Below are 72,089 nucleotides of genomic sequence, written 5' to 3'. Positions count from 1 at the left end.
CTGAACAATTAACGTGTCTAAGCCCAATAAATTCTTAACTGGATTAGGTGCAAGAGGATTTGTGTGGCCACCTGAGACTCAGCAGCTCTATTAAAAGCAAACACACACACACACACACACACACACACACACACACACACACACACACACACACACACACACACACACACACACACACACACACACACACACACACACACACACACACACACACATAATTATGATGTGTTTTAACCATACTGTAAAAGAAGGCCATAAAGCTTTTCAAATTGTTCTGAACTCAAACATTTGTGGCAAAAATTTACTAGCAGGATAAACACAGTTCATTACAATTCTATAGATGAGCATTTCGCAAAGCGCTCCAAACACAGTCACAATTAGAAATACTCACAATACAGTAATTAAGCAGTATGTTATTGTCATTTACAATGTCAGTTTCATTCATCAGCATTGGCAAAATGGTGGAAAGTTTTGGTAAATTCTGCTTTTCTCTTCATTTGTTTACAAAGCAAATTGCCATTCTGGATTTTCATTTAATATTTAGCATAGTGTAATGAGAAATGAAGTTTGTACACGGTGAATTGAAGTGAGTGTCTGCTACTGGCAATGCAATAAAAAGATAGAATAGTTTAAGCATTTTTTGTAAAAGATACTTTGCATATTTTCCTTTTTTTTATTGTTTCTCATCATGTGCAATTTAAGTATTGTGTCTGCTGCAGTTGGATTTAAGTATACATCTTCTATACTTTTACAACATTTCACCACTACCTATCAACCCAAAAGTGTTGAGTAGAACCCTCCACACACTGGCAATGACTAAGCTGATTACTACACCTATGTGATGATGAATTAGAATCCACAGTAAGAAACTGTGCAATCGTCAATTTACCAGTATAAATAGAAGGCTATTTAATCACCCACACCCTCAGTGGAGGTCACTCCAATCTTATGACTTTTATTTATACTAAAAGCTTCATGCAACCTGACCTGATTTAGGCTCTTTGACAAAAGACAACAATTGAATTTCCCCTCGAGAGACAAAGAAAATCCTGGGAACGTGCCGTAAAAACTACTGTTAAAGCATACGGCTGAGGTGGATGTTATTGAAACGGATACATTACAAGGTTGACCTGAGGTCACCGCTCATTCCTTCACCGGGGACAAGCTAACAGCGGCGCAGTGGGTGGAAGCAGCTGTCCGCATGTTTTCCTGCCTACACTTGAGCGCCACCTCCATTACCCTGCGTCTCCTTTTTAAAACACGCCCACTACCAAAACATTAGCGCTCTTTACTTACTCCAGGAATGTCGCAAAGCTATGCAGGCCTCTCTGCAGCTAAGTAGAGCACAATATCATATTATCTGTGCACTGGTGTCTTCACAGACAGGCTGACTCACCCGACAGTTACACCAAATATGGGATGATAGAGAAATATCCCATTCTGAAATATCTTAACCTTTTCTGGCCAGTGACAAAAATTTTAACAGTCAACATCTACTTGCGATTAAAAAAGCAAGATAATCAACACAAATATATGGTAAGAAAGGTGTATAAAATGACCAAAACAAAGCACTTAGAAGTATATCAATGAAAGAAAATTGTATCGTCCAAAATAAGTCATTTCTCAGAACAATTTGTTTTGTGTCTATTTGTTGTAAAGCCAATGATGGGGAGTTTCTATCGTGGCTTTCGGGTCAGACAATACCTATTGATTGCGAAATCTGAACAGATCACAAATTGTATTAATAAAGACATTTGGGGATTGGATTGCCCAATGGACTGTGACTTAGAGTCTCAAATGTGATTAAAAGTGATTCCCTAACCTTTATAGCTTTAATGAGCTTATAAAACAGTAAATCATAACAACAAAACTTGGTACATGACAAACAAACTGCATCGAATACATAATTCTACAGGTATGCTAAAAGAAACAGGAAAGCGCAGCAATAATTAAATTATTTCCATTTGTATGTAAACAAAATCACTTTATATGCAAATATGAACAACATTTTCATGTGAAAATGGAAAACTTTTTGTACACAACAATGGTGGTCAGAGTCACTGAAAATGGAACTTTCTGAAAATGAGTGTGGCAGTTGGGCATGCCACCACCGGGTTCCCCCACAGAGACGCAGAGTCAGAGCTTTCAAACACCATAACTTCTTTTATTAAAGCGAACTCCATAAAGTCTGCACACAGCTTTCCAGCCTGTGTCTCCCACCTGTCACTTCACGTTTCTGGCGAGTCCTCCTGTTATGGGCAGAGAGGTGACGTAGCCCACCTTGATTCACATCAGGGCTTAATCACCTCTCTGCCACAGAGTCCGATGGTGAAACTTTTTGAAAATGTCCTGATTCTGTCACTTTGTAAACAGGAGACAACACAGCTTTTCTGAAATGCTGCTACTACGCACCATTACGCATCTTCTGAACATGTGCGAGAAGATTTATTTATTTGATTGCTTAATTATTTATTTGTTCGTTCATTTATTCAAATTGGAGCGCTGCATATCAGTAACACAAAATGATAAGAGCCATTGTTTTGCAGTAAAATAGTTTTCTGGTGCATTTGAGTGTGTTTATGTGTTCTAGCTATCAAATTACAGGATCTATATCAATCATAGTAGCTGCGACTGGGAGGCTTCTCCCAAAGTGACCCATTATATCTTCTATAGATCGTCCAGTATTGTTGGAATAAAAGAGATCGCTCTGGTTTATCCGATGTGCTGTTTGCCATCATCTGCCAAGACATACTGCTCATTTCAGCATAAATATGAGGGTAAGCTAGGATAAAGAACAACAGGGCTCCCAACACTATTTAGTACACAAAACCCAGATGATAATGAATCTTTTGAGAAAAATTAAGGGAACCTGACAGATGGAAGGGAACTATGAAAAATTGTCATCAAAAATCTTTCCAAAGCCTAATTTATCCCAGTAGGGAGATACACACAGAGACGCCAGCTTAAGGGACGGGCTTATCTCATGTTATTATATCCAAGGCTTCACTGGTTTTCCATTCTCTTTACTGAAATTCACCGACCTAGCCCTGTTCAAACTGTTTAACACTTTATCTATATTCACAATTCTCCTTGCAGTGCACTGAATGACACGCAAAGCCAACACACACACACACACACACACACACACACACACACACACACACTCCAATGTGTACCAGTGCACACTCACTTCACCAGTCAACCCCAATGACACAAACATGTCTTGCCACATGGGAAGCCTTTTTCCAGGAAGCTGTCTGACAGGATGACAGGCCTCAGCGTGGCGTTGACTCAGTTGTGCTGGCAAAACAAAAACAAGCTGCACGGTCCATACCGATGTTTATATTATGAACTTGTTTTGAATCATCATGAGAGCTCACTGCATCTCCTCTCTTGCTGAACATTATGCAAAGCATTGTTCCCCTTTGTGTGTGTGAGCACCATGCACATTATATCAAATTCCTTTTCCACCATTAAATCAGATATTTTGGATGTAAATTACATTTGTTTCCTTTATTTATTTATAAATGTAATTAAAGCTGGGTTTCAATATGTCATTTGTTTTAATTACAGATTGTGATTTACTGATGAACAAGAGGAGCTTTACCACCTTAATTTATCCACTTCCAGCTTGCTTCTGAAAGTGGGCAGATGCCCAAGCCACTGGACTCTGGTGCCTGGTCTGCAACACAGCATAATCTCCACTGCAGACTTAATGAGCTTAATGTGCACTCCCAGGCCTCTGAGCTTAAAGGCCCATGCTCAGCATGAGGTGTACTGCAGTGCTCTGTTTATGTTCAATTCTCTGCATAAATAATTAGCAAAAACACATTCAAAGGAACACAGCAGTGTGTCAGACAAGAACATCTCACAGTTATTATTTTGGCACTTTGGTGGTTCAGTGCGACGAGGGACAAATCTCAAGAACATCGCCTGATGAAATATTGACACTGTGGTTGAGTCATTATCATTAGATGCACATTATGTGTGTGTGACCATCTGGTGCCCAAGTGACTGAGGCTGAGAGGATGCTATCATTTGTAAACAAGCCATATGTCGTCATGCAGCCTAAAGTCTTTAGGGGAAAGTAAAGGCAGACCAGAGCGGTGCGGTGGCACTGAGGCTTCCAAGAATAGGAACAGATTTCTCAGCTTGATTGGGGATAAACTGTGATTTAGTCGTCAGACTCACGACCCACTCTGCCCCCAACTCTGACACTCACTTTCTCCCCGACTGCAGTAAATGTCCACATCAGAGGCACTGCCACGCAAAATGGTATTATTCAGCATCTGTTCCCTGTTTAAACCTTCAGGGAAGATTTAAAAAGAGCTTGTGCGACACAGACGACGGACAAAAATGGAAGTGTAATGGACTACAAATCCAGTGATGGAAGATAAACTGACACGATGTGGGTGATGTGCAGCATAAATTAGGAGTAAGGAAGGAACACAAGCTTTAAAACAAACTGAGAAATTGTGAATATATTTAAACTTGGTGAGAGGAACACTAATCTGTGCATCATTACAATATATTAAACTCCATTATCTTATTTTTCGTATAAATAAATACGTAACACAGGCTATTGTGTTTACTTTCTTGCATCAGGGTGCACTCCTCTGATGTTTGGATAACTGAGTCAGTGAAAATGCCTTACAAGTAATGGTTCACACCTACATTTCTGGTGTTTTGAAGAAAGAGGAAGCAATGTGGTTTATTCAGAATGAGACACATCCTGGAAGTTTCAAACACAAGTGTTTTTTTTTTGTTTTTTTTTTCAAAATTCAATAATTAACTTTATGGTATAATAGTTGCGGATGTAATGGGTGGCACCATTGCATCCACAGTCAGTGTGGCACATATGAGCTCAGTCCACAGATGATAAAGTTTTTGTGCATTGTAGTTTAACAGAAATGTAACTAATTTTAGACGTTAAAAAGGTATTAAATTGTGAAAAACAAAAAAGTATTTCCTTATTCTGAACAATCTTCTTAATGCATCAAACATTTCTTTGTAATCAACATTATCTTGACTAATTTCAGATAGTGCTTGCCTTCAAATGTCTTATCTGATAAATTAACCGATTCCATTGGTGTAATCGCTGAAACAACATCTCAGCCTCAAGGGTGATGATTTCACAAGCAGTACAAACCTGTGTGCAAAGATAAAAAAAGGCAGAAAACACGGTTAGTTGGCTACAGAAACAGGAAAGTCAGTGATCTTTCAGACTATGTGGGAAACTGATGCGGTGCTTTCCAATCTCATTGTCAAACTCTACTGCTGAAATTGCGATTTTATTAACCTTGCTTTTTCTCCCATCTTGACAGTTTTTTTTCCCATTTTAAAGTTACAATATTAAGAGTTTCCTTGTTCTCAACTACAAAAGCAAATAAATCTCCATGATAATGTCACAGCACTGGTTCTTCAAGTGGGCTCACAAGACCTTAATTAATACAAACAACATACGATTGCAGTGGGTTCTAAAATGAAATATAGGTAAATACACTTACCGGTAACTGTGTCATGAAAATAAGCTTGTTATCATGATACAACAAAGTGCAAAGTATGATAATGCGTGGAACATCATGTTAATGTTTCTTACAATTGGTATCAACTACTGAGATTGCAGGATAATTCTCAATCTGGAGTATCTCTCAGGAATTCCTAATTCTAATGTTACTGTCAAGGCATAGGTTAGCTTAAGTTAAAATATGCCTGAGCCAATATGATAATAGACAACTATACTGACTCTTCCTTTATGGAGAGGTTAGACAGAGGTTTTGACAGAAAAACAAAGAGTTTCAAGAAAAGGTGTCATCTGAGTTAGTGATTAAATCCAAAGACATTTTCAATGGAGAATTGTGGATTGGATCCATTCGAGATAGAAAATTATTAATCTTGCAACCCCAAGAAGTAAGTTACTGGAAATGTTGATGTTTGGCTAGAATGATTTGTGCAGGGTTTTTTTTTCTCCTTCATCACTGATGGTATGTTACAACAGGAAAGAACTCTGACGTACAGTTTCCTGTAAATGTAGCTTTCAGATTGGACGCTATCTTCATGCTATCACAGTTTGCTGCAGCACACACATCTGATAGAAGAAGAAATTGCCGAAAAAGCAGGGCTGTTTTAGTTTCAACATATTCGTGATCATAATCTGCATCTCCAATTATTTCAGCCCCAAAAGTGTCTGCTCCGTTTCTTGAAAACTGGCTCGAGAGACTAATGTTCTGCACTGTCATAAAGCTCGCACTGAACCCATAAGAGGCAGCTTTATTTTGATACTTTGCATTCCAAGAATCCTCCGGTACTGTTTTTCATTTTTATTGCCGGCCTATAACCAATCCATTACTTGCACGGGGAGCTGATGGGCCACGCAGATGCTCTTCAGAGTCTAATGAAAGATCCACTTCCTCTCTTTTAGCACAACAGGCATTCAAGCGCTTTGCTTCGGGGCTTTTGTTGCCGTCGCTTTCCCTCAGGTGCTGAGCAGGAAATTAAGGGATGGATCTATTCACAGCGAAGCGCTGATTAGGACCCGATGGTGCCATGCTGCACACGCCTCTCTTATCGCTGACCTATGGGTGCGGCTCAGGAAGCTATCGATCATTTAAGCTTTTATAGGTTTTCTGTGACATTTGCAATAAACACCAACATGACATTTACTTGCTCTAAGTGACTCATCCATACTCACTACAAGATGTGACAATGATGTACTGCAATTGTTATGAATTGAAGTACTGAAATACATGTGACCTACAGAAACATAGTTGTAATGTCGTCTGTGTTCCGAAAGCAGAAGTTGTGAAAGGATCATCATAAATTGTCTTTGTATGTCAGGATTATGATATGTGCTATAAGCTGCAAAGTATCTACATCACAATCTCTAATCTCCTTTGCAAACTCCAGCTGCTTTATTAAAGGCTCCTTTCAACAGAACAGCACAAAGGCCATCCATCATCATAGCGCATTGTCTTACTATATTAGTTGCCAAGATGATTAGCAGCCTTGTTTTATTACAGCTTTTTACCCTCATGTTTCTGCCAGAGTAGAAAGTTGCTATTACTCATCTTGTGTGTTTTTTAAAATATGCTATCAGTTTTCATTCATTGTGAGAAACGGGAGGTTTGCAGATGTACCTGCTTTAAAAAGTACATATCCAAGTGAATATCCAGTCAACTGGAGCCATTTGTTCTAATTCAGCAGCCGCATGACAGTGGTTCCTTTGGATATGTTGTCTACCCTTTAGCCTATCTTCGCTCTTTATCATCTTGAGTTGTCTGAACTCGGCGTGAGGTTAGTTTATGGTCAGTGGGAGTACGGCCAATAAAAAGGTTCTGTGTTGAAAGAATGGGCTGTTTTGCTGGAACTATATTGTTGTAGATTGTGGTGAGACAATGAAATGCAATCCAGGAAGGTTAGTTTGAGCAACAAACCCACAAAGTTCAAAAACATTACGCTATGAAATATTGTATCTCTGGAGAATTCGCACAATGGCAGCGATTTTGTCAGTCATCGTGACTGTTGAGTTAAAATGATCATTGTTTAAACTGACCATCTCATGTAAAACCAATAGTTGTTTTTTTTATTTACTTCTGTGGCCATCTTGTAATGCAGCATATTTTGTTTCTCGATTCTTGGTTTCGGTGGTAATTTTATACATATAGTTTTTTAAGAATCCCCCCCCCCTCGTTTGTGTCCACTTTGTCTCTTTCTTGCCATTTTGCTTTGTATCATGGAAAATGTTATGCGTCTTGTGGAGTTTTCAGGTTTTTTTGGTCATTTTATTATTGATTTTGGTTGTTTTGGATCTTCTTGTTTAAAGCAATGACCTTTTCCAATTCCAGCTGCAAAAGATGAATACATCTTTTGAGATGAGTGTCAGATTGAGCAGGACAATTAAAGCATAGATTTTCATGGAGAATTTTGTTTTCATTAAAACATATCTGCAACTTTGCTTTTCTGGCTGAGTTGTACTGTATTTACTTTTCCTTGGTTATCTTTCATTGATTCAGGTCATTATTCTAGCCCAGATATAATAGCAGCTGGGGCCACAGTGTTGGTTCATTGCCGCACTCATCTCATGCTGAGAACAATATTGAACTTTGTTTGAGCTCATGTCTTTATAATCTCATAATGATGCCAAATGTATCTGTTTGTCATGGTAAAATAGCATTACTTGCTAAATCAGTGCATTTTCACTTGAAATGTTGTGTAAACGAGGCTCAAGTTACCTTAAAGCTTTCTAAGGAATCCAAGAGTACTTTGAAAAGTCTCATCTACGGTATGTTTTTTTGAGAGAATCCAGCTCTTGTTTCAGGTATCTGGCTCTAGTGTATTTGTCCAGTTCTGTTTTAAAAATAAATAACTTTTTATTTTGTTGTTTTTTGTTCAGGATGTCCTTTCTCATACCACATGCCAGATATGGTTTTATCTGTATTAGGATTGTAAAATAAATCAGTATTATAAGACATCACTATACTATGGTCTAAAAAAGTGATAACATTAAAAAAAACAAAAACAAAAAAACCCCACAACTATTCGTGCTCGCGTGCGTGCGCGTGTGTGCGTGCGTACGTGTGTTTATGTGTGTTCGTGAAAGACATTCACCCCGCCTCCGCGGGTCCTGTCCAATCAGAGCGCAGAACGGGAGCTCGGGGCCTCGCGACCAGCGGCGGCGGAGAGGAGACGGTGGGGGAGGGTCACGTGTGTACACAGTGGGCTCCCTCCGCAGCTCTCCAGCAGTAGTAAAGTCTGTAACGGTCGGCCCCTTTTCACTCCGAGCCTCGTCCGAAAAGTTCCTATAAGAGGACGTGTTTGACTCAAATCCACTTCTTTTAAGTCTTCATGACCGCGCGCGGAGCTGAAGAAGCTTTTTAATCCTTATTTGTTTCTTTTTTTTTTTTTTTTTTTTTTTTTTTTTTTGCTCGTATGAAACGACTGAGAAATGCCAGTGGAAATGCTCCATCCAAACCCGATGCCTCCGTAGGTTTGTCACCGAGCCAAACCGAAACGTCCGCGGTGAGTTGTCTTCTGCTTCTCTGTCATTTCCCTCCTGGCGAATGCGAAAAGTAGGTCTCTGGTTTTCACCTGTAAAAGAAAAAAGAAAAGAAAGAAGTGAGCAGGAGTGAGTCTGCCCCGCTGGAGGATGGCCAGAGGAGCGACTGTAATTCTGCCAACAATAGAAAAGGGCAGAATAATGCTAAAGTCCTGACAGCTCTGCTTCTGCACGAAGTGTCACGAAACGAAATGAACCGAGATTACATGATGGCTCTTTTCGTTTCGTCCATCGTGTGGAGGCGCCACAGTCTTTAACGAGACGTTTATATTTGACAAACAACACCTGAAGATGTTTTTTTTCACGGGATCAGCTTTTCCAAGTTAAAGTTGTTCAGCTCACATTTTTTTTTCTTTTTTTCTGTTTGTTGAATTGTTGTTTACATAGTAAACATCCTATTCTCTTCCTTTAGGACCTGTCACAGTCGGTTTGTTTAGCTAACCATAAGGCATTCATGTCTCTTTCAACTCTACACCATAATTACTTTAATTATAATTTATATATTCATGATGGCACTTTGATGTTTTATACATTTCAGAATCTAATCAGCCATAATTCACTTTCTTTGTTTTATGTCATCCCCTGGCCTCCGCACATCTTCATTTTAATGTAGCCTGTAAGAGCTTTTGATCCCTAACTGAAAACAGATGCAAAGATATCTTTCATTTAGTCATAATCATGCACAAAGCGTTGTTTGTGAAGCAGCTGCACTTTGTAAAACCATGCATTAAACAGTGGCATCAGTGGTGATGGATTTGATCTTTAAATCACACTGACTGGATGTTTCATTGTCAAGTGTCGCCACCACCCACCAAACTGAATGCTTCTTGAGATTTAGGCGTTACACTTGTTGTCAGCTTCATCCATGTGACCGGAGGGGACATGGGCGTGTGTGCCTGGGGGGGCTTAATGGCTGTAAGCCTGCTTTGTGTTGACCATTGAACTCTGACTCTGTTGATGCCTCCGACAGTTAACGTGTTGCCGGGAAGAAGGCGAGGAGGAGACCGACTGTGACCTGTGTTTGACCAGCGTCTGTAACAATAGAGCACAGCCGGAGGAAACGCTGTCTCTCCTGACATTGTTTAAAACTGCCTATTCAACAGAGAGCCCTTCAAAGCAGCAGGGTTGTTCTCCTTTTTAGTTTGTTTGTATGCCTTTAGTCAAAATAGTTGTGACAAGACAAGTGCAGAGCTGGTGATCTGTACTTCAAGGAATGCAAGTTTCCCCCCAAAGTGAAATCATAATAATTGAAGGGGAAACGTACTGAATTATTTAAAACCTTATTAAATTGCCTTAGAGATTAGTTGATGTAATTTGCAAATGTTGTGCAGCATTAGCATACACCTGAAGTGAAATCCGTTATTAAAATGCTTTGTTGATGGGCTGCTTAGCAGGAGGCGGAGAATTCCACTAAAAAATGACTGCATGAAGGGACTTCCTAAGATCAACCAGGTATTATGTGGACAGTTAGTTTGAATTATCTTACAGTTACTTTGAATTAAACCGGAAAGTTTTGTGCGTCATCTGTCATCGTGCCACACTTCCTCTCTGACACTCCATACAGCCACAACATGTGTAAAAGTGAGTCATCTAATCTTATTTTCTTTCTGTAGTATTCCCCTTGCTGCTCCGCTGCACACTGCTGCAGACAAGAGCTCCGAATCATGTGACATCACGCAGCGCTTTCTGAGAAGAGCCTGTAAATTCCAGTAAGGATATATGAGGGGTGTGGGCCCAGTATGTCACACTACTCCCATCAGCCCGTGAGATCTGGTCTCAGTACGCTGAGACGTCAAACACGTGGGCGTCCCTATTACAAGATCACGCTTGGCGGGGCTGAAGCAAGGGCCTGCCCCTCTGGGAGTATTTAACTTAACCACTTTTGACATGGAGTGGTGCAAAAAGTTCAGGCAAGGCTTAAGCAAGTCTCCGGCTGCACTCGTCCGGGAGTCGTGTCCGAGAGGAAGCTGGGGACGTTTTTTCAGCTGAGGTTTTCTAATACGGTTTCCCGTACGCAATCCTGAGAAGATGTGTGTATAAATGCTGAATTAATTTACAGAAATCTAAAACTGTTGATCTAGTCATGATCTGTCACATTGCAGGATGTTGATCAGGTTTTTTTTCCCCCATGAAATTTAGCCTTGAAACAAAAGAAAAATCCATTAAGGACAAGCTATGTTACCTTTGCATTGTTAATGTCTGCTTATAAGATCACGAACTCACCTCTACCAACTGCAGTCACGCTGTAATAACCACAGAGAGCAGTACCTGTTGTTTTACTAATGCTAGCAGCGAGTTCCTGACCTTCACTCGACCCCGACACAGTCTCATTCCAGTTGTAGTTTTGACAGACTCTAAAATGGACTTGGAAATGAAATGGTGCCTCATTAGCCTGAATTAAAGCAGACAGGGCTCATGCGGTGTGAGGCTCGCGCTTGCCTGGGAGTCAGGACAGGAGGGGAGGCATTTACTTTCACCTCGCCTGTTTTTCCCTCAGCTGAGTGGAAAACTAAGAGATTTCATTATCACGGGCTGCTGGCAAAATGTGCAGAGCTAAAGTGCAATGACTTTCACCACGGCCGAATAAACGTTGCCCAGACTGAACTGCTGCAGTGACTGAAGAGCGAGCTGTTCACAAGCATTATATGAGAGGCCTGATCTGACTGGTCTTGTCTGGGTCATCACTAATAGATGCAATTGCTTTTATTTCTGGCACTTTCATGTCCAAATAGGTAAATGTCTGGGCAATATTTATGGAAGACTGGATTTGTCTCATTTTAGTATATATATATATATATATATATATATATATATATATAAAATTTTTAACACTTCTTAAGTAGTAGATAACATAAGGTTCTTAATGTTCCATGGGGAATGTTATCACTGCATATCTTATGTCTAGCACTAAACCGAACGCATCGGCATTAGTCCAAGGTTTAGTTTTGTCTTCGGTAGCTAAAGCTGTGAAGTTCCTGCTCCACTTGAAACAATGACACCTTTTCTATTCCGAGTTCTGAGTTGCCCCCGCAGCGATCGGAAGCTGCAGAGTGAGGCGGAGCGGTAATGAAAGGGTGGCAGAGACGTCCGCATACAGCAGGCGCTAATGAATGGGGACAGACAGCCACCATGCAGCGAATGCCTCTTTAATAATCGCCACATTCTCTCCAAGTCATTTTCTCGTTAAGTGATGAGAGGTTGTTGGTGGAGTGCAGGCTGATGTGGACGGTAAAGGATGAACAGGACACGGCGAGTGGAGGCATACATAATCGATAGAAGAGTACATTGGCTAATTATGTGCTTTAGTCAAGGTCTGTTTTAGTCAATGAGTCACTGGGCTGCTGCTGTAAGAGAGCTATGTTTACAAGAGCGCTTGACCGGTCCTCCTGCCATAGTGAAGACAGGTTTTCTTTTTTTTTGTAAAGAGTAACTCTACACTTCCTCCTGATCCACTTCCAGTCCAGCTCTGAGCTCCAGCCCCCACTACAGTGTCATTAGAGCCGCTTGGCGTAGTATAGAGGAGGGACTGAGCCCTTGTGTGCGTATGTGTGTCTGAGGCTTAAGGCCAAAACAGCCCCTCTGTAGTGTTGTTACGTAAGTGAACGGAAGAATGTTTCCCCTTTACTGGCAAAGTTACTCATCCTCCTGAAAACAAAACTCCTTCACTTTGTTCCCGGGTGTTCTCGGAGGAGAGCTTTCCCGAATTTTTTTTTTTTTTTTAATCCTTTATTGCAAAACTTACTCTCTCTGTCTGGGATCACCACCCGGCCAAACACGTGGACCGGCAACAGCCATAGTATCACCTAGATAATAATTTTCTCCTCAACCAATCAAATTTGAATTATTTAAAACATTTAAAACATGAATTATGCAAGGCAGCATTATGTAAGCATTTTGATGATTTGCAGCTCATGTTCTTTTTTCCCCACTTCACCTTGCTCTGAACCACCAACCCTCAGCTCGTTCTTCACTGACCCCTCACCAAAGCCTGCTTCACATTTCACTCTTTATAAATCTACCCATCATCACATGCCCAGCCCCCAGTCAACTTGGCAGTGGCTTGGAAAAGAAGACGAATGTGCTTTACTTAGAGCTGAAGCACTGAAGGCGCCTGTAAAGTGTTCGTCTTTATCTCGCTACTTGACCGAATGAAAAGTACGAGGGCGGCTCTGCACAGCCGGCAGTGTCCTCGCATGTGACTGCGATGGAGAGGAGAATAGAGGCAGGCAAAAAAAAAAAGAAGCCTGCCAAGGTGTCAAACAAATGCAGTTTTGTATTCTTCCACCAGAACAAGGGCTTCATTTGCTCTGGCCAGCAAGGAGAAGTCGTGGGTTGTCGAGGCTGAGCTAGCACATGAAACATATTGTGAGGGGTTTGTATTCAGCCAGTCAGATGCAGTGAAGTGAAATTAACAGCGTTACCCAGGGCATAATAGCTCGAGTCGTGGCTGACGTGTTTTTATGTCAAGGCCTCGCTCACTGCTGCTGCCAGCACAGAAATTCAAAACAGAGGGCTGAATACTGCTCATCAAGGAAAAGAAAACAAGACCGTTTCTATGTCAAAATACAGAACACACACAGACTCATACAGAAGTAAAGCATAAGTACAGTGACAGGACTCAAACCATTCAAATGTAAATTTCTATGGAATTCTTATTTTATTCTTTATCGAGCTAATGACCATGTGTGGTAACATCCACACTTCTTCCCAAACAACAATATGTATTTATTTGTTTACAGATCATAGTCATAGAATTATATTTTGTATATTGGAGTACACGATGCTAATATAGCATAAGGCCCCATTTACACCACGTTTCAAGTGGAAATGGAAAACTTTTCTCGTGTTTTGGGTGTTCGTTTCACAACAACTGTGCTTGGAGCCACTGAAAATGCAACTTTTTGAAAATGCTCCGACTTCGTCTCTGTAGGTGGAGGGGGAAGCGCACACAACAGCTTTAATAAATAGTTCTTCTGCACATGCACAAGTCGATGGACGATAACAACAATGGCGGCCTCTCTTGAGAAGTTACCCGTAATAGCAATCCAACTTGTGTCTATACGAATGGCCATGTACTCACTATCATTAACGTTTGTAGCATATCTTTCTCTGCGTATGATTGTGGGTTCATTACAAAAACAAACAGCGCCAACTTGGGGCATGGCATGCTAACTTCATCGTTTTCAGCATTTCCGCCTTGTACATGTAAACAGACAATGTTTTCAATACGTTGCCATGTAAACATGAAACCTTCCTGAATTTCACGTTGTGTAAACAGGGCCCGAGTCACAGGACTGTTGCATTTACAGTGATATGAATGTATCTTCTCAGTGCAGAGAGTAATTGTGTGACTTGTGCTTTCAGTCCACCTGTTGAGAGAGCGTGACCAGCGTCCGAGCCAGCAATGTGGATCTGCATGGTTTACAATGAGACGGACACCAACGTGGACTTCCGGCTCTGCCAGGACTTCGGCCTCATCCTGTCGATCTTCTCCCTCATCTACCTCCTGGTGTGCTTCCCACTGGGCCTCTGCTACAACGTGCTGCTGGTCGTGGTGAACCTCTCCAACAAGGTGTCCATGACCATGCCCGACGTCTACTTCGTCAACATGGCCATCGCGGGCCTGGTGCTGAACCTGGTGGCGCCCGTGGAGCTCCTCAGCTCCACCTTCACCCGCTGGCACGCGTGGGAATACAACAATGAGATCTACATCACGCTGCTCATCCTCTTTAACATCTCGTCCCTGGTCATCATGTATTCCACCACGCTGCTCAGTCTGGACTACTACATAGAGCGCGCGCTGCCCCGCACGTACATGTCCAGTGTGTACAACACCAAACATGTGTGCGGCTTCATCTGGGGCGGTGCGGTCCTGACCAGCTTCTCCTCGCTGCTCTTCTACGTGTGCAACCACATCTCTACTAAGATGGTGGAGTGCTCCAAAATGCAGAACAAGGAGGCGGCGGACGCCATCATGATGTTTATCGGCTACGTGGTTCCTGCTGTGGCGGTTCTTTATGCTTTCGTGCTAATTCTGCGCATTCGAAAGGAGTCCACGCCCCTGGACCAGGACTCTGCTCGCTTGGACCCGTCAATACACAGGCTGCTGCTGGCCTCGGTGTGTGTGCAGTTTGTGCTTTGGACACCATACTACATGACCCTGTTGGTACACACGGTCGCCGGCGCGCCGGGATACATTAACAACGCACATTACTTACCCACCTATTACTTCTTGAGGTGCGTGTCGAAGCTGCTGGCTTTCTCCAGCAGCTTTGCGATGCCTCTGATGTACAGGCAGATGAACAAAAACTTCTCCAACAAGCTCCAGCGGCTGCTCAGGAGGCTGCATTGTAGAGACCAGTCCTGCCCTCATGAACGCTCAACAGTGCAGCAAGTGGTGACGTGAGAGCTTCTCCTGAGAGGTCACAAACACCCCCACCCCTCTACTCTTTCCACCTCTCGGCCAAGCCAGCACTTATCCCCACCACCCCACCCCGCAGAGCCAGTATCTGATCAGGATCCCCTCGCTGCTCTGGACTGTGTTAAGAGCGACATAGCTAACTGTGGAATTTCCTGTCACCTTCCAGAACTTGATCTGATCCCTCCTGCTCTGCAGTGGGAGGACAAACTGAGCAAAAACCACTAAGTGCTGCTTTTTTGTCGCTAAGTAAAGCTCTCCACATGACACTTAGGCTTCTAGTTCAAGGGCAGTACATTTGGCACAATCTTTCAATTACTACCCTGGGCAGTGTTTTCTTGGAGCTGCGCACAGACAATAACAACACAGCCTGTTAAGCGAGGGACTTTAAGCACCATGCCGCTGCTGTAGTGGGTGTGGCTCCGTGTTGTGAACGCTCTGCAGACGGAGCGCGCACGCTCTGCTAATGCATGGCTGCCTCGGTCTCTCTCTCCAGTCTGGGTGTGCTGCAAGGGGATGTATTTTTAAATCTTCCCTCCGAACACACACGCAGAACCCAATAAGCTATAAACTTTTAATTGTTATGTGAAGCCAACAGAAAGTGTTTGGTATATCGAAAACACACCACCATTAAACTCCATAAACATGGTTTTGTTTTTCCAGTAAATATTGTTCACTTTTCTCAAACTAGAAGCCTCAGTCACTTTAATGAGATGACATGTAGATGTATTGTGAATGATTCCTCATGAACTCTTTAAAACAGTGGTTTTTCACAGTGTGGGGTGGCAAGGGAAGGCTTTTTTTTTTAGCTTGAAATTTCACATTAATTTGTTTTAAAGATTCATGATAAAGACATTTGGTGGTTAAAACCTCAGATCCAAATTCATTGCAAGTTTAATCAAGACAAAACTCTCCTTCTCCTTCCACACTTGAAAGAAAACCCCTGTATTAAACCATTCTCACATTTTAAAGCCGTAGCACAGTAAGACTAGCCTCTTACACAAAACTAGCATTTTTGCTTTACTGTTGCCAGAACTACCTGTAGCTAGGAGTAGGTGCTGGTATGAAGACGTGTTCTCAGATTATCCCATGAGGTGGATCCACTCGCATGCATGAAGAGATAATTTTCATGGTTCATGCTCCACATCAGATAGCTTTCGAAGAAATGTCTACGCATCCAGCTTCTCTTTGAGGTCACACTCACCTACATGAAACGCTCTCGATAAAGCTCGTATTCAGGGTTCAGACATAACCGGTTTACCTCTTGTGATCTCTGCTGAAATAACAAAACCTTTTAACAAGAAACCGTTCCAGTCAACTGGAGCCACCACGGCAACTTCAGGGCCACATTACGTGAAAAATAGAAGATGAATCTGTCATTAAATTGTTAAATGTCACAAATAAAGGTCGTGTTATTGACATCTTGACATTCAGCCAAAGTAACACCATCCTCATTGTGTGGCCTGTTTTGGCGCCACCATTGCTGGCAGCCTTTAGAACCGATTTTGTGAAGCTCCCGTTTTATTTGCTTGATGCAAATCCTCCCGCGGGGTCAGAGGAGTCCACGCGGGGTCGTACAGAGGGCTCAGACGCAGCGGCATGTACATTCCCAAAATTGTAGGAGTGATTGAGAGGTTTACTGCAGCGGAAACATGCGGGGTCACTCCAAAGGCACTATTAAAAAAAACTTGCTTATCAAACAAACACCTGCAATCAGCGTGTTTGACGCAGGCCACTGTTGAAATGACGCGTTGAATTGACGTGCATGATCTTTGGCAGAGCTGCTTTCCTGTCCGCCACCCAGAAGAATAAAGATCAGGCCTGTCGTGACGTCGTCGGGAAACTCGAAATAAAGGCCTGATGTATCCCTGCAATTGTTTAGAGGCCAGTTTATGAATCAACCTGTGAACAGATGTGAAATTGGGGGGGGGGGGGGGGGGGGGGGGGGGGGCGGCATTCACTTGAAGGAGGGCAACCTGTTTATATTCCGGTCACACGTGATAAATGACGGTTGTTTATATTTGTAGGCAGTTTACCCTTTCTAATAAACAGCTCTGTCAGCATGTGTGGGGATGTTTTGGTCCGCAGGAAATGTCTTCAACCTGGTTCGTGCGTTTTACATTCTGTGCCACCCTGCAAATCTGCCGTTGGTAACCTGACATGGTTGATCATTGTCGGAGCTGTGTTCAAAGTCCCAATATTTGCCGATCGTTCCGGAGCAAAATGCCCACAGAAGTTCTGAAGCTGATGTTGACAAAGGAAAGTTGTCAATTTAATGTCAATTTCCAACAACTTGCACAACATGATAATGAGTATTTCTCAGCAGTTGCATCTGTCCATGTTGAACCTAACATTGGTTCGACTGAACACATTAAACCACTATTACACAAAAAATTACCAATCTGAGTTCCAGTGTTTTTGGGGGGGAGGGACTTATGCAAAATGTTCATGTGGATGTTTAAAATCTGTGAACTCTCATTTTAGTCTCCCTGAATCAGAAATTGTGAGAAATGAGCTTCCATATTTATGCATGCAAATATAGAAGACAGAAACACGCAGAATGTACCCATTCAATCGGATTCCAAGTGCTAAATTGTGCTTCATTTGCTTGTGTAGTTGCAGCCGAGTCAGATGGCTGGGCTTAAGTGCTCAGATCACATCTCCGACCTCTGCTTGAACGTCACCTCCTGGGCTGCTGTTAAGCTACCTTGCTTAGAGACAAGACCCAAACAAACTCTGTGGCAGAGGTAATAATTATCACCCACCACACAGACTGACGGCACGATCTGCACGAGTGGAAAATGAAGCCTGATCAAAGCTCAGAATCACGCCTCGCTCATGACGACCGCTGGAGTCTTGAGTGCGGTTTTTTATTTCAAAGGGGCTTAAATCTCACATCGGCACGGAGCAGATTAAAATCCCCAATCCACTTGATTGCCGAAACAGACAGTGTAAGAACACCCTCCCAAGTTCTCGCGTGTCGAATGTATGCAGAGGCATTTTAGCTATTTGAACTTCACAACCTCAAAAGGTCCAGATGAGTCCGCTTTCAGTCGTGATGCTTCTTGAGTGTACAATACAGAATGTGTATATATTGTATGTAAGAGATTTACGGGAGGATCCAATGCTCTTTCAAAGTCCAGTGTTATTTTCTGAGAGATATATTTAGATTCTGTAAGTAATCTGCTCCTCTGTCGGCTCGGACAAAGACTGATTAAACAATAAACTAACATGGATTGGACCCATCCTTCTTATCTCTGTGAAATCTGCTAATGCATATGTGGACATATGCTGAAACATCTGCGGTGCCGTCTGCTGCTGATTAACCGACGCCGGACAGTTTTGTTGCTGCAACAAGTGAAACATGCTACATTTCAGGGAGGACGGTCAACATGGAGTATCCTCACTATATTCATTTAATCTAGGTTTGACTGGCAGCTCGCCAAAAGAGCAAGAACATACAGATAGATGTATTTTATGCACCCTGTCAGGTCGGCAGGAGCAGCGCAGGCTGTTCACTCCCTATGAGCTGCAGTGACAGATGCTCACCCGCTCTGCTAACAGCAGATAGCTTGTGAAGGACCTTTCAACTGCAGCACGCACAAATATCAGCATTCCACGCATTCTGGGGATTGTTTTGCCTTCTGTGGGTCTGACAGCCAGACTGCTGCCATTCTCAATGAAAGAAGAAAAAAAAAAGAACAAAATTGTGTTGTGTAGGCTGCATTCGGTAACAATGCAGCACAGGGAAAGTTGCACAGCTTGACTGACCTGCTGAAAAAAAAACAGCAGAGAGTAGCAACATTTCCTTGCTGGGGTGTGCTGATCTGATGCTGATGGAAATGGTGAACCAGCATGTTCTCAGTGCCACCGGCATACCGGCCCCAAAACAACAGTCTGTGTTGTAACTTTGGTTTAGAGATGAGCACGGTGGATCAGATACACCGGAAAATCAATTTGGCTAATTGTGCATTTATGACTAACTTATGGGAACTGGGAGAGTTACCAGATGGGAAAATCCTATAGCATTCGACATCAGATCCTGATGTAGGATGCTACTACTATTACTATTACTATTACTTACTATTATATATACTTACTATACACCAGTGTGACGAGTGACATTTCCCACCCTCTTCTCATGAATGAACCATGAGAAGTGGGAAATACATCTCAATGACATCAAACTGGGAAAAGTAAGATTCTTTGGAGGGCTACCAGAAGTTAATGTGACCTCACTCAACAGGAACTCGTGTTCATAAGATGACGCATGTTTAATATACCAACTGTATAAAAACTAATCAGCTCATTAAAAAAAAAAACGGCATTTATCTACATATAATTAAAGGTCCATATTGAATTTACATAACTTCATCTGTTTGTTGGATATATAATTGATGACAACATTATTTATAATTTCTCAATAAATTATCATTGTTTGCTGGTTCTTGTCACGTAAACGCTAATCAAAATCAGTCTTTCGAAACACTCGCCCTTGAGTACAAGTTATGCAAGGGATTTGCAACAAGAACTGAACGATAAAGATGTGAAAATGTAAATTCCTGATTAGCTTTGCTTCATAAATCCGACCACAGTGAGGTAAGCTCAGCTGCTGTGTTCTACAGAGGGCAAGGGGTGGGGCGGCATGTTAATAACATGTTAGGAGCTGAAACAGAGGGGCAAACATAACAACTCCATCAGCAGGAGGGACAAATCTTAAATCATCATACTTGCTATACATCTGGAAATGATATGATAATTTGAGTGAATTAATGGTTGCAGTTTCCCCCTTGAGGAAGAACAGAAAAACAAAACAAAAAACAAAACAGATGAAGACATTAAACTATATACTGTATATTCAGGCCTTTTTTCGAAATGCCAATGCAATGGCACCTTGCGTGAAGGACAAGCTCTCAGTGTGCAGCAAGCCACCTTGAAACAAACGGCAGAAGCCTCTATTCGCCTGCAGCAGAATATCTCCATACTGTCGTGCAATAAAAGTGAAGTTTGGACGCATTGTTAATGAACCGTGCGTCAAGTTACAAATTTGCCCGTTGTTTTTGCCATGCCGCACAGTGTCGGAGTGTAACAGGAAAGCTCTTAACTCGACATGCATCTGCTTGAAAACGGCCGAATGCTGACACCACACGGTTTTTAATGTGCTACATTAGTCTTAATGTTGTTTTTTCTCCTTCAGAGGTTCCAGCCAGACCAAAAGTATGAGGGTCAACTCGAGTCGTGCATGCAGCATCAAACGGCGTCAGACCACCTATGAAGACAGAACATTTGGCTTGCGGCTCTAAATGTTTCACTTGGCTGTCAAACCAGGTTTCACACACAGCCTTGGACCACCATTGTTTCCCTCTTAATGTGGGTGAAAAAAAAATCAGAGTCTGATGTGAAGACAAGAAGGAGAGCAGACAGGTTACACTATCTGAGAAAGACCCAGGCCAGTCCGATGCCAGTGGATTTGGAGCAACACACACATTTAGTACAAAAAAGTCAGAATATGTGATTGCCCTGTGCCCATGCTCTTGTCATTACAACATTGCTGTGGGCCGTGTCTGAGGTGCGAAATACAGTCTTTGACTTTTTTGTAATGAATCCTCCAGAACAGAGAAAAGAAAAACAACTCAACCTTCGCCTCGCTCAACAAAACCTGTTCTGTGATGTTTCTCCTGAGGAGAGAGAGCAGAAAAGTAAGAGAAAACGGTAACGATGATCTCTCAGCATCAGCTCCATATCAAAGATGGCCCTGGAAGCAGAGTGGAGGAGCTGGACCGGGCAGGATGTTCCACTCGGGGGTTTGTGGTTGAGGCTGTGGGAGACGTTGGATGGAGCCAGCAGCACATCAGACTGGTAAGTGGAGGCAGATGATGGCGCTGGACCCTCCCTCCCGGAGACCTACTTTCACTCCTCTAACCGCAGTAGTAGTTCAACCCCACAAGTTCCAATTAATAGCAGCGAGTAGAATTATCATGTTCATTAGCTGTCAGATGAGTTGGTGTTGCTATTTTAACACACATTTATGACAGAATTCAATAGTTTCGATAATAAATAAAGACAGGTTTGATCAATGTCATTGATTTGATTTGGTTATTTTTCTAATGTGCTTTATGACACACCTGTTTAAATATTTGCACTTGGATGACTCTCACTATCACAGTAGTCAGTACTACAATTCCTGTTAAACCAGTTGTGACCACAACTAGATTTCATAAGCACTAGTCTCTTCATCTCCCCAATGTTGTTCACTGTTTATGCCAGTGGGCCACCCAGTGGATATGGACAGGAAGTACATCCACTCGCACCACCTCCAGTTTAATAATCTGACTGGAAAAGTCTGAAAAAGAGAGAAACTAAAGCTCCATATGTGAATCTAATGTCATGGAGATCATGAAGAGGCCAAGAAAGTGAGGCCAGCCTGGAGGGCTGCAGACGCTTCTCTATAACTGACTGTGGAAAGATGTGAAACAGAGATGGCTCATATGAATGTTTTTCTTGTAACACCTTTTGCTTTTTCTTCAAGTGGTTTGTATCATTCTTCCCCAATCTCATGTTATTGCAGCCATCATTTTCAGACACACAATACTTTTTCGGGGGGCTGTAGTGGATTTTTAGTTTTCAAACAAGGCTCACTCATCCATCTTTTCACCCATCTTCAGTCGTGCTTAGTCTCCACAAAAGATATAATTTATTCTCTGTTTATTCAATCCAACCTGTACTTTGGAATTCACTCTGTAATCTGAAGGAATCCCCGAATCAATTTTTCTTTAGTTAGAGTTAAGACAAAGACCAAGTGTGATATTTAACTAAATCACAGAAGCAGTTTCTGCCTGTAACATGACTTTTGCCATGACCCCCCCCCCCCCCCCCCACATACACACACACACACACACACACACACACACAGAAAAGAACAAAAGTCACTTCATTAACTAGAGCTCATCTTACTTACTTACTTGCTTGCCTCTTCTCTCCTCTCTTTACTCTCCAGCACCTTTCCACTAGACTGGTCACGACATCCCTTCTTCCCCTTATCTGTGTGAAGTCATGCAGACTGAATAAGTGAGATTTCAGGTAAGTGGGGAGGAAATCTCACAAATCTGCCTCGCTGTATGACTTCTCAGGCACTCTGGCCTCCACTTCCCTCTTTCAAATGGCTGCTTTGACCGTCTTCCACAAGTAAAATCCTCAGAAACTGTACTGTCAAAACCCCAAACTAGTGCCAGCATGTTTACCAGCTGCTGTGCTGACCCAGTCCCGCTCCTTCAGCTTCCTACATCTGCTGTGCTGCTTCATATTCCTAAAAATCAATTTCTCCGAGGCATGAATCACCCTGCAATCTGCAAATCACATGACAAGAGTCGTCTATTTTCAAATCAAACCACATACACAATGGTTTTGTCACTCCTCTGTCTATAGTGCTATCATTTTGAAGATTTTCATGCATGGATAGAAACATACGAACATGAGAGAAAATACATAAACAAACACATCACTTATGAGGACACTTTGACTTTTCAATATGCATTTTGCAGAAGAGTAAAACTTTTTCTCGGATGAGGAAGACAGCTTGCAGATTGTTGGACCCTAAGTTGAGCTGCAGCAGAGCTAATGATTGTAAAGTTGTATTTGACAAGCAGGTGGAGTACAGGTGGAGCTTTAGCGGGTGTACTGATGACTCGTTAGGGGGCCTCAAGGTCAGGTCCGGTCTTCGAACTTCCCCTACGTCTGCTTATTTCCTGTTCTGCTAGTAAATGTTTGCACATGTAAAACATTACAGAGCAAGCTTCATCTATTTATCAACAAACACTGCATTTCAAAATTGCTGTTGCTCTTTGCAGTATGAGTATTTACACCGTACTTCTGAGTCCAAGTCCGAGAAGTCACCGTTCCCAAGTGGAAGTTATAGACGGAGACACCAGTGTGACCGGCCCTGTGCTCACTCGTAGGTTCTCTGGAGCAGCTCATGTAACATCTGAAGTGCTGGAATTGGTTGCACAGACCTGCCAAAGAAGCTGCAACCTCACGCCTCCAGGCAGTGATCCCGCTTTACACATTACTGTAACTTCTCTTTCCCCTCTCGATTTCTCCAAATGAATGACCTTCCCACCTGTGGGACCTGGGAGTCACAGTATAAACTGCTTAGTTTATGCACCTTTAGATCTAACCCTCCATACGCTTTTCTTTCAATGTGTGTTTGATGCCTCTATCTTCACGGATCTCATTAGATATCACACAAAAAAAAATGTTTTAATTGTTCTGTGAGGTTTATTCAGCTGATAATTTGTGAATGAATATTCCCTGCCTTAATTATTGTGGGCTTGGCTTTACATATTCCTTAGACAAGATTAGATTATGTTTTTTGTGAGTTGTATCAACTGCAAAATGAGTGTGTTGGATTTGTTTGTGGGGGGCGGGATAGGTAAATTGACAGTAATATTGCACATGATGTAATTTTACAGCTATGCTTTATTATAATGTCTGCTCAGTATCAACACTGTACATGGAGGTGTACTGCAGCAGATGGTGTTTGTATGTTTGTGATTATTGCAGGCATCTGTAGTTAATCCACTGAAGCTGTCAGAAAAACAGCACACGAGCCAAGACCACATCAAACAGGTCTCCATAGTTGCTGTTTGGACACATGCATTAGTCCAAATTATGTTAATGTTACTCCTTACCCAGAAGCAAAGGGCCTGCTCTGTTTCTGCCATATTGAGAGTGAGAGCTCAGAGATTTGTACACTTTAGCTCAATGTATTGGCAACAACATTAAATGAGGAAATGCTGTTATGCTTAGAAATCAGACTAATGGAAAATCATGGTCATGAACAGTGTGTTTACATGGCCCTTGAGCTTAATAGCTGGAGAACCCAGGTGAACAAATACAGCCAAAAAATGCAAGTGCTTTCTATAACAACTCAGGCAGGTTACAGCAACACCACTCTGCAGCATTTAAAAAAATTTTTTTTTTTTAAGTCACTTAACTTCCTGTATTTGCAAACAAATGTTCTCCATACCTCCAGAATCATAAAAGAAAGGAGGCACAGTATCTGGTGAAGTACGGTGACAAACCATGAGTGACAGATCATCTCTTGCTTTCCTGTCTCTGTCTCGCCCGCCCTCCTCTCATCTCCAGACAGGGTTGGGCCAAACAGCAGGTGGTGCAGAAGAGAAGCCCGGACATGGGATTTACAAATCTCTGGCTCTCTGACTTCTGCATCGGACAAGCGTGGAGAAGCAATAAAGGCCAAATTTGAAGTAAGTGTTGCTTTTCCCACATCTTTATCTCTATTTATATATTTCTACATAGAGCTTTTTTATGTTTACTGTCAACCAATGTCATAAATAGTCATTAGGTGAAGGGAAAATAGTGAGTGATACACTAACTATACTTCATCATACTTTGTCATGAAGTCATAATCAATGTGTTGTCTGTTTGATGTTCAGAGTGAATCAGGCCTTTCCTTCCTGTCGAGTGAATTCAGGGGAAGTTGTTTGGTGTTATGTCATAAAGCAGTGGTGAATCGCACTCCATTGTATCTGGTTGATGCTTGACCATTGTTTCTAATTGAGAGTTCTTTGAAATTTACTGGTTTAGTCAAGAAAAGTTCTCACCCAAATCAGCATAGTATAAATGAAAATGTTCCAAAATAGTAGTTTTGCAAATCTTAGGATTTGTACAGTTTATATTATTGTACATGTTTCCATGGCAGAATATGTTGCCAAAATATAACAATAGAGAGTGACTCAGATGGGTCACACAATTTTACCCATTACTATATTTGAAAAGCTAACGAGAAAATTCTCTTTTTTGTATTTATTGTTTTTGTTATTTGCATTGAAGAGCATAAATGTTTAAATCCAGACTGTGAAAACTCTGGTGTTTTGTTCTGAATGATTTCAGCTGATTAATACATTTGTTATGTTCTGCTTCTCTGTGCATGTCCTGGATTACTGCTGTGAAGACTACTTTTAATAAGAGTGCATTAATATTGTAGAAGGTTTCCTCTGGTGGAAATAAAGCCCAGAGGTCTGTAGATGTTTGCTAAAGGTCATATTTGCCAAACAGAATATAGTGTTTCTGTCAGGGAAAGTCTGACATGTAGGATCAGAAGGATGAGGACTGTCAAAACTGTAAAAAAAAAAAAAAAAAAGAAGCTGCTGTGGATGAATTTTGTGGTAAATACACTCAAGACCAACTTGGATGTGCAATCAAAACACGGATTCATCAAATGTTAATGGAAAATATTTTTTTCATCTCCTGTATTAATAATCAACAAGTCTGGACCGACTGGTTTGAGTGTGCCTGGATCGGCGAAGGATTTTAAAGGAGGATTTCAATGCATCTGTTTAAGAGGGAAGCCTGAATGTTAATGTGTTTACAAAGTTGTCTGCCATCCGCTTTACACCCCCTGAAAACATCTCATCAGTGGGCAGTTATAATTTTATACCTCATCTTGATTCACACTTTTTGTGATGATTGAGCCATAAGTGTTGTTTACAAGTGTTTGCACCTAATTTTACTTCATGTTGTCACTTTTTTTTTCTTCTTCCTTCTTCCCCACAGCTCGGGTGTCACAGCAATAGCGTCACAGACCGAGGCTCGCTGAATAAAGATAACCGTGGATTTGGAGAGACAAAGCAGCACTCGAACCAGACGACTCAAAAGAGGAGGGAGAAGTCAACCCTCTAATCTCAGGACCTCCGTTTGGTTCGTCTGAATGATCTGAGTCATCCCCGCCAAAGGCCATTTTAAGACATGGAAGCGCCGCTGTTCTGCATCAAGAATTTATTAGTAGATGAAACTCAATGTCATCATGGGTTCAAACAAGCTTTAAAGGTTTGACTCCATTCACGAGGCAGCATAGATGATTCAGCTTTTAAAGAGAGAAAGCTGGGAACTGACAGAGTTTCATAATGTAGGAGCTACAGGGGATTTACATGTGGCTTCAGATTTGAGACGGGCCGAGCACAGCCACCATGGAAGCGCAGACAGCCTCTTTAGTCTGGATTTACGTGAACAGTACAGAACAAATGAACACCTCACATGAGTTCAACGAGACTGAATTCAGCGAAAACTCTGAAAAGTACCAGTCTTACATCATTGGCCTCTTCCTGTCCTGCCTCTACACCATCCTCCTTTTTCCTATTGGATTTATTGGTAATATCTTAATCCTGGTGGTGAACCTGAATCACAGGGAGAAGATGACCATCCCTGATCTCTACTTTGTTAACCTGGCCATTGCCGACCTCATTCTGGTGGCAGATTCGCTCATCGAGGTCTTCAATCTCAATGAAAAGTATTATGACTACGCTGTCCTCTGCACCTTCATGTCTCTGTTCCTGCAGGTCAACATGTACAGCAGCATCTTCTTCCTCACGTGGATGAGCATTGACCGATACATCGCCTTGGCGAACTCTATAAGCAGCAGCCCGCTGAGGACTATGCAGCACGCTAAGCTCAGCTGTGGCCTCATTTGGATGGCCTCCATCCTGGCCACCCTTCTCCCCTTCACCATCGTGCAGACGCAGCACAGAGGAGAGGTGCACTTTTGCTTTGCCAACGTTTTTGAGATCCAGTGGCTGGAGGTCACCATTGGCTTTTTGGTGCCCTTTTCCATCATTGGACTGTGTTACTCCCTGATCGGGCGAATCCTCGTGAGGTCCCAGAAGCACAGAGGACTGTGGCCACGCCGGCAGAAGGCGCTGCGCATGATTGTGGTGGTGGTTCTGGTGTTCTTCATCTGTTGGCTGCCAGAGAACGTTTTCATCAGCATCCAGCTGCTGCAGGGCACTGCTGACCCGTCGCAGAGGACTGCTACCACCCTGTGGCACGACTACCCCCTAACGGGCCACATTGTCAACCTGGCAGCGTTCTCCAACAGCTGCCTCAACCCCATTATCTACAGCTTTCTGGGGGAAACGTTCAGGGACAAGCTGCGTCTGTTCATTAAACAGAAGGCCAGCTGGTCAGTAGTAAACCGCTTCTGCCACCACGGCCTTGATTTGCACCTCCCAGTCAGGAGCGAAGTGTCAGAGGTGTGACTGCTATAAAAGGGACAATTCTCACAAAGCGGACTCCACAGACTTCTTCAAGTCAGAGTTATATATCAGTTTCCTTCAACTGCTATTTCGCTTTGCCGTATACAGTAGTTGTGCCAGCGTCTCAGTTAACTCACTCACTTCCTGAACAAAAAAAAACACCAAAGCACCCCGAATGTACACCCAAAGATGGATGAAAGTGACTCGTGTATCTTTTTTTTTTGTAGATAACAAATACACATACAGTACATAAAAGTTATTTTCATGTTTATCTGCACGTTTGTTTTTATTCAGCGATTATTTTTCCCTGTTTCGGAAAATGAATAGCTATTGTGTGTGCGTGTGTGTGTGTGTGTGTGTGTGTGTGTGTGTGTGTGGGTGTGCGTGTGCGTGTGCGTGTGTGTGTGTGTGTGTGTGTGTGTGTGTGTGTGTGTGTGTGTGTGTGTGTGTGTCTACTACTGCAGGAAACAAAACCAACAGTGTAGAGTTTGATACTGTAAAACATCACTTTAGAAAATGTGGAAAATCTTTGCCAATATTGTCCTGCTGGAAAAACACAATTGTATAAACCTTAGTACTGTTAAAAAAATTCTAATAATAATAATTGCACACCACATTGCTGTGCAAAATCTCATAACTAGTTTTACTAAAGAAAATCACAATAAAGATTTAACCAGAGTGGCAGATCACATTAATACAACTATAAAAGACAATCAATATTTTTATGCTACTTTGTAAGCATCAGAGTAAAGATTGTGATGCAGTAACAAAATAACAAAAGCAACATGCATATAGACGTGTTACATCTTCTAATCCTGCTTTCTGAGAAGAATCCTTCCCAAAAGTGCAATGTCACATACAAAACTTGCATTGATCCAGAAATACACACATAGCTGTGTGTCCAGTTCTTAATGTGTCACTCTCAAGAAAATGAGTGATAACAACTGCCAACACAATAATGCAACCATGAAAAAAAGTGATATGGCTTCAGGGCATCAACAGTTTTGCAGCAAAATCGAAGAAGCTGTGTCCTTGAGATAATACACTGCAGCTCCTTTGTGTTGAACGGCTCTGATTTTGAAATAAATAGCAGCATGCTAACCTGGACATTGGCGAGATGGTGAAATTTTTTTTATCTTTATTCAAGGCCAAATCCCCCTTTCCAGGAAGTGGACTCAACCACCTCCCCACAAAAGAATGTTTGAAGAAGATAAATCATATCCAGATCAGTCCAGTAGGGCCAAAGAATATTTGAAAAAAATATCCAGTTAATGGGTTTAATCTCCAAAAATCTGTAACAAAGAATGAAGGCTCATTACAATGATGACGGTGATCCAATCAGTTATTGCCACACTTGTCACTTCCTGTTTGCATGATGGTACGGCAAAGAGGCAGGTGTTGTTTTGCCAGAAGGTTCGAGACTGAGTAAACGCATCCTTCAGCGGTGACATCGTAAAGCGGTTGCTATTTAACAAACATGTTGATGACCATCACTGAATGTAAGAAATTTACCTTTAAAATCAGATTTTTCATTCATTTCATACTTTAAAAGCATCGCTTGCATCAGTCAGCATTAATGCATTTCTCCCGCATGTCATCAGTGTGGGACGTCTACAAAACTGGTGCCGCTTTTGATTTGATAAAAATCCTTTTTTTAATCGAATTGTACCAAGGATGACACTGGCTACAGGTTAATGTAATGGAGGTTACTGCAAAAAAAAAAAAAAGAAAGATCTTGTTTATCCCAATAGCAGTTTCATGAAAGCTCTCACAAAGGTTTACAGCCTTTCTTTTGTTGATTGGTTGAAGCCAACATCATAAATTCTTTTTATGTATTGCCCCATTTTTATTTCATCCCAATTGTGGTTGCAGTCAACCGCTGTGCACTAAGATGTAACAGAGAAGTCATTTTTCTTTCTTTTCTTTGCAGACTCTATCACGTGGAAGGAGTTTCTTTGCAGTGACACTGCTGAAAACATGGACAGTCTCTTGTTGGATAGATGAGAACGCTCCCAGAATTACTGTCAGACCAAGGTTGAGGGCCGTGCATCAGTAGCCTCTGTGTATTGCCAGCCTGCGGTGGTTGTTTGTGCATGAGGCAGCCCGATATAATGGCGTGACTGGGAAAAACCACAAACTGTTATTCCAGCTGTAACAGTCCAAGCAGCCTGGGAAAGCAGTGCTGGGGATTATTTCAGTGATTGTTTATTAGAGCTCTGCAAAACAATACAGAACTGGTTGTGGTTCCTGGATGCTAAAGATTGTTTTGACTGATGTTTCCATTAAACTGGGACGACGGAAGCTTCAAGTAGGTACAGCTCGTCCAATTCATATGAGGCGCACATTTTGACATATGCGAAGGCTGTTGAATGTTCTGCGCACAGAGCACAGTCGTGTCAGTGCCTCACGCTGCTCAAAAACAGGAAGACGCGCGAGTAATAATGCAATGAGAGCTGTCAAGTTCATTGATATAAACAAGCAACACCTTGACTCCAGAGCCAAGACCCTCCATATTCAATCCCCGGGGGAGAAGAATAGAACATCTTTGCATTACCCATACACACACACACACACACACACACACACACACACACACACACACACACACACACACACACACACACACACACACACACACACACACACAACGCTGAGATACTGTGAGAAGAGCCTGACAGTGAACTGTGTGAACAGCTGAGCCTACTGAGCAAGGTTAAAGGTTTGTGGTGACTGACGTCACAAAAGGAAAACGGGTGTGACTTTTCCCCCGCTGCTTACATTCACTGCTTCCTCTCGATGATGTTGGATGTAACATTAACTGTCTGAGCAAACCGTGCGGTATCAGGGTTTACTGCAAGATGTGCAGGCTGTTCTGGTGTGTCATGGGGGTCATTCCCAACAATTTTCTGCCGAAACATGGAAGAGTAATAGCTTAAGTGACTAAACTGAAGACAAAGATTACATAACTCCTAATGAGACATGCTGTATGGTTTGCAGGCATAAGGTTGAATTTTCTGATGAGGCCTATGGACTTCAAAGTGCATAACAGTGATCAAACAACAACTTCCTTACATCTTGATTAAGAAAAAAACATTTAAAACAGTTGCAGCTCCAACAATTAAAATACGACTGAAAAGCTCATTTTAATGGAATCCCAACTGGAAAACCTCCATATATTTCATGTTTACTCTACATTGTCTAAAATTTAATTTGAGATAAAACCTTCAAAAAAATTTCTTTAATAAACACATGCTTAAAAGCATTTGAACAGTTATTTTTTGCAGTTTGTATTAGTCAGAATTTTGACACCAATATTTTTTTACTGCACTTCAGTATCAGCCCCAATTATTGTTATCAGCCTCCTTGACTACTAAAAACCGGTATCGACCCTGAAAAAAAACAAAACAAAACATATTGGTCTGTTGCTAATATAACCTGAAATTGTTCCGTTGCTTCATTTTTTATCCTGTAAGTTAATATAAACAATAAAAACCTGCCAATATAGACCATTATTTCATAACATAAAAAACCTATTCCAATATTTATTTGACATATTCCTGTATAGTTTTTGTTCAAACGAGTGCAGTATGAATAATTGAAAGATCTTTGAAATATTTAAATGTTTTTCAAAGAACAACATTTACATATTTCAAAATGTTGTTGTTGTTTTGTTCAATGTAGATACCTTTAACAGTTAATCTTTATTTTTGGGGGTATATTTTTTTGAAACTAAACATTACAAGTTAATAGAAATTACAGAACATCTCTCTTTTCAGACATTAGCTCTTCTTGAAAGTCCCACATAGTGTCTGTCGAATGAGACAGAAGTGTGAACTATCTTTGAAGACATCCAATTGGAACAATTTTTTTTTCTTATATTCTTGTTATGTTTGCAGGTATAAGCTGAAAAACATTATGTTGTTTAGGTCAGTACAGCATTTTGCAAAATATTTAATTATAGAGTGAACTATTATTTTGAAAATATTCCAATGACTTAAAAATCGCAGTCATCCTGTGACATTTTATGTTGTCTTGAAAATAAACAAAAGAGCAAACTGAGAAGTGGCAATGCGTGGACATAGAAAAACTGGGCAAAGAAAGAAATAAAGTCAGATACAATGTGAGCATCCTTAATTGAAATCTTTCCCTAATGTGAGAAAGGTGTTGGACATGGTCTCACTGTAAGCTGTATATGGGTGGGGCGTGTCAAAGTAATTACAACTGAATTGTCTGGGTCTTATGCATAATTATAAGGCAGTGCACTCGGTGGACCTCGGGAGCTGAATAATGGATTGGACGTATAATTGCATTTGTACATTAAAATCCTTTACAGGAAAAAAAAAAAAAGAAGAAGAGGGTAGCAGCACAGGACAGATTAGCCTCCCACATACAGGGGGAGAGGCACTGGAGGTCCATGTGATTCTATAATGACCACAGACACAATGATCAAACAACTAACCAAATCATTGTAAAATAAAAATGTTGCTTCTTCTGGATGGATTCAACAGAAACAGTTACACAGAAAAGGGAACAATTAAATTATTACAAGTCCTAAAACAAAACAAAACAAAAACTACATTTCCACACACAGTCTAACAAGCTGGTGTTATATATTGTGTTTGACATTATCCAAACCTACTTTATCATTCCCACTGGAACTCATTATAAGGTTTTGTAAAATAATAGGGACTCTGTGTGAATTGATTCACATAACCTAAGTACTGTGTGTACGCTCACAGTACGATGGTCTGCTGGATAATAAGTTAGCATGCATTCTAAATGAACCAAGTTTATTTTACTGTATTTTACAAAAAACAAATTTGATTTTAAATCACACAAGCTAAACTACAAACAGGACCAATGGCAGCACAAGTCCCCCACAAGTAAAATATCATACTTTTCACAGGCCTCCCACTCCTAAGAGAGACGTGTTCAAATATAAATGTAGCACAGTCAGAGATCCTTCTCATAAATATAACCAAATGTACTTTTAAATGAGCCCGATGTGTGAAATCTGTATCCAAGAAGTTTGACAACTATTCTGTTAGTTTGTCTTATAACAAAGCCAATGCAATGCATAATGCAATATATAATGTACAACATGTTGCCACATGGGGGAAAGTAATACTACAAATGTAATATTACAGATTTCTGGTTGCGTATGTCAATTGTTCAGCTGTTTACTCAAAATGTTTGGCTCCATTTAACTGCTAAAAAACAGATGGAAACATTTCCAATAAGTGTCATATGTTATGGCTCCGATTGTTATTCATTAATATTAACTATATAAACAAGAACTGTGTCTCTGAAAAGTCAATTTGAGTGTTGTGATGATGACAGTGGTGTAGTGGCCACAACTCGCACTTTAGAAGGTCTCCAGTCTGAGTTCAGGTGAGGCTTGACTGCCTTTTTGGAGTTTTGCAGGCAGCAAATAAGTGAAACAAAAAATGTAATATAGCAGGTACTGTGCATATTGAGTAAAAGTAAAATCAAAGTCAACAGCACAAGCACATGGAAGCTGAGGAAAATGAAGAAATTATTTAAGCCTTGTGGATGGACACATGGTCAGTTGACTACACATTGTGGACACCTATAAGAACAACGGCATGCTTAAATTTCTCGATTGTTTTCTGTACTTGTTGGGGTGTATAAAGCAATGAACTGGATGGATTTCCATTTTCATAATGAGCCACATTCTCTTCTTCCTTATTGCTTTTTGGGTTTTTTTTTTTGGTTTGTTTTGTTTTAAATCCCCAGTTCGTGTTTGTTTGAGCAGCTGCATGACCTTGTCGGAGCGGTTTGGTCCACTTTCAAAAGTGAAAGGTCAAAAGTTAGCAACATTCTTGCCCAATTAAACCAAGTTGCCATATAAAACTGAAAGCACTCTAAATTGCCCTCAGGTGTGAATATGAGTTTTTTTTGGTTGCTTGTGTGTTTGCTTATTGTCACCTGGGATCAACCCGGAGTGAGACTAAAAGTTAGAAGTTTGATGGACTGAAGGATGATTTGCATGGTTTTACAATCAGTTTTTGTCCATACATTATGAAGAGAAAATGTTAAACCTAAAAACAGCGAGAAACTGCTTATTTTTTTCTAATAATTTCTTGGTCCTGAACGTACAGTATACTGCTTGATGCAATTAATATCTGTAAGTTATATAAGATAAAATAAGATAAGATAAGATAAGATAAGGTGAGGTGAGGCGAGTCGAGGCTCGGACACAAACTTTCTCTTTTATTACTGAAACAGTTTAGAGAAATGTATTTCTGAAAACAAATAAGTTGTGCAGATAAAAAGTTAAAACATTGCTTAGTGGCTGACAACTTTGAGTGATGCGTTCATGTGCATCATGTCATCCCAACCTCCGACACGTTGACAGTAATGACGTTACATGCTAAACAGGATTAAAATATGACTGAGCTGGAATGGCAAGTTTCAGCAGAGTGGCATCCCCATTATGTTTGCAAGGAAGACCCTTGTCATCGAGCACCCGGGCTGGATGGGGTGGGGTGTCGTCATGTGCGAAGACAGGAAACCAGTCAGGTCAGCCACTGTATCCAGGTTTGGGGGTTATTTAATACTATAGTCACATTATCAATGGCATTTAAGATTACAGCAAATGTCAGTGAACAAAAGGGGTCTTCACATACTTTGAATAAACTTGTGAATATTTTTTTATTTAAAAATAGTTTTATAATAACATCACTCTAATGTGACAAACAAGGCGCAGTTGAGGATGTTTCCGTGTGTGTGTGTGTGTGTTTGCACCGCCCCCTCGCGGCCACGCTTGGTGCCTGCAGTGCACTGGCACGCAGGCGGACGTGCATGCACGCGAGCAACAGATCCGAGCACATGCGCACTTCATTGTTTTGACTGAAAATGCCGTCGGTTTCGAAAACGGCGGCCAATGCGTCTCCTCAAACCGAGAAACCTACCCACTATACGTGAGTAAAGCCGCTGCACTCAAACCGCCGAACGGCTCGTCTCGGGACCTTCAGGGGCGACGCGCAGCTCCGCGCGGCTGCATTTTGCAACATTCCTCAGCTGTGCGTGCGTTAACAAACATGGAGCTTTTCCTGGCTTTGTGACTGCCTAACGTTACATAGCAAACAGCACGCCAACGACGTCTGCGCTAGTGCAGGAAACACGCACGTTTTAAAGCGCTAAAACTGGCGAGGCGGCCGTGATCGGGCCCGCGTGCGACTCTTTCACAGAGTTGGCGGCCAGGTGCGAGCAATTTGTTGAATATTATTCCCCCAACTCGGCGTGCTAAATGATTAGCCAGGAACTCGCTAACCAGTCTGCTTGTAAATAGCTCGGCCTTATTTTGAGTTCCTCTCTCACTACGCACATATACTGACGTACGTCCAGGAGCGTTGGGCGTCCGTTACGTTTGAAATCCTGCGTCGAGTACATCGAGAATAGCGAGCTAACGTTGGTGACCCAAAATAATATATAGCATGGCCGTAAAGCAAACAGCAGCGTAACGCGACACGGCGGTGCACTTTTTCTTTGTTTTGGTGTCATTTTCACGTAGATGAACTACTTTTTGTTGTTCCAGATACTTGAAGGAGTTCAGGACAGAGCAGTGCCCGTTGTTCCTCCAGCACAAGTGCACGCAGCACAGACCGTTTACGTGCTTTCATTGGCATTTTCTAAACCAGCGACGAAGGCGGCCCATCAGGAGAAGAGACGGGACGTTTAACTACAGTCCGGACGTCTACTGCACCAAATACGACGAGACCACAGGCATCTGCCCCGATGGAGATGAGTAAGTCCCAGATTCAATCCGTGCATTCCTGCGGACTTCCGGAGATGTCAGTGTAAAGTTATTGGGCGGACTTCAGTCTGCTTTGTTTACACCTAAACCTGCAACTTTACACATGTGTTTTAAAGCTGTAATCCTCATAGTTCAACTTTATCTAATAGTGGATAGTCTCCTTTAACCCTCCATGATCGTGTTTGTCCTCATTTGTTGTGTTTTGCTTGTGGATTTTTGCAAATCACAACACTACAGACGAAAGGGGAAAAAAAACACCCGTCAAACTATTGATAACAGTTTGCTGGCTTTTAAACAGAAATCAATCACTTCATTGATAAATCAAGATGATGCCTTTGCACTGCATTTGGTCACTGACGAACGTTTTCGTGCAAGATATGAAATGTTTAATTTGTGCTTGTATATGAACATTTCACTGAAAATTCGTCCCGATTTTTGTCCCAAAAAGTCTTGTCTTTTTACATTGCTCTGGTTCTTGCTGTGTTGTTTCTTGTACGGTGCTTAGTCACTGGTTGTTATGCTATTGAGGATTGTTATGAACTATGTCCAAGCTGATGGCCAAACTTACCAGCTTCACTTTGAAATAAGTCTGTGTCTGAAGTTGAAGTGTTTCTGTTGGATAATTGATTTGGAGGGGGGGGGGGGGCTCCACCGTAAATCTTCCATATAAGAAGTGTGATGCTCTTCTGTTGACATGCTTCTCCTCGGTATTATACAATTATTTATTCATGCTTTGACTTGTGGAACGTGTTGTCTAATCCCATTAAATTGCGGGTAATTTTCACCCAGTTTTAAAGGATGTACCTAAATGTATGTCTCCACAATTTGTGAGGACTAACTGTGGAGGTTTACAGACACGTCATGTTCGTATTTGTTTCCAAGTTTATTTTTAATTCAGCTTTAAACAAATATACTGAATTGCACTCCTCCCTTTAAAAGTCTGCATTTAGATTAAAACATGAGTGATTGTGGAACAGCTGATGTCTTTTCAGTTTTCTGTTGATAGATGGATAGATGGATCTTTATAGTCGTTCATGAATACGCACCATAGGTGCATACATGAATGAAATTCCTTTGCAAAAGGCTCAAACTTGGGCTTTTGAAAGTATCTCAAAACAAGAAGAATAAACGTATAAAAACACACAGTAAAAGGTATATAAACACACATTAAAATGGTGATAAAGTCCCAAGATGAATAACAACACTGGAGCTGAATGTTGCACTGAAAAATTATTGCGCTGGATTTATTTTGACAATTATTTATGTGAAAAGTGTAATGAGTGGGTGCTTCCGCCTTTTTACCTAAAACAACACCAATGTTCAATATATGTTGGATATTCGATATTACTGTGTGGTTTCGACAGTACTGACAATTTTATGTTTTGATTCGACAACACGCTAGTGGATCGTGTTCTTGATTGTACAGCCATCACGAAGAAGCACAGTAATATTTGTTTGCTTGATGGTGGCTTGTTAGTTTTTTGGATTTCTTGCCGTCTAACCGTTCTGGTTATGCATGTGATTGGGTATGCTAAATCCTGGAGGTTTTATAAGAGGTGAACATGATAGTATTGACTGTCTGGTGGCACAGTGCCTGTTATTCTCAGTGACATTCCCATTTACTGTGCTGCAGTTGGTATCTTAAAGATGACAGCCTGCGTTTATGTGTGGGATTTAAAAATGACAGTGAGCATTTAATTGAAAGCTTGATAGAAATGGAATATTCAACTATTGAAAAATGAACTGCAGTCCTCACAATTCCTCCTCTGCTAATGGAGGCTATTTTTGTATGACCTTATGTGTTGCTATAGCAACTGTTGCTACTCAAGAAAGGGAAATTTGGTTTATTCAAGAGGATTTATTGGTCGTGCATTTCTCCCGGCATTGCAAGTGTGTCGGCTCCACATCCACAAGAGAATCGTTTTTGTGTGAAAAATGTATGAAACCCCACTACTTTTTATTAAAGGAATTCTCTCTGTAGCTTTTTAATGAACTCTGGACCATGTGCTTCATACGAAATGCTCGTCGTAGGCAGACAGTCTCGCTAAAAACATAATGTACTTTTTCTATAAATTAGAATTTGGGTGGGTTTTAACATTTGTTAAAACACTGAAATGCTGTCCTCTTGTTTCCTTAGCTGTCCTTATTTACACCGGACCACTGGCGACACGGAGCGCAAATACCATCTACGATATTACAAGACTGGCACTTGTATCCATGAGACGGATGCTCGAGGGCATTGTGTGAAGAATGGCCTGCACTGTGCGTTTGCTCACGGGCCACATGATCTGCGACCTCCAGTCTATGATATCAGGTGAACTGCAACTCAGATGCTTGCCTCTTCGCAACGCAACAAATAAATCAGCCCTTTAGACATGCATAGATCAGACAGAAACGTGGTATTGTGTGTACGTGAGTGTGTGTGGACTCATTATGTTGTTGGCACTGTGGGTTTCAGGGCTTGGCTCTGTGTAGTTCAAATAAAATAAGAAGCACTCAATACACACACTTTATTAGGTTAAAGAGTGAGTGAGTCAGCTAATGTATGATTCAAAGACCCTCAATAATTTTTATTTAAAAAATTTCTTTTTAATAGCAATGGACACATTCTGTACAATTAATGAATGTAGCTTTTTTGCTTTACGTGGCATTTGTATAATTGAATGGATTGTTTCGCATAATAAGTTGACGTGAATTAGCAGAGATATCACTGCTCTTTCCTGCCGGTGAAGCGACTCTATATAAGATATTAATAACAGTCTTTTGCACAGAGAGATACAAGCACAAGAGGCCCTCCAAAATGGACAGCTGGGATCTGGGGAGGGTATTCCTGATCTGCAGCCTGGTGTGCTCGCCAGTCAAGCCATGATTGAGAAAACTCTAACCGAAGACCCCCGGTGGCAAGGTGAGCGTCCCAGTCGGAATATTGCCAGTTGCATGCAGGGCTAAAAAAAAAAACAAGACGGTCGGAGCAAACTTGTTTTTTTGCAGAAATGAGTGAAGAAAGTTAACATTGTAATTGACCTTTCCTTTTTGCAGATACCAACTTTGTTTTAGCCAATTACAAAACAGATCAGTGTACTAAACCCCCAAGACTATGCAGACAAGGTTATGCTTGCCCCCACTATCACAACAGTAGAGATCGAAGGAGAAATCCACGCAAATTCAAGTATAGGTGAGCCGCAATTCCAAAAATTCAGCCATGTCGATGACGAGCTGGTTAAAAGTCCTGATTGTATTGAATGCAGGTCAACGCCGTGTCCGAATGTGAAACATGGGGACGAGTGGGGGGAGCCCTCAAAGTGTGACAGTGGGGACAGTTGTCAGTATTGTCACTCTCGCACTGAACAGCAGTTCCACCCAGAGGTGAGTCAACATTCCTCTGCTCGCATCTCATACATTTGTAATTTTCTTATTGCGCGAACCCTCATGTAACCACAGGAATCATTTTGTTCTCCACTCTGTAGCTTCTTTAATTAAATATCTCCTTGATATTCTATTTCATTTACTCCCTTTTTTTTTTTTCTTTATCCAAGATCTACAAATCTACCAAATGCAATGATATGCGACAAACTGGATACTGTCCCAGAGGGCCGTTTTGTGCATTTGCACATGTAGAAAGTAAGTCCATTCGTCTCTGCATGTTATTATATTTTCTCATTTATTACTTTAATTCTGCTAGGCTGATGGATTTTGTCACAAGTCTATCAAGGTTATTGTTATTGGGTGCGTCTGATTTTTTTTTATATCTTATACGTTTTATTTTTTTTACATGGTTTATTTGAAACTTTTCAGGAATTCCCTCGACGGAAGAGACCATGAGCTCTTTGCTAACAGCGATACAGTCGAGCTCACAGTCCCAGCTGGGCTCTCAGCAGTACTCGGAGTGTCCCGTCTCTGAGTGGAACAGTGGAGGAAACTCCACCAACATCGCATCCAGTAGCAACGGACAAGTAGGAAGTGTATGTTTTTTATGCTTTCTCAGTGTGATATGTGTCTAATGCAAACCAGCTGTTGGATTTCCAGACATGCCACATCTTCTTGTTACAGCTGCTGCAAATCTAGTTCGGCTAAAGCAAATCATTTGTTGACGTGTTGTTTACCTCTCTTCAACATTTGTTGTCTTTTTGGTTTTTTTTTTTATCCATATGTCATTTTTGCTCTTTATTTTGTTTCATTTCTACATTTAAAGCGAAGCTAGAACAAAACTTGAGAAGATATTCAGTAAACACAGTTAGTTTCCATTCAGTCTCCGTGTTTTTTTTGTTTTTTTTTGGTTTACTTTTGTTATTTATTGATCATCATTTCATTAAGACCATGTGCACTTGTCTTTCTCAGGTTTCATGTTCTAATAGCTCCACTGTAACGCCAAGCTCAGGAAGCGACAGTTTCTTATCCCCAGTGGGATCCATCAGCAGGCCCAAATCCATAACTAATAATAGTTTATGTTCAGAGTCCACCACATCCAGTGTCTCGTCTCTGACGTCTAACTATCCCAAAGCTCCGGGCTTTGAACGTGAGGATCAGGTACACAGACTGCTCTCTTTACCTTTAGGAAGAGTCTCTCTCTCACACACACACACACGTTTTTTGTCTGTCATTCATTATTTGCCATGTCATTTTATTTGGTCCTATTAAGCCCTTTTTTGCATGAATTCCATAGTTTTTAGATCAGTACATTGGTTACACGTTTGTAAAACAGCAGATTTAGTTATTTTTCTACGTTTTTACACTGTTCCGGAGTTACAATTTAGATTGGTGATAATATACGCTCAAAACGTAAATATCTGTAATACATTAAGTAGTTACTATTTTGAAGGTTTTATTTAAATAAAAACATGTTGACAGACTGATTTTCTTCTTTATATAGATTTATTATAATGAATGTTGCATTTTCTGATGAGTCACATCTCATGATGAAACACTTTTAATTCATTGATTTCAAGCATGTTTTGTACGATCACATACATAACACTGCTTATATGCTTTTCTCCATGATAAGAAGGTTAATTTAACTCCTTCATGTAAATGAAGTGAGGAAAAAGTGTGACGTGTCCACGGTCATTCCTGAGGTTTTACAAGGCAAACAGGATTTGTTTACATGATGAGTTTACATACTTTTCAATGCCATGCAAGGAGGTTGTTTCATCAAATTAGGTTAGAATAAGTCAGTCAATGCCTCTACAGTCTTCTCCAGTCACAGTTAGCTCTGTCTGGTAAAACGGTCAAGCACATTCAGTCTTTCTTTCAGGCTGTTTCTATCGATGTGTAAAATGCTGAACGATTCCGAGCTGCCTGCGTAAAGTTTTGACTAAAGTTTTCCACGTCTCTGTTATTTGATCACCCATAGATTAAAAACAAAGGACATGCGGATCAAAAGTTGTTGGACCAAGAAAAACAGGTCGGTGGTCCAACTGGTTACTCTATTGTTGATTTCCGAGTATTTTACATGTTTATTGAACTCTCCCTCACTTTTCCACGCAGACACAAAATACTGTATTCTCCTCGGTGAACCCTTTGGCGACGAGCTTCACCTCCAGCATAACGTCGAGCTTGGCCTCGAGTATCGGCTCGGACAGCTCCTCACCCACCACCCTATCAACCATGAATGCAAAAGCCACTCCCTTCTATCCAGGAAGCAACACCGTGGAGTCCGTCATAGGTGAGTTCACATTGAGCCGTCGGTAAATGGGCAGAGCCGACCACCAACACGTCGTGTTTTGTTGCAATATGTCAGTCAGATTTGTTCCGTTTCCCATCAGGATCCGCCCTGGACCTGAACTTCAGTGACATTAACGTTGCATCTCTCGATAAGGAGTTAGAAGAGCAAGACAGCCACGTAGGACTAGCAAGTAAGGAGCTGGAGATCTGTTTCGAAGTCCTTTCGGTTGTTCACGTCACAGTTTGTGTTTTTAAATTGGAGATCACACGTCCCCCCCCCGCAGGTCAAAGAGTCTTGGGTGGATCTGCTCCTGTTAACATTCCCGGCTCCCTGGCGCGGTCATCGTCCTTCAATTCGTCGTCGTCGCTCTCCACCTCCCCGCTGAGCTCCCTCTCCCAGTCTCTGTCACAGTCCCTGCTGTCAGGAACGGTGTCTCAGCAAAATCAACCTTCAAACTTGTTAGCGAAGCAGGAGCACGGCCTCCTGGGAACACCCACCTCATCCTCCCAGAACTCCCTGGGTGAGTTGATTGCCTCAGACAAGGAGAGATTGGTTCTATTTCTCTCAGCCTCATCCAGACCCTTTTCATCTCGTTTGAATTGATTTCAGTTAAAAAAAAAAAAAAGCCTCAATGGATTTAATATCAAGATTTGCAAGTATATATTGGGTGTAGAACTCCTCCACCTCCTCATTCGGCTTCTTCCACGCAGGTTTGAATGGTGGTGCCAACAACATTTGGGACTTTGTGAGTGGCAGCTTCTCACCCAGTCCGTCTCCAGTCTTCAGCAGTCTGACCTCCACAACCAGCAGCGCTGATCTGGCTCGCCTTTTTCGAGAGCTGGATGAGGCCAAACGGAAGATCAAACAATGGGAGGAGGCCTGGCACCAAGTCAAACAGGTCAGTGTCACTCCCTTACTTCAATTCCTGGTAGAAGATGTGTCGAAGGACCGTCCCCAAACTTAAACATTTCTCCCCAACCCTCTTATTAAGGAGCCATTTTTCTTTGGTATCAGGATCCTAAAAGTTTCTCACATTAAAAGATTGTCTCTGCAAATCCCTCCAGCACAGAACAGGCTTGTCCCACACTTAGAAAGCGTTTCCTCTTATGTTTCCATGATTTCCCGTATTTGGTCGTTTCATTTCTAATCACAACACCGGTGTTTGTTCCAGGCCTGTGAGGCTTGCCAGAAAGATGCTCACGAAGCGAAGGAGCAGGCGAAGACGGCCGACGCCGAGCGGCAACTGGCCGAACAGAAGTGGGAGGAAACCGAGCGCAAGCTGAAGGAGCTCCAGGGAGACTTTGACGTGCTTTGTCGCACCCCCGGAACGCCGCTTCTACGTAGCTACGGCGAGCTGGACCAGCTCCCCCTGTCAAAGCTTCACTCCATCCAGAGTCAGCTGCGTAATGACCTAGACGTTATAGACGGGGTAAGAAAGCCAAGAGCACACACCGCATTTCATTTATAGCACCTAGCGATTTCTCAAGACTCTCGATTCAGGCCCGTGTTTGTCGTCAAGCATGCAAAATTTGAAAAGTCTGCATGAACTGAATTGTCCCGAGTTGCGGCTGATATCCATTCTTCTCTTCCCCCCAACAGGTAATATATCAGCTTCAGTCAAAGAAATGTATAGTTTGCCAAAAGCATGACCGTTGCATTGTTCTGCAGCCTTGCCAACATTATGTACTATGTGAGAACTGTGCGCCTAGTAAAACAGAATGTCCCTACTGTAGAACAAAGATTTTAAAGTGGTGATGTACAGTTTACTCCAGGTACTATTTAAAGATTATCCCTTTGAAAAACTACTAATAGATATTAAGTTTTCAAAATGGCAATGTCTATTTCATACAGTGATTAAGTTACTTTAGGATTAAATGATGTTTGACTGAAAGAGTAAACAGAATTATAAATAAATATTCTGCTGGAGATTTAGTTTAGTATTTTTCTTTTTTTTTTTTCTTTTGCTCATTTTAATACCACATTGCATCAGAGAGCCAAATAGTTTTCTGTATAAAAGCCATGCACTCAGTATAGAATATTAAATTACCTTCAAGTTCTCACATCTTCAATCATGATGCAAAATGAAATCGAATGTCCAGATAAATGCAGAGAGCAGTCGTTTTGGTACCCCCCCCCCCCCCCCCCAAAAAAAAAAGCAAACATGCATCGCTGTCTTGACACAATGCACTTAACAGTAAACCCCTACAAACTCAGCACACTAAGATGATCACACTTTGTATTTGTTTTCCTGTTTGTGGCTGCTCCTGAACTGCATTTTGCTATTAGTGCAGATGAAGCTCTTGCCTCCCGAGGCGGCAGCCGCTCCACTTTTACGCACTTAAAGTTGCCCCCAGAGCAAATGTAAAACCATGTAGGAATAAATGTGTTACCACTACAAACGGGAGTGCATTCACTCCACTTTGACTTTAATGGTAAGTTTAGAGTTAAAGTAGCACAGCTGAAGCTGCCAGGGACATTTGACCACAGCACTCAGTTCAGCATTTCAGCTTGGTTCATGAAAACTCACTGTGTAAACGTTGACAGACGCACTGCCAGGAAACGACGAGCTGACCAATCCAATGATCTCAAGCATAAAATGAGCAAAATGTCTTTTCTTTAGTTAAAGAGGAATACAACAGGTCAAAGTTGAATTATGTTTGGGAGCTTTTGGGGGGGGGGATCAAGAAACGGGACATGATTGTTAGTTTGTCCTTAAAACATGTGGAGCTTCTGAAAGGCCATTTATCAACTTAACAGCAGAAGAAGCTTGTATACAAATCATTATGTTAAACTTTACGAAGGATATTTGATAATAAACTAAAGTTATGTGGCCAAATTATTGATCAACTTAAAACATCACAACAGGAATTCCAGTGTTCCTCTTTAAATAAAGTCACAGTTTAATAATGACCCCCCCCCCCCCCCCCCCCCCCCCCAAAAAAAAAAAAAAAACATTTTTTGATAATTTTCCAATAAATCCAGTCAAGCATCATTATCTTGACCAACTTTATCTGAAGATTATTTCATATTAAAAAGCACTTTGTTGACCTGGGACTTTATTAAAGGGTATATAGAATTTTGCTTTAAGCTGCTTTGTTAGGTATTCTGTTGTGTCTTTTTTGAAGATTTATACTTTTTGTTTTCTACATAAGCTAATGTCTGGAGCTTTTTGTGTGTGCGTGTGTGTACTGTGAAACATAACTGTAATATTTCATGTTTCCTGGCATGGTTCTACATATTAAGATTTCATAGAGAGAAAAAAATACTTATTAATAGTTTGTACTTTCATAGTTAGATTTATAAAATTTCAATCAAATAAGTGCAAATTTAAACTGCATTTTAGGCATAACCAGCAGCTGTATATCAATAAGGCACATGCTACATGTTAAGGCTATTATTCAATCAGTTAGGGTTTTTCTTTTTCTCTCTTTTTGTAGAATTTTATATAGCCTATCCATTAGAGAAGCATGTATTGTATTTGCTCAAAGCCTGAAATGATTTTTTTTTTTTTTTTGTAGAAATCTAGCCTCTTGATCTTGTCTAGAACATATCGGCCTCTAACTCTGAAGTGCCTTGCCTTAGTTAGAAAAGGTAACCTGTAGAATCGTCGGCAAACGCAAGTAGTCGGAGCTTGTGCACAGGTATCTGCAAAAAAAACAAAACCCAAACAAACCTGTATTTACCTTGCAGAAGTCCATCGACATGTATTTGAGTCTACGTGTGTATATAAAGCAGTAATACGCCAGTGTATTTGGCCAAAATCCCATCAAGTATTTCTGATAATTGAAGATGGAACATTAGTCAGTGCCTGTGTCCTGACGCCGCTCCACCCCTCCGCCCACTCATTCCTTGGTTGTGGTGCTCTATCGGTGCAGCTTCGGTCTTTGAAATTAGCTTTTTCAATTCAACGTTTGGGAGTATGCAAACAGAGGACACATGGATTTGTATAGCAACGTATATTAAAACAAAAGCAACAACAACAAAAAACTTTTTTTTTTCCAGTTTGTTTTCTTGTAATAACTCCGCAGTGAATGAAGAATTCCATAGTTACCTTGCAGGCTGGATTTTATTGCTTCGGATGACCTTCTACTGTGTTAAAAAGAAGAAAAAAAACCTTTTTATTCTTGCTTTAAATTCAGTAGAAATCTTGTATCTCCAGGTACACTTTTTGCTACTTCGAAATATGGTGGAAAAATGCATTGTTTACATTCACACAAAATGACAATTCAAGCAACTCAGAGGAACAATATCTGGAAAGGTTAAGGCATTTTCGCATTTGTCATGATTATATACGGCATAAAAGGCAGGCTTAACACTTCTGGTATTGCATGCTATGCGATATGTTAAACCAGCTACAAAAAACAACAAAAAAAAAAGTTCGCACTGTGTCACACTGCCAGAATCTTTGTATTGACTTATTTTAGTGTAGTTAAGGCTTAAATAACTAATGCAAGCTTCGCTGCTACTGGAAAAAGGTATTAATGTAGTTTCTTGTTATACATTTAGATGTTTGAATGTCGTTGTGCATCCACAGCTCAGATTTTCCGAAACTATGAAATGATCTGTCTTCTGCATCGAACTTAACGACTTCCTTTGATTGAATTGTTTCATTTGTAAATTCATTTGAGTCAAAGTTTCAGTACTTTTGTAAAAAAATCACTTAGAATGATGTCATAGGCCTGTACTACTGTAGATTGTCCCCCTTTTAAAAAAAAAAAACAACAAAAAAATAACTGATTGAAGGTAAATGTGTTTTTGTTTGCTTCTTTTCATTTCTTATTCCCCCTCGTACACTGGATAGCAGTGTGCAGTGCAGCTAATTCACAGGGTTCTTTGGTCTGTTTTGTTTTTGCCTGTGAAGCTAACGAAATTGATGATGTCTAGTGTAAAGAATCTTAAAAAAAAAAAAAATTTAACCAAAGTGGTGTTTTAAGTAGCTGTCCAAATATGTATTATAAAGGGAAAATTTTGACCCGGGAACAGAATCCAGTATCAAGCGTGCAGTTGATGGACGTCTCTCTGTCCGGTCTGAAGTTAGAAGTGACGAATCAGAGCAGCGAGGTCGCGGTCGGGTATGAAACGAAAGAATTGTGTAGATTTTTGCTTGGACTTTTCAGTAAAGGTCATAGTTCCTCCTCGGCGAGTCAGCAACAGGACTAAGCCAACGACATTTGCTTACAACATTAACGGACTTGCTGTAGGCACATTTTTTGCAGTTTTACCAAAGACCTTTATTGTTGTTGTTTTTTTGTTTTTTTGTTTTTTTTTGTACTACATTTCATCATTTCTTTTACTTCATTAAAAAAAAACGTTCTTTTTTAAAAAAAATAGATGTTAATCACCTAGTACCTTAAATAGATCATTTTCATTAACGGTAATTAAATGGCATCTTTTTCTATCTAAAGTAATTTCTAGTGGTTTCATACACGGCGGTCACAATGCATGGGGTCGGATCCTTACAAAATGTGTGTGTGTGTGTACATTTTGATTTTGTGTTGCGTATACGTTGGCATTTATGGCAGGTCGTGCAATACTGGCGAGCACACGGTTCCAGCGTCGGTTTAATTGTTGTCTCCAGTGAAGGACTGTCGAGGTGAAAGACGTTTGTGCTTCTGAAGTGGCCATAAAAGCTTCACTACAGGACTGTTTTGAAGTACATTTTCTTTGTTGATGAGGACTTGTTTTTTTTTTTTTTGGGTGGGGGGGGTGGGGGGGTCTGGATATTGACAGGTATACCTTGTATACTGTTGTGAAATGCCTGCAGTGACTGTAAGGTGCTTTTTGTTTGTGATGGGACAGATGATTGTGAAGCATCAATGGCAGATACAGACTTAATTACGGCTGAGTTTGGTTTGTTAGCTGCTCAGTTTTTTTCTGCCCCCCCCCCACCACCACCAATTCAAGTTTTCTATTTAAAAAAAAAAAGAATCAATTGCTGACATGGTAAGCACAGCCTATTTCTTTCTATTCCTTCAAGATTTGTTCGATTTTTATCTCTTAACGGACCAACGACACTTCCAAGTACATCTGTGCCTTTAATGATTACACAATGTTAATTGATTGAAGAGGGGGGAACAAATAAAGAAGAGAAAAAGTTGAATTAGAATCAAAATTCCAGTGCCTTACAATCTTTTTGTGGACCACAATGTGATTGCTAAATGTCCCACAAAACAGTCTCATGAGATTCTCTTCACTATCCAGACAGCATCAGGCAAAAAAAAGAAAAGAAAAAAGCTTCAAACCGAGTGAGAATTATCTGTCGCAGTCTGTATTTGCCATACATTTCAAGAAATGCAGCGGTATTATCTCAATCTGGCACCAAGAACCCACATGTTTGTAAGGAAACGAGGAAAAGCACCAAATAGGAAGAATCTTGTAAATGAACTGTAATAGATGTATCATTATGCTCTGCATTGGAATAATCTATTTTGCATTATTGTTAGTTGTTGTGTCTTCTTTTGTTTTTTTTTTGTTGTTTTTTTAACATTATAAAAATGGAGCCAGAAGATTTATGCAATCTTGTACATGTATATGAATATGATGATGTTCACATTAAGTCAAATGAAATACTAGTGCAAAGTCAAAGGTAAATAATCTGAATGTGGAACCGCTTTGTTCCATGTACTTTAGCAACTTTTTGAGTAGAAATGTTATTTTAATATTGACGCCCTGAAATATTGAATGTATTGTTCTAAATTAGATATACAATGAATAGGTCACTGGATATGATGGAGCGCAGTTAATTGAATATGATGTAGCATCTAGTTGTGAACTGCTATTCAATAAAATTTAATAGAACTAAAACAAATGCAAGTTTTTGAAGTTTCTATTTGTCAGCAAATTGAAGAAGAACAATCTAAGGACAGAAATGTATTTTTCTCAGGGTAAAAACTGATTTGATAGAGAATGTGTTCAATCTGAGGAAACTGCATTTCGTGGGTTTAGACATTATTTATAGATTAAACGATATGTCCCTTATTTTGTGACGAGCTGTATGGATATGTAGGAAATTCTATACTGATAATTGTAGAACTTATTCTTTTGGTATATTGATATTTTTGTGTTGTGAACACAAAAAAACAGGTGCAAGTCTTAGAATACTAGATGTTTCTTTTCTATATTGAGGATTGTGTACTGCATATTTACTGTAGTGTATTACTAGTTTGTTAACACTTGTTAAATTGTTACACTACAGTTATGCAATGGTTTACAGAGTTCACAAAATTATTTTTATCATCTTGAGAATTAAAATAATTTTTCATCTGATGTGTGAAAATGGATTTCTTGTGTCAAAAAGGCAAATAATTAATACTGCATTCTATTGTTTCAACAAGACTTGTAGAGATCAGAATATTTGTTTTTTTAAACTTTTTAACTGCATTTGAAACATAAATTACAGATGATAATTGAAGTGATAAGGAAGTGCTTCAACTGTTTGGCCTGCAGGTGAGAACATGGAACAGCATTTAATGATCGGGGGTGTCAAACATCAGGACCACAAGAGGTTCCAATCCACGCAAATTGTAAAAACAATTAAATAAAACATTTATTTTTCTGAACGAATTTCCATTTTTTTGGGGACATTTCACTGTATTTTGCACTAGATTATCGGCATTGGCTTTATTATTGAGATCTTAGAAATTTTCAGTAGTAATTGTTTGGTTTTGTGAGAATATAGACTTTCATCACAAGTTCCCTGCACCATAACAAAGCAAAGTTAAAATGTAAATGTTATTTTTTGCTCTCTTACTGGCCCACTCAGGATGAAATTGAGCTGTATATGGCCCCTGACCCAGATAGTGTTTTACACCCCTGAATTAGATGCAGGAGGAACGACAGTATTTTTTGGGTGCATTAAGACTCTTCAAACTCCTCATGGTAAATAAATAATATATCCCTGATCGAGAGTTTTGCTCATCTTTACCAAATCTTCATTTATAGTACGAGAGTGTCATTAGACCTTTTTTCCCCACCCAAAAAAGTATTAAAGTCCTTCAAAATGTTACACTTTAAACATTTATTTCAATGATTTAAAGAGAAGGTGAATTGGTTTTTATCAAGGTTTCTACGTTTAAAACATTTTTTTAAAACTGAACAATTAATTCCCTCCTTCTTGACTTCCTGGTAAGATCATTGCTTCCTTCACCTTTTCTAAGGCTGGCGTCGTTTTAAACACTTTGGTGGGAGTTTTTTTTTTTTTTTTTTAGATTTTTCTGCAAATTAAGAATAAAAAATTAAGCAACATGATTGAGAAAAGCACACACCTGCCTATATGAGGCTCCACGGTGCCTGAGATGACGGGATTGTTTCGATGCACAGATCTGGGGAAGGTTACAGAAACTTTTCTGTTGCTTTGAAGCTCCTTATTAGCACAGGCCGTGAGGAAAACATTGAACCCTCTGGTGTAAATGCCAGGCCAGTACCATCCCTACAGTGAAGCATGGTGGTGGCAGCATCATGCTTGAGGGATGTTTTTCAGCGGCAAGAATCCAAAAATCTAAAAAAAAATTCATGTTTTCCTTATTGGGTGTTGTGTGTAGAATTTTGAGGGGAAAAAACTAATCGATTTTGGAATAAGAGTGTAACGGAACAAAATGTGGGAATAAAGTGAAGCGCTGGATGCACTGCATTTCCACTGCCCCTGGTCCAGTGCACTGACACTTCCTGCCACCAGGTGGCAGCCTGCCCTCAGCAGCTGCCCCACCACCTCCTGCTGGGAGTTCACTGTGCTGCCTGTTGGAGCACTTGAGTTGAGGGTACGAGCAGGCAGGTCGTCTACCAGTGGGCGTTGTTCTTAATGGTGTCTGATGCAAACAAACAAGCAACGGGACATTTGTTTTGTGCAAGGTTTACAAAGGTCACCTGGAACCTGGAGCCGTATTACAACACGCTTCCCAAAAGATCAATGCATGATTGAATCATACAAAGGGGCCCGTGCTGATTTAAAAATGGTCCATCAAGGAAACTTTTGAATTCAAAGTGACATTACCTATGAAAATTCATCCACACCTCCTCTGGACTTTGATGCCATCGAGGCTGACTGCAGTGCCGTCCGGGTGAGTTTGCACAAACACACATCATTTGAGAGATGTTTAGACTTTTCACTGTATTTATCACCAGAAGGTTCTGATAAAATGCTGAGATTGTAGTAATTATGAAACATTTAGCAAACCGCCGCCCCCCCCCCCTTTTTTTTTTTACTAATATTCAACACTACAATAACGAATAACATTTAAGTTCAAATTTTAATGCTCAAGGGCACTATTTTACCAGCTCACTCTCGATTATATTGGATTGTAGTTCCTGTGTCATGATGTTGGTCTCAGCACAGCAGAGGCCCTCTGGGGGGAAAATAACAAACCCTTTTACATTCTCAATTGCCTTCTAGTGTGATTTTGACCCTCTAACGTGTGATCACAGGTGCTTTTGACTGCGTTATATGTCATACATCCACACAGATGAATCCTCCTGGCCCAGCACGTCTAGCAGCCTCTTCACAGTTTTATGTCCCCGAAGGCAGAAAGCCACGTCTGCAGGTAGCAGAGAGGGACGAACAGGCCCACCAGTGTCAAGCTGCGTATTTGAGCCAACAAGTCATTCCAGACTCTCGGTGAGAGCATCCACACAGAGACTTTAGCTTGAATCTGGAGTCTTAATTTCAACTAACTGGGCATACGTAATGGCAACGCAGCAAACCTTCCAGAAATGATCTCATGTTGAAAGAAGAAGAGGGAGCCTTGTGTGAGGGCCACTTGGGGTGTGGGTGACATCAGAGCACTCAGGCTATGAGGGTAATTTGGCAGAAGGAGCTTCCTCAGCAAAGCAAAAGCATCGGTCCCTCTCAGAGCGCACACGAGAGCAGGAGATGACGTCAGCGCCTCCACGCTCTCGTCAATCTCTCATCACTCATTAGGTCTCAGACCAAGCGGCTCCAATCCAGCGTGTCGTTCACCTACAATGTCGATTACAGAGACATGATTACCGTCAAACCTGTGAAAACATTTCTTTCAGATGGTTTCTGTGGGAATGATTCATGCTGTGGCTATTCATAACTCCAAATGTGTCTTGGACCTGATTACAAACTGAAACTGTGTTTGCTGCACATTTTGCTCACCCTAACTCAAGGCCTACTCAGTTCAAGACAGCTAAAAGAAAAAGCTATTTTATTTTAACTGTCTTGAACGGGATCCGTCTGAACTCCTCAGGGTGTCCTCCACGCTAGTGCTAGAACTCTACAAATGGAGCAGAGAGTGATTGAATATAACACATTTAAAACAAGTCATGACTCTGTGCACTATTTCCTGACTCCCCCCCCCCCCAAAAAAAAATAGAGAAGCGATAATATTTATGTAGTTATAAGTACTGTTACAATAAGTAAAACTATAGTCATTAAAAATAATTTGCGTTAAAGTGCATGAAAGTACTACTTAAATAGGTTTTAGTGATTATTAGCATTTGATTGCATGGTCAATGGCATCTGATATGGTTTTACTCGGAAAATATAATCTCTATGTTCAAACCACATTTTTCAGACAAAAAGGTACCATACCGTACCATACACATACCATACCATACTGCACAAAAGAAATATAAAGTTATTTTAATCTATTTAGAAAGTAAAGTTTATACCTATTAAAATGCAGATGAAAAGTATGAAGTAGTTTACAAAGTGTACTTAAGGATGAGTGTTTGTTGATTTATAGCAACAATCCAGAAACTAAAGGCCACTAACCTCTAGTTCACTTTGTTTCCCTGAAATGACGACCAGATCTTCATCAGCATTCAGAGAAAAGTCCTGCTGGTCTTTAGTAAATCTTGTTTTTATAAGGCTGTAGTGACAGCCTTATAAAAATTTTGCATATTTTCATGGTAGATGTCATTATTTTCTAAGTTAAATAAACAGTTGTGTATCTCCCCAGGTTGACCCACATTAGAAGAGAGAAAAACTAGAAGTTACCACGAGGAAAATCAAAGACAATAATTGGTAGGAATGGTTTAAATCTCTGAAGTCGAATTCCTGTCGGTGGATGGGTTAGTACCGGTATTCATTTCTTTATATTAAAAAAACAAAAAAAAACCCAACAAAATCAGATCATATTGTTTATGTGTAGCAAGTAAATCTGCAAGGGTCTTGTTGCCTCTGGCAACAGGAAGCTCCCAGTCCAGGGCACGTGAGCTTCAACTCCTCAAAGTCCTGCTATCTGGGTGAGTTTGTAAAAACATGCATAATGCAACAGCTGTAGGAGAAATTTTGCTGCACAAATACATTTCAGTGTATTTTGCACCAGAAGGTTTCATTCATTTTGGCATTATGTTGAGATTGCGCAAATTGTTGGTAGTTATTGTTTGGCTTTGAAAAATAGACATTTTGACCATGTTTTCTCTGCACCCGAACTTTAAAGTGTCCCTGAAATAATTCTATTAAAATACACCAGTATTTAGCATTATTTTCCCCCTTTCGAATGATATATGACACACCAATGACAATCACACCACTATCTTGCTCTTGAGCGCCGAACGTCTAAATATGCCTTTAAATCTCCCGCCCTGTGAATCTGACCTAGTTTTCCCAACTTGCCGTAGTTTTGCGCTGTGACGTATGAGGGGTTATTTACTTCCGCCCACAACAGCTGATCGTAGTGTCTTGTTTACATGTGCTCTGCATTATCGCGTTATTTAGCAGTTTTTTAGAGCCATGCCTAAGCGTTGTGTTGCGGCTGGGTGTTCCCAAATGCCCAGTCCGTCTGTAAGTGTCCATAAATTCCCAAAAGATCAAACTTTGAGGAGATTATGGACAAAACAAGTGCAGCGCACTCACTCCAACTGGACACCAACAGAGGCCTCCTATCTCTGCAGTCAACATTTCACAGATGACTGTTACGAAACAGCACCCGCAATCCGAGAGTCACTTGGTTTTGCTGTGAAGAGGAAACGTATCCTGAAACCTGGTTCTGTCCCCACCATTTTTAAACGGCTTTTTAACGGATTTTTAAACCCAACCTTCAGTAAGTCTTTTTAAAACCTGCTAAAACTTAAGACAAATAGACCAATAAACTTTGCAAAACACCCACTCTGACACAAGGGTAAATACCCGGTCACACACAATATGTGCACATGGGTAAATACCCGGTCACGCACAATATGTGCACACGGGTAAATACCCGGTCACGCACAATATGTGCACAAGGGTAAATACCCGGTCACGCACAATATGTGCACACGGGTAAATACCCGGTCACGCACAATATGTGCACACGGGTAAATACCCGGTCACGCACAATATGTGCACACGGGTAAATACCCGGTCACGCACAATATGTACTCACGGGTAAATACCCGGTCACACACAATATGTACTCACGGCTCAAACATGTATGGTTGAACGCCTTGATTTTCTTCTAATTCTTCCTCCGATGATTCCTCTCCTTCATCTTCGTCCAAAACCAACGATACGTCACTTAAATCTTCGCTAACATCGCTCCTAGGTGCTTCTGTATCGCCAAACCCCTCCATTCTTCAATCAGCTGATGTTGTTTTGGCTGGGACATATAACCCCTCGTACGTCATATCCGGTCTAGCTCAGGCGGCTCACATTTATGGCCCGCAAATATACCGTCGTCTGCTGCATCATGTAAAGTCAATTAAAAGGGTCGGAATTCGGACTTTTATCTGGGAATGTTATATACCTTTCGAAAGCATATTTATTCTTCTTTCTAAAGATGAAATATGATAAACATTTCAGGGACACTTTAATGTTTATTCTGGCACTATGTTACCCATTTACTGGTCCCGCCCACTCAAGATGATTTGGTCTGCATGTGAGAGCTCAACTAAAATGTGTTTCGAACCAGTCAGATGTGTTAGAGAAAAGGTGAAAAAAACATAAACCGAACTATAATCAAAACAAACACAGCTCAAATTCCACAACATTTTACTCTACTTTTATTAAATCTCCCTATTGCAAGCAAATCTACAAAAATAGTAACTCTCACATCTTGTCAGTTAATTCTAATCACACTCAGCATCCACTGCGGATTGATTCAATCATTTTCCATAAAATGATCAGTCCTCCTCTGTTTACATGTACAATTTACACAACTCCACAAAGCTAAACCGTAAGTCCCCAGATTTATTGATCACAAAAGGCATCTAGTGGCAAGATGCTGTTATGTAATATGTGATATTATGTAAGAAAGTGAAACACACAGAAATACTACAATTGTAATGCTGAAATCAGAGTTGAAGAATTGACATTGAAGAAAATATAAGGTGGCTTTCACTTTTGTAAGTGTCTCCTCTGTATGCCGATGAAATCCTGAATGCCTGCAATGTCCCCTCTAGCAGCTCTGGAAAGGTTCACTGTCCACGTCCCGGAGGTCTTGTCCAGCTACACCTGCCGGGCCGGTGCACGTTATATTGTTGTATATGGTGATAGTGGTGTCGGGTTCTTCGCCCTCAGCGTGGGTCTCAACTCGTCGAGGCACCACCTGTGGATTCTTCAAGCTGTAGTTTCTGAGTGGGAGGGAGCTGCAGTCACATTTCCACTGGTTTCCTGAGAGCAAAAGTTTTTCCAGCGTGTCGGGGAAGTCAGGGACCATGTTGGTCAGAGCATTAGCTCGCAGGTCCAGGTAGCGCAGCTTTGGAAGTAGCTGATTTGTTCCATTTTGCAAAAACTGTTGACATTCATTATTGGACAACAGCAAATACTCCACATTCATGAGTCCAGAGAAGGTGTCAGTATTGAGAACCTCCAGACTGTTGAAACTCAGGTCCAGTCCCAACAGACCCACTAGATCTGCAAAGCTCTGATGCTCCACAGCAGAGATGTTGTTGTGTTGCAGGAAAAGTCTTCGTAAACCGGAGAGTCCCGTAAACGCTTGAGCTGTGACCCTTGTGAGACAACCTCTGTCCAGATGTAGGCTGTGAAGCTTTGACAGACCTTTGAACATTTGGTCCGGCAGACTGAGGAAGCAGCTTCCTGACAGGTTGATGACCGCGACGTGAGAGAGGCCTGTGAAACTGCCCATCTGGGCCTCCTGCACCTGATTGTGTTCCAGCTCCAGGACCTCCAGATGGCCGAGCCCTTCGAAGATCCTCTCTCCGAGACTTCGGATCTTGTTGTAACTGAGCCGCAGTTCTTCCAGGTATTGCAGATCACGGAAGGTCCTGGGCCTGAGCGCAGCGATTGAGTTGTTGGACAGGCGCAGCACATGAAGACTGTGCAGGCCCAAGAAGGTGTCGTCATGCAGAGAAGCCAGTTTGTTGTTCGTCAGATCCAGCCATCTCAGCGATTTCATGCCCATAAAAGCTCTCGGTACCAACGTCACAATCTGATTCTGGGCCAGGTAAAGCTTTTGCAGTTTAGTAAGTTTAACAAATACATTAGCTTTGATCACCTTGAGGTAATTTCCCGTCAGATCCAACTCTTTAAGCTCAATGAGATTTTGAAAGAGCTGTGGCTGCAAGTAAGCGAGTCGGTTTCCTGCAAGAATCAGCTCTCGTAGGCCTTGCAGGTCTTGAAAAGCTGCCTCGGGCAAGACGGTTATTGAGTTCCATCCCAGATTAAGAAGCCACATTTGTGAAAGTCCGGCAAAGAGTCTCTCCTCAATGCGACTGATCTGATTGTTGTGCAGACTTAGGGACGCTAGGTTCGGTGTACTCTGGAAAATTGTACCTGGCAACACGCGCAGGCGATTCCGCTCGAGGTGAACGTGTGCCAGTGTCTTAAGTCCTCTGAAGGCCTGTGGGTCAAGGGTCGTCAGCTGGCCACTCTGCAGGTTCAAAAAGTCCAGGTTTGTAAGCTCCCTGAAAGATGCTGCCGGGAGCGAGGTGAACAGGTTCCCATCCAGCCAGAGAGAATGAGTCGGCGGCGGCATGTCGGCTGGTACTTGTGTGAAGTTGCGAGCGCTGCAGTACATGTTGAGTTCCAGGCTGTAGTCATCGTGGAGACAGGTGCAGCCCTTTGAACAAGGAATGGGCTCTTCTGTCGCCTTCACTGTTGCCGTGTCCGGGTCTGGCAACACCAGTGATGTCCCCAGTACCCACACCACCAACAGCACTACAGTTTGCATCCCAGCTGTGGATGGAACAGCAACATGAAGATGTGAATGCTTTGTCAGTTCTCTAATGAACATACAGCTCCTTAAAATAATATATATCATTATCATTGTGTAAAAACACTTTGAAGTGTAGAATCTTAATGCAGAAACCCCTGAATTGGATTGCCTACCTTAGATCTCAGTGGTCCTGCTGTGGAATACTGAATGACTGATCCTTGTGCAATTGTTTGTATGCAAATAGAAAGTCTGCCAAGCCCCCAAACGCTTTTTTTAAGTCCACCGAGTGAATGTGCCCCATTAACCCATTCATTTCCATTCAACTTGACAACAAGGTTTCGTGAACACATTTTCCCCCTCGACGTGTCCTCTTGAGGTTTCTTAGTGTCGATGTCAATAATCCCAGTGATAATTCCAGTGACAGAGAATTCATACCTTCATTCTTCATTCAAGTATTTGCATACATAGTTCATTGCTTAAGGTCGTCATTGTACTGATTCGAAATTCTGACCATCTTGTATAAATCTACCTTGGTTATTTCTGTAATTTTCATATCTGCCAAATGATCAGTTGCATGAGAGCGTCCCCAGGATGGCCTTTGGGTGTTTACTGGAGCCAAGGTCCTGCCACTGAGTGCATTTACTGTAGATTTTAACTGATATACAGTGGCAATGAGATAAGATGAACCCAGTGCACTTGACCCTTGACTGAATTAATGGCTTCATTTCTATTTGCCTTTTCTATTCTACCACTCAGTGGAAGAAATATTTTGACATTAGTTTTTCCCTTTCTTCACTAATACAATGTTTACCTCATATCACAGTTGGTACTTTTAGTTTTGTGTGCTTTATCTTTTAAGCCTTTGTGTATATTCCTTGTGGCTGCACATGACTGGGACTCCCTGGAAATGGTTCATACCAAAGTAATCCTCCCAGCCTGAGACATTACCTCTTTATTCACATTTCACTCACAGTGGACAGTGTGAGATGAGTCCAGTTTCAGAGGTCTATTTCCTAATCACATCTGTGATTGTAATGACTAACTTTGTGTTTACTTTTTGCCTTGGTATCTGGTTCTGTAGAAAACCATGAACTGGTCACGCTCTAAAGGGCAACCAAATCTAGATAATACTATCCAACACACATTCATAACACTGTGGAGAAACTTTTTGTCTAATATGTCTCATATGACTCAGTTTTTGAAGGACGAGACTCAAACTGTGATCTACTGCTTTACTGAATCATGTTCAGCTGCCTGATGCTGCATGTCTATCAACTCATAACTAATAATGATCTTGTGTGTGTGTGTGTGTGTGTGTGTGTGTGTGTGTGTGTGTGTGTGTGTGTGTGTGTGTGTGTGTGTGTGTGTGTGTGTGTGTGTGTGTGTGTAGATTAAGTTAATTGCAGTCCAGTGTTCAGTATAGTTATAATATTTAAATAATTTAAATGTATAGACTGATTATGTCGCTTTTTTAAAACTTTTTTTTTTCCTTTTTGTTCTGACCCACATTTTTGTGTGTATTCCCCAATGACATAACATGCTCTTATCTCTCTACTGAAACATCCATATACCTCTGCTTACTAAGGGAATGGAGAAGTTGATTAAAACGTAATTGTTACTTCTCCTGCCAGCAGAGGGGGCTGCTCGTCTGTTGTCACATCGTGTTGCGAAAGCTCGGGATGCCCTTGGCCAGAAAAGCACACTCCTAAGAGTCTGATCAAAACAGTTCACTCAGAGATCTAATGAGTGCCAGCAGAATGACAAACACGTCGTTTTAACATTGTGTGAGTTTCAGATACATTCGATAGACGTCCTAACAATTTTCAATGTTATATACTGCGTGCGTTCCACTCTATCAATGGTGGGAATGGAATTTGGCAGCTATCAAGTATTTCCACATACATAAATAAAGCATTGCAGTTTTTTTTTTCCTACTGTTCTAGTCACAAAAAAAAGTAACCTTGCAGGTTGGCTGCCATGGTGAGTTGCTTCATGATTGTTGCTCCCCTGACAAACACCTCTAATTGGCTCATTCCCAGGCACTCAACCAGACACAAAGGGTTCCAGCTTTGTCGGTTGCTGTTGGCTCCTTGAGTGGAGAGAGAGGGGGGGGGGGGGGGGGGGGGGGTCCTTAATAGTGAGTGGCAGAGCCTGCCGCTGTGGCTGTAAATTTGTGACTGCTTGCTTCTGAAAGGATAATTCTCTCAAATAATTCGGTCTGAATTTTGTGCTTCCTCAGCAGGCCGAGAACAGGCCTCTGAGGCACTATGTCAATCTGAATTGAATGGTGGGACAGTGATGAAGCTCTTCATGCTCCCTGCAAAAAATAAGCCAGGCAATTCCTCATATAAGAAAGCCATGATATGCAGTCTATATACATATATATTCTATTTCCAGGGTGCTATTTCCTATAGGGGTTCAAGTCGAGATTCTGCCTAATTATTTTTACTGTGGCAGAGGCCAACTGGAGAATCTAAAAGTGGGAATGTGAGTATATGTGACTGTTTGCCTCTTGGTTTTTGTCTTTGTTTTGGTGACCGAAGTTGGATAAAGAAGTAGAGAAGATGGATGGATGAATTGATTGATGGGATTAAGATTTTTTTTTATTCAAGATTAAAGGTACTGCCTTCAGTCCGGACAAATCACATCAGTTGAATCTATCTTCAAATCAAAGTAAGAGGACGGTCAACCCTTCACCATTGTGTCTGAACTTACCTTACGTTACGTTGCACAGTCTGCCTCAAGTAATACGTTTTGGGGTAACTTCCTGACTTTATCTATTTTTCAAATGGAAAATACTCATCAATTTTGCATCCATAGTCAATCCATAGTATTGCATTTGTTGATGGAGGCAATTTTTTTTAACATTGAGGGTAAAATTATAGCATGTTACAAACTGCAACCAATACACTTCTAGCTTATTATGGCCTTATAACTTAACGAAATAATTTTATGAGGTTTTGGGGGGGGGGGTAAATCGTTCAACTTGATTGACGCAATACAATGCATAATGGTTATATTTATGGTGAGCATAACATCCTGGCTGTTTTGAAAGTGTTTGTACTTGCCATGAGAGCATGCATGCAGGATGTGCTGACGAGCCCAGAAAATAGTAGAATTAATATAGAGAACTGAAAAATTCCCAGGAGAGATGGTGTGAATTTGTCAACAGAGACTGCGTCACACACTAGTTCAGTTTGACATGAGCCTTGGCAACATAAAAAGTCAGTTGAATGTATAAAACTAAAGCCTTTGGTCTCCAAAGACTCAATGCAGGGAAACACAATCCACCTCCGGGGCTGCTGCCGTTTGGCCTCTGGATGAGCTTGTTGTCGGATCCTCCTGTTGGTCTCATCTGTTGAATCTCACACGCTATAAAGTGCTGAATGGATTAGAGCCAAATATATTACTTTCATTTCTCTGCTCTGCTGCTCGAACAGTGCTAGAACATCTGAGATGGAATGGAGGGGAATGAAAAAGATCATTTTATTTTCTCTGTTGCGGTACGCAACTGAGCTCAATCTAGTTTCCTGTAAACATACACACCATTTTGACACAGTTCTGAATGAAGAATAGCTCAGTAAACACTGCCATCCACTGGTGCACTCCTGTTATTCCTATTACAGTCATTTCACGCTGAACAAAGATACGTGCCTTATCTGTGGAGAAAGGGTTTCGTCTCTGGAGCCATCCCCCCATTAAGGTGAGGGTGGTTCGATGCAGCTCTGAACTCTGGTGTCACCTCACACCCCTGCAGGGGATAATGATACCACTTGCAGCTCACAGTCGACACACTGCTTTCCAGGAGGAGGAAGAAAAGACATTTGTCTCCACCTCGGGGAAAGTGCTCTGACTGAGCTCCTGGTTGTTTTAGGAATGTAATTTGAGCAAATTCCTGACTGGTTATTGAAGTCGTGTTCTTTAAATTGAAAAACTGGATGTGGCTTGATGCGATAATTTAGACTCAAGAGTGGCAAAAAAAAAAAAAAAAGGATCTGTAATGATAAATACAATAACATTTAAAAGGTGCAGTACATGCATGAAGAGGGTTTTATGGGTTCATTGCATTCTTTATTTACATCAGGGATGCACGATTTAGTGTATGTCCTGATATCTGATATGTCGAAATTCTTAACACAGAATATTTCCAATGCCGATACCAAAACAATCCAGAGTCAATGAATGCGTCGGTGTCTCCAAATCTCATGTCCACAAGATCCCAGAATTTCCCACACGGCGGCACATGCTGGGTGTCGCGCGTCACTGCGTTGCTCGTCGCCCCTCAGCTCACTTGAATAACGCCGAATCCATTCAACTTTATGCAAATGAGACACAGGGAGCAGAGGGCCTTATGTTTCACACCCCTGATTAATGTATTTGTTTGTATTGTTTATGTAACATGTCCTTCTTTCTGTAATGCTCATATTGGTAGCAAATCAATTTTGAGTTTACATGTAGATATTGTTATAGACAGTTTTACATTTTTATCCTGGCAATTAGGCAAATTAAGACCTGATTGAAAACGAACATGTCCTCTATCTAACCGACTTACCTTTTCAGTAGTTTGCAGAGTAGAAAAAAAACTGACTTTGCTGAATACCCTTGAACACGCAAAAGGCAATGACCGCTGAAGAATACAAGTGAGAGACGCCCAATCACACCCAAAGTGTGTGTGGTGTAGCAGCCAGGAGCAGAGCTGGATCCTCTTCAGCTCGACTGATCAGCAGCAGACCTGAGGAGGATCCAGGTGACTGATGATGAGCCATTGCTGGATCCATTTATTCACCATGACGCCTGAGCCTGACAAGCTCACGGTTCAGCTGTCGAACACAACTAGTGGTTCATCTGTTTTCTAAATAGCCAGTGGTTTTTAAGTTCTCTCTTGATCATAACCTGAAATCTGAAACATTTTGGAGTCCAGTCACAACTTTCCTTCTCAGCAATTTCACTTTCCCACAACATCACTCCTCTCAACATATAACCTATTATACATGGTGCCACGTTGTTTCTTCTCAAGTGAGAAATTAATTTGTTGTTTGCATTCTGATGTGAAACACGATGTGTTATATCATCTTGGTGACAGTTGTCCCTGCATTGTTCCAAGTCAGATCGAGAGTGACAGGCTTTCTTGTTGTAATAAAGAAGGAAAATGATCACGGAGAGCAATGGGCAGGGCCTGAAAACACCTCTCACTATAGTTGTGAAAACAAGTTTTTTTTTTTCTGTTAGAGGTGCACTGACACTCAGCTTGTAAAAATGTCAAGGTGAAAAACCCATCGCATGAACTACAGTAAGTTTACTGAGTAATGTCATTCAAACTTTTCGCATCCAATCTTGTTGGCGTGTGAGGAAATAAAGATTAGCGACCACTGCTCGGCATCATTCCTTCTCTAATGACCTATTTGTTCATCCCGTGCAGGAAGTGTGTCTTAGTAAGGTGATAGATGTAATGGGAGCGTTATCAACCTATAGCCCATGGCTTCTGCTCCATATTAGGCTGCTGGAGTGGATAAATGTGGCGAGAAGTGTAGGTCAGTAATATAAATATTTAAAAAAAATAACACTGCACCCTTGGGATGGGAAAGACATTTAATTGTTCCTTTTCTTAGACAGGTATTGTAGCTCAGATATCAGATATAAATAAGGTTTCATTATGAAGACAAATGTTCGCTGATCAAATGTTCTAATGGTGACACAGAAGGACACCACATGAAAAGAGGAAAATATATCCTCTCAAAACTTCACCTGGAAATGGACCTCAACTTCATCAGCTCGCTACTTTTTAGGATGGATCAAACAAAGACGATATAGATCCTTGAGGCAGAAGGACTTTCAGACAGTAGCGTTACTCTTCTTTTGTCTGGACAGTGCCTCAATGACTTATTTGCTTTGCTTCTATACAGGGATTCAGTTTTCTCTTTGTCAGATATTAATCCTGGTTTTTCTAAAGGTTAACTTATTATGAGAATGAATGTTTCAGCAGTACCATTTTTCAGAAACAATGATTTTCCTCAGAAGAAGGTCTGAGACATCATACTGGTCAGTGCATTGGGATTAAAGTGAAGTGAGAGACGGAACTGCCACTACTGAATGAAAACATGAAATGCAAGATCAGGTTTTAGCGACATGTTTCTTTCCGCTGACTCATTTTGAACATATTTTAGCCGAAACATACCAAGCTGACAAACAGAGCATATACATATACATGTAGCAATTTGGTAATATTTTCAGCTCTGCACCGTCTGTCATCATTGTGACTTATGTATGAAATCAGTTCCAATTGTTTTAAACTTGAATATTACTTTTGCATTGAGAGCCACACTGGAGTCCAGACTGTGAGAAAAGGTCCAGGGATCTCAAACCCGTTTTAATTCAACACTCACAGATGCTTTAGAGTGAAAATGTTGATATTCAATCAACTTTTATCTCACAAAATTGCTGCCCTTCACTGAACCGATCTTGCATTCCTTATCTTTATAACAGATGAAACATGGTGCTCCGTGTGGGTTCTCCACCGCAGTGCAAATGTCTTTCATTCATGATAATTCTTTGAGAAGAGATCTTTTAAAATCAATCATGTTGCTACAAAACTAACCTTACAGCATTTATTTATTTATTTATTTATTAAGGAGATGTCATTGTTAGGTTCATTAGCAAATTGTTTCTTACTACAATCAAATTTGAGTGCAAAACTGTTGAAATCAAAGAAAACGAATTCCTGTGGACCGTACAGAGATGCTTTTCACGTTACCTTAGCAATTTAGAAACTGTCACTGGTACAAGGACAAGCCTTTGGCTGCCTTGGCATCTGAAATTAAAAATGCATTTAGTTTTTCTTTTTTCTTTTCTAAATATTATTTTGTTTGTTTGTTTGTTTTGCTTGTGTCATCAAATTTGAATGTTTGGTAACAAAATTAACAGTCACTTTTTTTTCTGGTAGCATGACCACCTGTCGGCCTTGAATTCTTAACAAGAGCAGTCGGAGATACATTTACTACGCCCTCATGTGGATCATATAGGGAGACATTTTATTCCTTACAAACAATCGGTACTGAGTGGGCTAAAAAACCACTAAGAAAGACAGTTTAAAGGAGCTTCAGTGTTCATGCTGTACTGTTTTGCTGGGTGATTATATTACATAAAAACAGCACACACCAGTGGCCCTACAGAAAATCGACATCATCTTATAAATGGACATTATTTATATCTATTTTGTAGATGTGTAAACATTATCTTGGTTGAATTTTGAATTATTGAAAACACATAAATGGATGGAAGAACTGAAAGCTTATAAAGAGTAATTTATAATTTGTAAAACACACACACACACACACACACACACACACACACACACACACACACACACACACACACACACACACACACACACACACACACACACACACACACACACACACACACACACACACACACACAAATCTGAGCCTGTCCTTGAAGGTGGAGCAGACACGTCCCTCTGGACCTCAAAGTCTTTCTGTTCAGTAGATCTTTTTTCAGGAGGCATTGGTGCGATGCCCTCAAACTGGAGCAGGACAAGGAGAGTTTAACTTGACAGAATACAATATCAATACAATAAAATATAATAAATGCTAGATACAGGACATTGCATGTCTTATTCACAGTTAGATAGCGCGCTGTGGTCATGTGGCTCCGTAACATCCTTCGAGCTCGAGTGACTAAAAAACTTCATCAAAGCAATGCTGAGAAGCGACGATGACCTTCCATCTTGAGCCAGAGGAGAGAGATGCCAGTGTGGAGCTGCTCTGGAGGCATGTCTCAGAGCAGCTCCACACTCCTAATCTCTGTGTGCCTCCTTCTTACAAAACCCTCGGCTCCAAGCGGCTTCGCTCCTGTTTGTTGCAGCATAATAATTACGGCTGTGTTGCTTTGCCCGCTGGATTCATTTGGAGCACTGACAGCCGGCTCTGGCTTGTCTGTTTATGAGCAGAATGCTTTTGTCAATATTAAACATCTGACATGCTTTAAATGCTCTTTCAAATTCCTCCATATCCCTGGAGAAATGTTTCAGAATTTGAAATAGCATTTTTTTTTTTATAGTTCTATTTTATGTTTCCCGGTTATTGTTTACAAAGAGCTGCAATATTTTAAGAAGAACCATCAACATGAGATACCTTTTTATAGAATAATTTTGTAGTAAAACACAGAACAGTACTGAGCAAAGGAAGGGGGTTGTCCTTTTTAATCTAATTAGCTATTATGGGAATATGAGCATGTGGGTGATCAGATGTCTGTTTATTTGTCTATATTATCATTTGTGTTTATTTGCAGGGAGCGGCAGCTATTGTCCTGTTTCTGTTTCCTTTTCTGATTGCACAGGTAATGGAGTTGGTCAAGTTGGAATTTGACAGATGTACCAGTAGCACATCACACAGTGACTTTAGGACTGTTGTTTTGTGTCGTTCAGCGGATTCTTTCAGGTCCCATCAGTTCTAATTTAACAATTGACATTCAACATGATGGGCTGTCTTGCAAAATAAATGGTTATGAAACAGTTTATTGAAGCAGACTATGGGATTTATCTTGTTTTGTTGCTTTGGATGTAAAACTCAAATCACGATAAGTGAAATTTGAATACAAGTCACTTATAACTGAGTTTTTCTTTTCTTGTTGTTGAGCTCTTTAGTTTCTTAAGTCAGTACTTGTGGATATAAGGAGCCCTATCCATGTTTATACTGTTGAAAATGGAATAACTATCCAAATGCTTGCACGTTATTGTAAATGCCTGTACCTTTTAAACCTCAAATGAATTACTTAATTAAAATCAATACCTTATCTCAGACCTTCAGATATATCTAACTGATGGCCGTTGTTGCTGCTTATGAAGCACTATTATTTTAATACCACAGCTGCGCTTCTCCAATAAAACACTGCAGTGTCCCTCATTTTCTTCATTATGACTCAAATTGGGATGAATATCGCTTGTTTTTTTTGTTTTTTTTAGTTTTAGCTCATGTACAATGCATCTGTTGCAGGAGCCACAGTCTGTCCAGCTCTTTATGTCAGCAACGAAGAAATGTGGACAGCTTGTCATTTCAAGCTTCTCGCTGGGCTCGCAGGAGGCGGAGGCCTTATTTGTCGAGTGTAGTCATTAAATAATTGTATGTGAAAGCATCTAGTCACAAACTGAAAATTTGACGTACTCAACTTACATTTGGCACAAGGATACATATTTCACACTCCCCTGAAAAGGCATCCTTGCTCATGCCAGTGGGAGCGCAAATGACTCGCCTCACACAATCTGTTCGTGGTGTAATTGCATTCTAATAATTGAGTCTTTTGTTTGCCGAAGATGTCACGCTAAGAACTTGAGTAGGTACGTTTGAAAACAGCTGAGTCAGCAGTTTGTTCGCCTGTTGGTGGTGGTGAGGTTGGAAGTTGTAGACAAGCGTTTAGGTCTCAGTGAAATAGAGTCCGTACAGAAACTGGGTTATATTTATAGAACAGTTGGACAAATAATGGCACATTAAAGTCTGAGAGTTGTTCAGTTGTACTGTGTTACTGTTACAAAACTGAATTCTCCTAAATTCTACATCAACTTTTGCATAGTTGTGCTTCTTGTCTGTTGAAATAGCGGCTTATTCAACATCATAGACACACTGCAGTAACCTTTCTGTGAGGAACAAGAGAATTGCATGTAGTAGTTGTAAACTCCTGAGGGGATTCTCTGAATTAAAACCTGTTTGTGCAGTTAATTTATTACTCCACTGCACATGTCAGTGTGTTAATCCGAGCAGCTTTTGAATTCATTTTCCCCCATCGAGTTAACGTGTCTATGTGAAGAGTACAAATGTGTATTATTTAATGGAAGAAAACTGTTTTTATGTTGCTGCCGCAGGATTTTATTTCTTTTACAGACCAGTACACTGCTGTGCCTCAATGTTTGACTGAACTGGGTTATTGTGCTGATTTAATTTCCAGCGGGAGCCACCCTGGTGGTAGGAAACATGATTTGCTAATTAATAAGAATGTCTCTTGGCATTTTCAAGAAAATGACAGCAGTCCCTGAGGTGTGTTAAAAGCTTTTATGATTGAAGGTAAGGCTGTAAACAGGAGCAATCTGCAAGTCCAAAAGCTGATCCGACGCGGTCACTGCCTTGTCATGGTGGCATAGTTCGCACATTTTTCTGAGCATTTGTGGAGACGTGTTCCCCCGACCCTTCACATTTGGCAACAGGTTGGGATCTCACAACACCACAGGGAGTTGGTTCATTTCTAAGGAAAGACAATCTTGATTTGTCATGATACGGTCATGACATGTGAATCTGGCCCAAGGCCAGCCCGGCCGAGGCCTTTGACGCCTCACAGAACCTCTTTGTGTTTTCCTCAACAAGCAGGAAAACCATCACAGACCTGAGCGACCAGCTCCTCAGTCTGGGAAAGACAACAACCACCTTCTGCAAAGAAGGACGACTCCTGAATCATCAACTTCGTCTTCTTCTCCTCAGCCTGCAGACACAGCCAACCACAGTTAGCAGGGGGTGCTAACTGCCACGGGAATCACCAGCTTCCCTCCAGCCTGGACAAGAACTGACCTCCTTCGAAAACATCAAGGAAGTGGTAACAACCAACTGGGCAAATACCTGAGATTTGTTAAACGGTTTAACTTAAACCTGATGCTATGCATAGAACTGTTCAGCTTTTATGAAAATGGGTTGATTCTATCACAGTGATTGAATTCTTTTGATAATGATACTAGGATAATGATATTATCTTATATTTGCCTTCTCTCAACTTCAAATCAACCCCCCCCCCCCCCAGCTCCTGCAGAAAATCCTTCTTTTCAATAGCTACATTAGCAGCTTCCCTGTGTTGCTGTATTGGGCCGACAAAAAGGAACAATTGCTGAGCAAAGTAATCAATAATATTCAATTAAGTTAGTTCTTTTCTCCTCTGGAAAGTCTTTCCCAATGTATATTAGTATTAAGGGCTAACCTAACAAACCATTCCTCATAATCATCATTATGTTGTTTTATTGAACACGCTTCATGCCAGTCGAGCCTCAAACCTTCTGTGAAACTTAACAAGGTCCACAAAGAAACGCTGGGTCTTTTAGCTCTGTCCAAAGCGCTCGCTTACTCATCCAGGTCTCGACAGGAAACTGTGTCAGACGAGTTTTTTTCTATGAGTGATTAGGATTATAGTGATTTCCTGAAAACTGATGTAAAACAGTAAATTAAACCGATAAAGGTGCAGGTTCAAGCAAATCTGGAAACAAGGCAGTTATTAAAAATAATTTTAATGATGAGAACAGGATGATGACACTTAATTTTTTTACAGCCAGAGAACAGAAAGACTCATAAACTGCAGTGTGGCATTTTAAGACTGACCGGTATCGTTTTGCAGGGGTCGTTTCTTACTGAGCACCAAAACTGTGGGATAAATCACCTCTTTAGAAACCAGTATCTTTGTTTTTATTATGTTTCTTTGTTGATTTTCTACTGGCACCCCAGGGTCTGCCACCCAGCAAGGTTTGTTTTCTCCTTATTTCAAACGAAAGAGGTAAGTCAGTTGAACAAAACAAAGATTGTGGATGTAACCATATCGTTTACAACAACTGGAATGATCGTAACATGCTACGCTCACGTAGTGTCAAATACTACATGTGGTTGGATGAGAAGAAAAAAAAAAATAGCCGCGCTTTGATGGTGTTTTTTTTCCTTTGCATACAAAGCCTTGTATGACCCATGTGTATCACAGTCGTTTTCAAAGTGTGGGATTGTGGTCATCAGCAAGAAATGAGGATTGTGGGGATGCAATTTACATAGTATCATTGAAAAAGATCAATTAAATTAGCAGAAGGTAAAATACTCTTATGTAAAGTTAAAGTTATTTAGTAAGCTTAAGCGCAAAGCAACTAATGCAACAGTTGCACAATAACGCTTTTTTTTAATTCCCTGTTATCAACAGTTTATTAACAGTTATTAACAAAACCATCATATAATATGAGCCTGAGAAATTACAACTTGGGAGTTGTAGGGCTTGGTGGACTTTGAGCTTTTTGAATAGATCGTTCATCTCCCCACACTTTGAAAACCTGCTGCAGACGTTTTCCACTTCTTCTGAATGACTTCAGTGGATTGCAATCAAACCATGAAGCACACTACGATGAAATCGATCACTGCAGTTACAAATGATTTGCAGGACTTTGTGTTACAGCACAAAAAAACATGTAAACACTACAGCTGAGTAACAGAGAAGTCTCTAAATGTGCACTTCATGTTAAGAAAGTGTAGCCTTGTATCGTACATTGAAAGATTATTTCTATTACTTGGTCACTCGACTGATAATGAACTAAGTGATACAACAAAATACTGGTGAACTGTGAGACCTGTGATGTGCTTTTCTTTGAACAGTCCAAACTGATTGTGTTTTGAACGTGTGATATCACATTTGATCTTTTTTTGTTGAACAACTATAGTTTTAACAACTGTGAATAGAAACAATGAGGAAACAAGGCATTCACAAAACAAGAACAGTCAGTGATAGGGACTATGCACATTGTGAAAAAGGAAAAGTTACAACCAGAGCTCTTATGGCTGTGAAATAATCCCATATACAGTTGATTAATAAGTTCAGTATAGTCTTGTCCAGTAGATATGTATAACCAAAGAACGTTTGCTCTGCAGTCAGTGAATTTCTCAACAACCATACAAATACAGTGTGCATTGTTTTTGCCCTTGTTAAACGTTTTTATTGATTTGTGTGAGATGCAGACTCAAGACTATATAAATATCTGTCTTGACACCAGCAGTTCCCACGTCCCACTTGTGTAGCAGTCATGGATGCAGACTGAGCTGCATGAGTAAGACGTGTGCATCTTTTTATACTCCTTGGCTGGGATTATAGTGTGACAAATGATAAAGTGCAGCTGATTTTGAGTAAATCAGGTGTTTATCTTGTAAAAGAATACAATACTTAGGTTAATTTCTCAGTAAAATGTTACAGGTCACTTAATTGAATCATTCGTAAAGCCCGGACCCATAGCGGATGAAAGTTTACTTTGCTTCACGACATGTTTTACATTCATTCTGACAGAACTTCATTGACCTCATTTGACATGTGCCAACTGCTACAGTTTACATGTGTGCTGATCAGACCAGATATAGTCAGTAAAAATAAGGTTTGTTCACCATATTGCAAAATCTTCCCACTGAGGAGGACTTTTCCTATGAGCGTAATGGATTACTAAGAATAAAACCATTTACACTCAAATACTGGGGCTTCACGCACAGTATTTTCCAGGGTCATCAGACACATGCTGATACTGATGAGAGGCACTATTACACCAATACGACACTGGCTGTTCGCCGTGCAGAGAAGCAGAATGTTTCTCCTTTTTCTGATTGTGTTTGTTGGGATTGACTTCATTCATCTGCATCCAGAGGATTTTTTTTTTCCTTAAATGAGATACTACATTCACAGAATTCATTGAAACAGACTATTGAATGTGTCTTTAAGTAGATTTAATTCCACAGTTACACTTTTACAGATGGACTTAGTGGATGAATTTCACCAAAATGGAAGCAAACCAGATTATCTTCCTCTTTTCTGACAGGTTTCTTTTCTAAAATGAGCGCATTCCTCACTTAACTTGGACTTTTGAGGTGTTTTGAGTGGTAATGTTTTAGAGGGTGCACATGTTACAGACTGGAGGAAAATGGAGATAAAGGCTTACTGTAACTCTTACTGTGTTTAAACATCAACACGTATGTTTCGGCACACATTTCTCAACAGTTTCTATGGTCCATCAGTCCACCACCTTCAACAGTTCTTGTTGAGTAAATATGTTTTTTTTTTCCATCAACAATGTCATTTTAACCCAAAAAATACACAATAAGGTATCTCAGTAGATAATGACAACAGCACTTTGTGTGTTACATCTCATCTTTGTAATACTTGAGGTGTGTCATTACCTGTTGGATATTAATGAACACCAAACACAACATATTCATCACAGTCCCCTTGTGAGGCACAGTGAGTGATACAGAGTCCTGCAACAGTCCCTCCTAAATGCTGCTTGTTACAAACACAAATGCACATATTACAATCTGTGCCACTATCCGCTACTTTACCCACCATCTGCAGACGCCTCCCTCCCTAAAGGCCTGACGCTCAGAGCCCGTCGTCTCATACCGTCACTTCTGTCTTGCTGTTGGTGACAAAGTATGGCTGTGGAGGCATGTAGCGAGCGCTGTGCAGCTCCTGCTCAATGATGCAGAGTTTCTTTGGGCCGTAACTCTGTCGGAGTCCCAGCATCTCCTTGCTCTCCCAGGATCTGAGCACAGCCGGGCTGGCAGCAGCACTGGAGCTGTAGCACAGAGACTGTGCGCTGTGGCTCCTGGAGCTTTTGTGCTTGTGTCCGTTCTGCTTTGTGGACAGCTGTCTGGGGGGGCTGTAGGGGTTACTCAGCTCCGGCTCCATGTCCATGGCCTCCATAGGAAGACCTCCCTTGGTTGTCATCTCCATAACTTGCCGCCGGCTGCTATGGAAGCTGTCATTAGATTTCTCAGCTAACAAGAAAGAAGGAGATGACCTTGGGGTTAGGGGTTAGTGAAGAGAGTGACATAAAAGATAACTTCACACTCCAGCCAATTTAACAAAACACAGATCTTACATGGCTCCCCCCCCCAAGAATTCTTTGTTTACTTGGATGTTGATTTGTTGATTTATCTACTGATTAAAACCAAAGTGAAGCAACAGATACGGTCACACAGATTTTCAGACGCCCAAACAGATTTCCAGTTTCCCATTATGTTACTCTTAAATAATACAAGGAGCAGTTTTAGTACATGATGCTTACTTTCAATCATTATGTAACACTGATATGCATCTAAATTAACATCCATGTTAATCATCAGATTTTCTTTACTGGTACATTGTCATATTACCTTGTTTGCTTCCACATCTACATGAGTTGATATGTATGAAAACACTTGCAAGAAAGTATCTCAACACACAAAAGTGCACATTCTGGGTTCCCTCCTTCTGGAAAATGCCACACTATGGTAGAAATAAGGCTCCAAAACTAAACATACAACTAATCCTACAAACGTAAGTAGTAATCTTAATAATCATTCAGGAAAGAAATTTCCTGTTTACAGTTTGAATATGCATTAAGGTGCAAAAACAGTGTTTCTGATTCAATATTTAAGCCATTGTTGGCTATAACAGCTAATCTAAATCATATATCATTTATAATTAGCCTATAATATTGTGATCTAATCGAAAATTAAACGTGGTGCAATATGAAAGCTGAGCACGACAACACATGCCAAGATTAACTTGAATATCAATAAATACAATAAATGTCAGCTTTACGGTTCATGCTGGTCCTTGGGAATGAGGCCCATGCTGGTTGTTAGCTGATTATTAAAATATTGGTAAATGCTGATTATATTTAATGATTTGGTGGAGATTCACTCATATGACAAACACATTTTTTTTCAAAGTTGTTTTCACACTGGGCCTACCTGTATAAAATTTAATCTGTGCCAATTAACATATCGTAAACACACGTGCAGTTGCTCTTTGGATTTGACATGTTTGCCGTCCGGTGTAGCGTCGGGTACAGTTCTGACATTTGCCAGAAGACCACTGCACAGTACCTACTGTCTTTTGGCATCCATCTCGCTATATTCATTCTCCCTAAATTGCCTTTAATAAGCACTGAAGTGAGATTCTATGTGCCTAATCAGGTGCAGACTATTTGTGAAAACAGTATTTTTTTGCACTTCAGCAGTAAAAGAGCCGAAGCACTTGAGGCTCCTGTGTTCCCCTTTGTCATTTCCACCCGTGGGTTTCAGACTTAAAAAAAAAAATTTCTCAAATGAAATGTCTCTCAGATAACCTTTAATGTGGCCTCTTTATTAGAGGCAGTCAATATGTGAGCCGTGAATCCACCTGATACAGGAATAGAGACGTGAGATCGTAGTAGTTGTGATCATCTCTTAACAGTCGCTCATCGCAGTGTGTGTGGTGTCGCTGCATCCCATCACCACGCTCCCACTTATTTGTGTTTTGATTACT

At 40.8% G+C, this 72,089-nt stretch overlaps 5 protein-coding genes across 6 annotated transcripts in view; 3 read left to right on the top strand and 2 right to left on the bottom strand.

The window, feature by feature from the left end:
* The first annotated feature begins 8,896 nt into the window (after positions 1-8,896).
* Positions 8,897-17,356, top strand: gpr146 (G protein-coupled receptor 146). Its single transcript, XM_080510774.1, has 2 exons — positions 8,897-9,018; positions 14,420-17,356. The coding sequence occupies exon 2, from the start codon at positions 14,460-14,462 to the stop codon at positions 15,459-15,461; it is 1,002 nt and encodes a 333-aa protein (XP_080366900.1). The 5' UTR covers positions 8,897-9,018; positions 14,420-14,459; the 3' UTR covers positions 15,462-17,356.
* A 9,105-nt stretch (positions 17,357-26,461) lies between these two features.
* Positions 26,462-27,526, top strand: gper1 (G protein-coupled estrogen receptor 1; the record flags this gene model as incomplete). Its single annotated transcript, XM_080511487.1, has 1 exon — positions 26,462-27,526. One exon carries the CDS (start codon positions 26,462-26,464, stop codon positions 27,524-27,526), a length of 1,065 nt encoding a protein of 354 aa, XP_080367613.1.
* A 6,835-nt stretch (positions 27,527-34,361) lies between these two features.
* unkl (unk like zinc finger) lies at positions 34,362-43,864 on the top strand. 2 transcript variants are annotated; one of them, XM_080510955.1, is made up of 15 exons: positions 34,362-34,467; positions 35,085-35,294; positions 37,441-37,617; positions 38,075-38,208; positions 38,343-38,478; positions 38,552-38,669; positions 38,840-38,924; positions 39,099-39,265; positions 40,654-40,704; positions 40,788-40,965; positions 41,066-41,155; positions 41,249-41,485; positions 41,676-41,863; positions 42,137-42,394; positions 42,565-43,864. In XM_080510955.1, exons 1-15 carry the CDS (start codon positions 34,403-34,405, stop codon positions 42,718-42,720), a joined length of 2,250 nt encoding a protein of 749 aa, XP_080367081.1. In that variant the 5' UTR covers positions 34,362-34,402; the 3' UTR covers positions 42,721-43,864. The 2 variants fall into 2 exon arrangements, with proteins under 2 accessions (XP_080367081.1, XP_080367080.1); XM_080510954.1 differs by having other exon boundaries at positions 41,045-41,155.
* Positions 43,865-54,302: 10,438 nt separating this feature from the next.
* igfals (insulin-like growth factor binding protein, acid labile subunit) lies at positions 54,303-56,036 on the bottom strand (the record flags this gene model as incomplete). The annotated part of the gene is made up of 1 exon (XM_080512246.1): positions 54,303-56,036. One exon carries the CDS (start codon positions 56,034-56,036, stop codon positions 54,303-54,305), a length of 1,734 nt encoding a protein of 577 aa, XP_080368372.1.
* An 11,269-nt stretch (positions 56,037-67,305) lies between these two features.
* Positions 67,306-72,089, bottom strand: part of shisa9b (shisa family member 9b) — a 14,663-nt gene continuing 9,879 nt past the window's right edge. Inside the window, exon 4 of the mRNA XM_080511432.1 lies at positions 67,306-70,573. Within this exon, the coding sequence (XP_080367558.1) occupies positions 70,191-70,573 (383 nt within the window). The 3' untranslated portion in view covers positions 67,306-70,190. The remainder of the gene's footprint in view (positions 70,574-72,089) is intronic.

The sequence above is a fragment of the Blennius ocellaris genome (assembly GCF_963422515.1).
Source record: "Blennius ocellaris genome assembly, chromosome: 16".
NCBI lineage: Eukaryota > Metazoa > Chordata > Actinopteri > Blenniiformes > Blenniidae > Blennius > Blennius ocellaris.
This window is presented reverse-complemented; position numbering and strand designations above follow the sequence as displayed.

What these genes read in the sequence shown, in the direction of transcription:
- gpr146 (XM_080510774.1), top strand. Translation starts at nt 14,460, where the DNA reads ATGTGGATCTGCATGGTTTACAATGAGACGGACACCAACGTGGACTTC.
- unkl (XM_080510954.1), top strand. Translation starts at nt 34,403, where the DNA reads ATGCCGTCGGTTTCGAAAACGGCGGCCAATGCGTCTCCTCAAACCGAG. An exon ending in ATCTGCCCCGATGGAGATGA is followed by an intron (nt 35,295 to 37,440) that starts GTAAGTCCCAGA and finishes TTGTTTCCTTAG; the next exon opens with CTGTCCTTATTTACACCGGA. An exon ending in CACCGTGGAGTCCGTCATAG is followed by an intron (nt 40,966 to 41,044) that starts GTGAGTTCACAT and finishes TATGTCAGTCAG; the next exon opens with ATTTGTTCCGTTTCCCATCA.